Source organism: Saccostrea echinata, unplaced genomic scaffold (assembly GCF_033153115.1).
Source record: "Saccostrea echinata isolate AGI-Se365-2 ecotype Australia unplaced genomic scaffold, CSIRO_AGI_Sech_v1 ptg000062l, whole genome shotgun sequence".
Classification (NCBI taxonomy): Eukaryota; Metazoa; Mollusca; class Bivalvia; order Ostreida; family Ostreidae; genus Saccostrea; species Saccostrea echinata.
Window position 1 is genome coordinate 6,907,256 of NW_026889811.1, and position 62,745 is coordinate 6,970,000.

General features: G+C 35.2%; 3 protein-coding genes across 5 annotated transcripts; 1 reads left to right on the forward strand and 2 right to left on the reverse strand.

Moving 5' to 3' along the window:
• Positions 1–16,924: 16,924 nt before the first annotated feature.
• On the reverse strand, positions 16,925–18,333 carry LOC133175369 (mpv17-like protein 2). Its single transcript, XM_061310463.1, has 2 exons — positions 18,248–18,333; positions 16,925–17,707 (listed from the first exon to the last, which is right to left on the reverse strand). The coding sequence occupies exon 2, from the start codon at positions 17,669–17,671 to the stop codon at positions 17,018–17,020; it is 654 nt and encodes a 217-aa protein (XP_061166447.1). The 5' UTR covers positions 17,672–17,707; positions 18,248–18,333; the 3' UTR covers positions 16,925–17,017.
• A 4,699-nt stretch (positions 18,334–23,032) lies between these two features.
• Positions 23,033–43,437, reverse strand: LOC133175488 (polyadenylate-binding protein 2-like). Of its 3 annotated transcripts, none has more exons than XM_061310590.1 (7): positions 43,168–43,437; positions 36,315–36,429; positions 32,089–32,150; positions 31,528–31,634; positions 31,177–31,264; positions 30,723–30,847; positions 23,033–23,144 (listed from the first exon to the last, which is right to left on the reverse strand). In XM_061310590.1, exons 1-7 carry the CDS (start codon positions 43,309–43,311, stop codon positions 23,063–23,065), a joined length of 723 nt encoding a protein of 240 aa, XP_061166574.1. In that variant the 5' UTR covers positions 43,312–43,437; the 3' UTR covers positions 23,033–23,062. The 3 variants fall into 3 exon arrangements, with proteins under 3 accessions (XP_061166574.1, XP_061166576.1, XP_061166575.1); XM_061310592.1 differs by having other exon boundaries at positions 23,033–23,483; positions 43,168–43,434; XM_061310591.1 differs by having other exon boundaries at positions 23,033–23,937; positions 43,168–43,434.
• An 8,799-nt stretch (positions 43,438–52,236) lies between these two features.
• On the forward strand, positions 52,237–58,375 carry LOC133175393 (protein suppressor of hairy wing-like). The gene is made up of 2 exons (XM_061310498.1): positions 52,237–55,905; positions 56,227–58,375. Exons 1-2 carry the CDS (start codon positions 52,332–52,334, stop codon positions 56,565–56,567), a joined length of 3,915 nt encoding a protein of 1,304 aa, XP_061166482.1. The 5' UTR covers positions 52,237–52,331; the 3' UTR covers positions 56,568–58,375.
• The last annotated feature ends 4,370 nt before the right edge of the window (positions 58,376–62,745 follow it).

Sequence of the window (62,745 nt, forward strand, 5' to 3'; positions counted from 1 at the left end):
GAGGTGTTTTTCCAACTGAACCGCTTTGATACGTATCTATTTTCATTTTAGCGTCACCGGATAAACTCCACCCATTGGCCAAATTTATTAATACATGTATTATTAGTCAGCCTTACTATAATGTAGCATATTGCTCTGGATATCTGATGTCGCAATGGCAATTAAAGCAGCAAGTGCATAAATATAGTTCATGATTGAGAATTAGGAAGGAGGAAAATAGTTTTGAAAAATTCTTGTGTTATATATTGAACGATAATTGATCCCTTAGGAGAAAGATTGCAGTTATTCTGCCTAGCAGAGACTACAAATTAGCGCTTCTCAGTACTTTCAGTACTTTTGAGTTTTACACCAGGTTTAAATTTTGAGAATATTTTACCAATAAGAAAAAGACAAAGAAATAAGGGTTTCTGAATTTCACATTATTTTGCTCGACAAAATCTAAAGTCAGTGCTCCGCACTCAACAATATAATGTCTAGTCCATATAATCTTATGCTGGAACCACCTATTTTTCCTTTGTGGTGTCGAGCGAAGTCATCTAGGGATCGTCCGCCCGAGTGTTCAAAACAAGATATCAGTAGAAGTATCCGAAAAAGAAAAGAATACATATTGATTTCTTTTGAAAATAAAATTGCATCAAGATATCTAAAATTCATAAAATGGGGAACTGTAGATAGTCGCTGGGGATCAATTTCAATCGACTCCAGGCAACAGATATGTAGCTAAGGTGTTTTCACTGAAAATGTTCTGTAAACTGAAAATACTAAAAAAAAAAACCAAATAGAATACTATTATAAATCCTTCTAAGTTCTCAACTAATTAAAAAGAGATGTGTTATTTTTCCACAACATACAGACGTTCATTTCCTTTCGAGGTGTCCGTTTGATTCGGACCCTTATAATTAAGACCACAGCAAAACTGTAATTTGTGATATCTTGCTAACATTGTTTTAAATTTTAAAGGAATTTTTCAATTTTTTTTTCAGTTTCGACACCATTCATGCCTTTCAGACTTTTTTTTTATTCACTTTGAACTTGCATTACAAATAACTTGGAAAGAGAAATGTTTAATATAGAAATTCAAAAAGGCTACACCGTGTACATATGCATTGATCTGTGTAATGGCACAAGTGCACGATATATAAAATTATACAAAATAAACAAGTACTTGCAAATTTAACTACATTGTATTTTCACGTATTTGGGAGTAGAACATGTGAACAATTATAACAGAGCATACCGGTATATGAGAAATATCGAAAGGCAAACAATTTAGAATGGAAAGAAAACACCCATGCAAGAAAAACCCGAAACGCGTGGCAACGCTCTTAGATATGAACACGGAGCAAAGTCATGTAAATTCAAGAAATTGATAAAAATGTAAAGTTCTTTTCTTTTTTCTCTTTGTTCAAAATGAACCAGTCCCAAAATAGCAGACAATGAGGAGTCGTTATTTGTATAACATTTTTTTACTTGAAGTTTTTGGCAAAAATTAAAAAATGTACACATCTTTTCCAACTGACAAAGCATGTCGCAGACCTATTTTCCGGCAATCAGTAACTTCTTGCAATCCCGAACTTAATTAATGAACCTTTTCTCCTAAAATATAACTTTGGCAAGAGTAAGGGACAAAAATTTGCAACGTAAATTTGAACATCTGCATACAGACAGTCACTGATCAAAAATTCACTGCAAGATACAAAAGCAAGATGTTTAAATTTGAATTTGCAACATGATGAAATAAGAAAGAAAAGAAAAAAAAGCTTTATCCGCCTTCTATAATTCATTTTCTCTACCCTTAAAATTGAGCAGTATATTAGAAATTTGTGAGACTTATGGTATGGTATTGTAAAGGACATGAGCAATAATAATTTAAAAATAAAAATATATATTAATTTTTGTCCTAGTTTTGAAATGTTATGAACTGAGCAAAATCAAAATCATTTTTGCTATAGATTTGATAGATATTGACCAAATATAAGAGTACATGTTTTAAAAATATACTTCAGATAAGATTTAATCTTCTATCTACGAAAATAACCTTATTTAAAATAGCTCCACAACACAGGTTTTAAACAAAAAATTGTGCGAAATATCATTAATATAAAGTTATCCTGTAACCTTCGTCATACATGTAGTTTCAGAGTGGTCTGCAACAACACCGAGTATATACAAACCTCGTTATCACGAACTGGATGTGATCGAGAAAAACTTCAAGATATCCGAGGATTCGAGATATCAAGGGTAAAATACTTAAAGAATAAGGGGTTAGGACTTCCAAATCACTTCGACATATCCATGGTATTCGAGATATCAGTGTTCCAGATATCGAAGTTCAACTGTATTAGACAAGAACTGTGTAAAATAGTGTGACTGATATATCAAATCAGATTATACCAGTTTTTATTGTTCTATTCCTATCTGGACTATGTAATATTTCTACCCACTTTGGCCAGGCAATATTTCTACCCATTTGGACCAAGCAATATTTCTACCCATTTGGACCAAGCAATATTTCTACCCATTTGAACCAGGCAATATTTCTTCTCACTTTGACCAGGCAATATTTCTACCAATTTCGACCAGGCAATATTTGGAATCACGCTACTAGAGATCTGTCATGTAAACTCATGTATTATGACCGTGCAAAATATACCAGTATTGAGCTAATTCCCTGATAACCGCCAAGGTGCAGAGATAGTGCTATAGACAGGCGATTATAGTATCACGAATCAAGAATAACCTTTGAAGCAGTATGATCCTTAGCTTCCTTACATAAGAAAGTCCATAATCCCATGGATATAATTTTTTAAAAAATCTGGCATAATAATATTAAAATAGACATGAATTAAGTTCACGTGAAAACGCACAGTCACACATACAGACAGGCTAAGATGCAAAGATATTGGAAAATGGAAATTTCAGATCTCTGTAAAAAATGTGACGATTAATACATGTAGTATGATATGAAATAATGAAATTAAACTTCTGTTATTTAGATAAAACAAGATACTGCTTATCAGCATGAGGAGTTTTACATGAAGACGTAATCAAAGAGCAAGTAGATACGGTATATCATTGCACCAAATCCAAATACTGTAGATCTTCTATCAATCTCAGCTTGTATTTTAGCCAATCGGTTTCCTTCGTTTCATCAATTTTCTAGTTGTAAAGAAATGGTATACTTTTACCAAGGTTGGTTTGTCTTAAAAAAAAACCCAGAAAGATACATTTTTTTTCTTTCGGAAATGTGAAACACGAAACCTCATTCTAGTAAAGAATGTCTTTGAACAAAAATAAAAGTTTGCTTCTTTTGACACTGATTGCATGCCGTTTGAAAATAAACAATTTTTGGTGAAGATACACAAAATCGGGATTTAAGCAACGGATCTGGTTTTAATTGTTATCTTCGTAGAAAAGCAGCACGTGTCATTATCAGAAAATTACATAACACGGAAGTGCTTATTTCAGGGAGCTCCAAAGCATCAGTCGTTCTGCGGAAGAATTATCACATCTGATTTCTATTTTGACAATGGATTAGTTAATCCGGTGTAAAATAGATCCGTCAATATGTCCCTACCCTTCCTGAAATCCTGACACGATTGATGATAACAATTTGATGTCGTGTATTTTTGGTTCAGTCATAGGGTTCACTTGATCTGTGTATTTAAAAGTATGCGAACTGAACACTCGAATTGGAAAGGTATCTCTTTAATAACATTTTGGTTTATTTAAGGAAAGATATAAGCTGCAGCAGTTGAATAATGAATCTGTTTCATTCGCTCTGGGAACAATTTTCAAACTCCTGCTATTGCAAATGCACCGTTTGTTTTTGGTATATAATGTAATGGCGTCCATGTGTTAAATTATTGACAAATCATGTGTTTATAAAAGATTTTTCTACACGTTTAGATGATCGCCCTAACTTTAACAATGATTACGTAATTTTAAAAATTAAATCAATTCAATCCTATTTCCGCATAAGGTAACAATTCAGTGATTAAATTTTGCGTCCGTGAAGAAAACTAAAAAGGGGAAAAACAATAATAATATAAAGAACTATTAATTGAGATCTTTTCCTTTCGAATATTTTCAAAAATTTCAAAAGAGCCATCTGATACGGTTAGTGGAATAAACCCCACAGGAATTTAATCCCCATCTCCGCCCTTACCAAACTGCATCAGCATTGCATACCACTAGAGAAAGTGTATCACTAATTCATTTAATATGTAACTGGCTGCGCATGCACGGCATTATTAGTGTTATAATATGCAGCACATTCTGATATCTATACGCAAGAACTGTTCTTATTGAAGCATAGTAAAAATTGTATCAAAATGCATCTTGTGACGTTCTGCAACACTTGTGTTGTATTTGTGAAATGAACCGTAGTGGTATATGGTTGTCATTCGTATATGCAGTGTTTCCCTTATTCAACACTTTTTTTTTTTTTTTCAAAATAGGTCATATCTGGTCTTCATCAAATATAAATTTGATCATTAAAGCTCAACTTGAAAATATTGTATCAATTTAACATAAAGTTGGAGAGAATTAACAGACGTTAGTCCAAGGTTGAAAGAGACTTAGACTGAAATTTAATTGAAGGGGGTTATTGTCCTTTCTGACATAATTCATTTTATCAAATAAAATCTGCAACATGAAAAATAGTCATGTTGCAGATTTTATTTGATAAAATAAATTATGTCAGAAAGGACATTATAGTGTGAGGAAGGTGGATTTCTTTCTTGTTGTTTTGCTTTTTATTGTATAATAAATTAATAACATATTACTAGGACAGCCAAGTCACAAGTGACCTACATATGTATTACTATCTTTTCAAGTCCGTTCTCTTGTGTTGTTCGTAAACTTTCGAACATTTTCATTTTTTTTCTGACGTGTTTAAACCAAATATAGTGTATGGCTGATAAAAGTGAACAAAACTGTGATTATTTCAGCTGAAATACTAGAAGATAGGGTCGCTGCATCAAAGTCCTTGTAATCTTAAAATTTTCAGTAATCCAGGAAATTTAGCAGAGAAACAGCATTATAATTCTGTACAGTCAGCTCTTTATTAATAAACTATATGAAAATCACGGTCCCTTGGCCCAATCATACATGAAAATACATTATATTCACCTTTGAAAATCTTCTTATAAGCAGTCTGTCCTCTAACAAAACAATAAAATTCATGTCCCGTGGTTAGGATTCAGATTCTAGGATGGGATGGAGTTAGATATATACATGTATAAGAAAAATGTCATGTTATCGTTGCAGATTTTCTCTTTAGTCATAGACATTCAGCAGGAAAAATGTTTTCATTTTAATAATCTAAATAAAAATGTAAAACCCCTCATGGACTTAAGGGTGTTGCTTATTTACAAGTGAAAAAGTAAAGTATCTTTCTCTTTATTATATAGTTTCTGCATGACAGTGAGAATTAGCATCTTCCGAAAGCCTTCACGATTCATATTCCAAGGAAAATATAGTCATTCATATAAAAAGAGTAATGTAATAATAAGCAGTCAGTATTCTGTATAAAATTGTTAATGCATGTTCCCTGTTTTTAGAATTCAGGTCCCATGCAGTGTGGAGTCAAGTTGATCAAATCTTGAAAATTCTCTATCTTTGAAAATATTCATCTTAACGTTATACTATTTAACCACACACATCTAGCGGGTAAACTACCGGTTTTACAAAAAGAACATGGACATTCACGTCTTTTGGCTTATGATTCAGACTTCAGAGACGGGCCAAGTTGATTGTTTAATGAAAATACATATTACATCTTTGAAAAATGTTCCCTTTACTCATGGACATCTAACGCAACATTTTTGCACGATACCGATATATGAGCAGTTAGCCCTCTAAGATTATTTATCGTATATTATAAATTCCTTTTATGAGTAAAATATTTTTTATCATAAACATCTAGCATACAAGCAATCTGCATGAATGATTATAATAGGCACTGAAATTCATGCCCAAAGTGCCCCAGAGTCGGTCCAAATTGAAAATATCCTGAAAATTTATTTCATTTTTGAAATTTTCCTCTTTAAGCAGGCAAGCGGGCAATCTATTTTCATGATTATTGAATTTCATTTCCCTTAGGTTTAAGATTCAGCCCTCAAACTGGGAAGTTGATCAGATATTTAAAATACGTTGCATCTTTGAAAAAAAAAAAACCTCTTTACTCAAGGTAATCTTTAGCAGGCAAATTTGCACTTTTAGATGGGCATTTATAGCCCTCATACTAAATTGTAAAATTCGCGTCCCCTAGGTTCAGGCCCAAGGGGAACATTTATTTTAATTTTTTTTATTGCTAAATATTTAGCAAGTAAACTCTATGCATAATGACAATGAGCTATGAGGCCTATACCCTATTGGGAAAATCAGGTCCCTAGGGATCAGGCTCACGGGTAGGACTTAATTTACCATATGTTGAAGATATATTACATCTTTGGAAACCATTCCTCACGAGCATCTATGTGACAGATTTAATATAATGTGATAATGAACAAAAAAGTCATTTATCAAAATGTAAAATCCATGTCAAATGGACCCAGTGTTCCATTAGTGGAGATTGGTCGAAGCCTGAAAAACTCTAGATATGCAGGTGATCGTCAAGATCAAGACCCATATGCCGTTTTGTTTGTTTGTTGTTATTTTATTGGGAGGATATGGGGGTCTTTTCATTTTCAGCATTTGATATATCCTCAAGCTTTAAAAGCATTTGATCTGACAAAAATTCTTTAATATCTAATCAAGCAGTCAAAAGACGAGACAGTAATCGAAATTTTAAAAGAAACAAACTATGGTATCTTAAGAAACTGTTGAATATCTTTTTTTTTTTCAAAGTTATACACACGGAAAAAATTACAGCAGTTATCTAATTTTCTTCTTTCCAGGGTGTTGATGCTTTCCTAACTTTTTTTACAAGTTGGAACATTAACAATCGCATGAAAGAAAGTTTTAAATCAAAACCAATTCACTTTTTTCACCAAAACATAGATTCCTGGGTCGCGCATGTGTGCTTGAGCGTCTCTGGGAGTGAGTAGAAAATAAAATAATAAGTTCTCCACTACCGCGTCCCTGGTGGAGCGCACGCGCAGGATCGCCATTTTGAAAACTCCTTTCTGTTCTGCACGAGATTTCAAGCTGTGGAGGATATAGTGTTATGTTTAGAATAATTAAGATCGATGTGCCGTTTTTCATTTATTTGTAATTATATTTAATGTGTTTTACACCACTAGAGTAAGGAGTGTTGGCTAAAAGATCAGTTAATAGCTGGATACAAAACCTGTTGAAAATTAAAATCCTAAGTACGAAACTCTGGTTTTCATCAATAAATTAAAGTAACCTAGAAACCCCAGCACTACGTACATGTATCGTTTTATTGCAACTCTTTGGGGGAAACATGAACAACATATTCAACATATTGGTAGATCTTCAAAACAAAAGCAAAATTTATTTCATCCTCCTTTTGGGGCGTGTGGCAGATACCCATTGCCCCTTTTCACTGTCTCTCAAAGGAATATTCTCAAAAGAATATTTTGTCCGGACATTAAAGTGGATAGTCCCATCCTTCTCTCTAAAGAAAAACAAGAGGTCCCTGGGCCACAATGCTCAATTTCCTAGCTTCAAGGAGTTACGATTTAACTTGAGTCAACACAACATGAGGATGTTTCTATATCAGTATGAATAATATGGCCTTGCGATCTGTAGAACATTTTTTTAGAGTTTTTTTTCTGAACACATGCATTATACGAAATATGAACTCAAAGTTAGCCCAAACTTATAAAACAAAACTTAATTTACATAACTTATAGAAATGTTTACATATCAATAAAATCCATTGTGATATAGTGTGTAGTATGGTCTTATACTCTTGAAAAAGATTTGTCCGTATGTATCCATGTAACACCTGTCCCCTTTTGTAGCCCCAGCTTACCCTAGGGGTCCTAATCTAAACAAACTTGAATTTACACTCTTCAAGTATGCTAGCATGTTAATTAAGGCATAACTAACCATGACCCCCGCTGTACTTCTGAACCAAAAGATTTTTTACGTATTTTTCACGTATATTACCATGAAAGACTTAAATTAAATGAATGCTTCCATACTAATATGACTAATCATGGTTATGCTGTTCTTTATCAAAAGATTTTTAAAGATCGTTTTATCATATACGTAAAACCATGTAAAACTTTGATTTCCTAGAAGATCTAGACTATACTAACGACCAAGCATTGATATCCAGCAAACACAGCGACGCACAACAAAAGATCAGCAGACTACAATGTATATGATGTAGAGTAATATTAATGCAAGACGATAAGCATGAAAAAGAATAATAAGGACAAATGAAAAAGAAAAATGCCATCAGCCTGAATAGCAAAGGAGTAGAAGACGTTGAAACCTTCCTTTACCTTGGCCCACAATAGAGAAGACACGAGGAACAGAAGCAGACGCAGAAAGCTAGTTTTAGGTAGAGGTGCATTTTCATCCCTAAACCAAGTGTGGAAGTCAGAACAGTGTACAGTACAGAGACCAAACTAAGATTCTTCAACACAAATGTCATATCTGTTTTGCTGGATTGTTCTGAGCCCTGGGGAACCACCCAAGAAAGATGATGAACGACTGGATACATTCCATAACATATGCTTCAGAGAATCCTGTAGATATCCTGACCAGATAAGATCTCAAATCCACGGGTTTATGAAAGAACAAGAACCATCGGGACACTTTCTCGAACAATCAAAGCACGGCGATGGAAATGGATACCGGTAGGTCATATTCTCCGCAGAGACACCAGTTCCAACATAAGTTACATTAGGCTCCTGAAGGTAAAAGAAAGCGAAGAAAACCAAAGAATACATGGAGGCGCACAGTAGAGAAAGAGAAACAGAAAAGAACTGGGGTGGAATAGTTGGAGACAAGTGCAATTTCTTGCCAGTGACCTTAGTGTATGGCGTCATATGTTAAACGGCCTTACTAGTCTGAATCTTCTAGGGCACAGAAAGGATAAGAAAGAAAGTACCAAATTTTCACGAAATCTTAATTTTCTCCTTTTGAAAGAGGGCGCTATTCTTCATTTGAACAAACTCGGGCCCCTTTCACTCATGGATGCTTTGTGGAAAGTTTGGTTGAAATTGACCAAGTGGTTCTGGATAAAAAGTCGAAAATGTTAAAAGTTTACATAAGGAACGACAGATAGACTCCAGTCAAAATGTGATCAGAAAAGCTCACTTGAGTTTTCAGCTCAGGTGAGCTAAAAAATTAACTAGAACTGCATCCTATACCGTAGGCAAATTTAAACAATTTTTGTATTCGGGAAAAAAAATCCACATGCAATGCTCAGGATCATAACATTATAATTACCCAACAACAAATTCTGATAACTTCGCTGTATGGTCCCGTGTTTAACATAAAATAAGGAATTTATGTTCTTTTCATAATTCAATAACTCGTAAAAAATTATAGTTACAATTAAGACAAAACATGTTTGCAACTTCAAGAATGCATTCTTTTGATATCGTTCCGAATTTTCCACAATCTGGAGAGAATAACATAGCTTAAAGAGCTCTGTTCATTATTAACAAACAATAAATTAGTAGCGGATTTGACGTAAAATTGCAAGAATTAAATTCCACGATAATTTACCAGGCAAATTCATGTTTTAAATTAAAGATTTGTTCAGAGAACTACATAAAAGACGTTGTGTTAAAACCTATACACAGGATTGTGCAAATGAATCTTGGCTGATTCTGGCGTCGCGATACCATTATGCTTAGAATATAATCTATTGAAGACTGACTAATACTATCTTTATATCCAAAAGATTACTTGAAAGTAAGAGTTAAGATTCTTTCGTATGGGTTAAAAAATTAAAGTTCTCTCAAGTCCATTTTAGAGAAACATTGTGCATAACATCACATACGTCACTTTCAGGACTGACCTTGGGGAGGTGGTTGGGGGTATATAAAGGACTGAATGACATATAAAATTCAAATCGGAACTACGTAAGTATTGATTTGTGTTTTGATATGTTTTCCTAAATAAAAATGTTTTTAATCTGATCTCGGTTTCTTGCCACTTGGTACAAACGAATGACACCGACCATACAGAGGCAGGGAATTAACATGGTGGCATGTACAGCGTAATGATAGGGCCAAATGGTTATCAATGAAAAGCTCGAAATAGGCCGTCTGTTAATTTGGGGTAAACATACACACCCATCAAAAAGGTTCAGGTATTGGCATGATATGAACTGAAACTAGTGCATTTTTGTAATTTGTTTTTTTAAATTAATTAAGCAACATCGATCTGGGTCAGGATGGTTCACAATATGAAAATACCATGTGTCAAAGACTTTTTTTCATAGTTACAAGGATTGTGTTAAATACAATTTCAGGGTTTCTCCTGGGATTTCTATAGAAATTAGAAAATAGAAATAGAATAGACAAATCAAAAATAGGGATTGCAAGTTAGCATCAAAATAATTCAGTGTCTTCTTGTATTTTTCCTAGTATTGTCAAATCAGACGATTTCCAGTAACCGGCTATTTGTTTAGTAACCGGTTACTCGCTTACTTTTCCGATCGAGTACCCGGTTACTCGGGCAGTTTTTACATTTCACTTGAACATTTGAAAACATTCTTGCTCGGGATGAACAACTGTAATAAATGCAACGTTTTTACAGTTTAACTTATCTTTTATATACATTTATGTATTTGAAATAAAACTTCATTTTCAATTATAAACACGCATCTAAATATTTTATTTAGGTTCAAAATTTAGTCATATAGTAGACATATACGGTATTAGGGCTGGGACGATATATCGAGATATCAATTCAATGTGAGGATGATACGCATATCGATACCTATGAAGAAATATCGCAAAAAATTTCTGTTTTGTTTTTTTTTCTTTGTTTACTTAACATTTTGGGTTAAATATATAAAATAAATATGCAAAATATAAATATGAAATACATAATAATAAACACCACTTGGATAAAAGAATTTTGTTTTACAACAGATACATGTAAACAACTTCTTTGAATAAATTATTCTTATTTTTGTGAAGAAATATTGTGTTCATTTCAATACAAAAAAGATTTCAAAACTAATTCAACATATCGTGATACATATCGTATCGTGCTTCAAATATCGTGATATGTATCGATATAGAAAATGTTGTATCGTCCCAGCCCTATACAGTATAATGAAAAACCATATATGATCAAATTTTAAACCTTAATAAAAGTACAATCCGATTGCACAGAACGACATATAGATGGAATTGACGGCGAAATCACATATTTTCGAGAAAATAAAGACTCGCGTTACAGTTGCAGGGGGGGGGGGGGGGATGATTAAGAACTGTACGTTATCCACGCTTCAACTGCCTATGCCATCATTAGCTTTTTTTTCGAGCCCTCGGCTTGGTTATCAGCTTAGTCACTTTAAATCAGTAAGTGTCAAGGTTCTTCCTCTCATTTTTAATTGATACTACACTTAAAAGTTAAAACAGTAACGCATCAATCTCTACAAACGTGTCTGAGAGAGGAACGAACGACAATTCTGCAAGGGAGGCTGGTAACTCATTTGCACAGTGTGGTCCTGAACTTTTTTCTCTCCAGTCTATGCACACAGTTTCACACATTGTCAACTACATATATGTACATACATTAGAAATAAATTTCTCCAAGCACTATTACTAAGCCCCCGTTCACACATAGACGCCGCTTCTACTACGATCAAAACGTGGCCGAAAACGTGGCCGATCGTGACAAATCGCAGGAGAAACGAAGTGGAGTCTTTATAAGCGCAGTATGATCGCGGTGGGGTCTTCATGATCGGAGAGCTCTACGCTCTCGCCACGCTTATTTTGAACATGCTCAAAACAAGCGTAGCGGGATCGTGGCAAACAAGAATCGGGGTAAAGTCGTAAAAAGAGCGTAGTAGAAGCGCCGTAATCGTACAAGCAGCGCGGAAGCATCGTGGAGAGATCTTCGTGATCGTGGTAAAAGCGCAGTAAAAGCGTAATACAGTCGGGAACTTATCAAGTATACGCTCCTACAACGCTCCCACTACGTTCTTACTACATTCCCACTACGATCTCTCTACGTTCCTGACGATCCTACGAAGACCTACAATGATCTTACGCCGATCATACCACGACCTATCAGGCAGCAGTTTGTTTTTATAGCGCTGATATTTGACCAAGCATCATCTGTCAACTACATGTAAAGGGTTACACTATACTTGACGATCATTTGCAGTTGAGACTTCGAACTTTTCACATCTTGTTACAGTTACAATTGAAAATGCCCCGTAAACCCCGTGGTAAGGTTTGGACAGAAGTGAAAAATATGTTTCAAACCCAAGATATATATACATCATCGCCAAAATCGTACTAGAAGCGTAATACAATCGTAACGATATCGTCGAACAGTCATCTAGGTCTGCGTAGCGTCGTAGTATGATCATGAATGTCGTAGCGGCAGCGTAGCGTAAACGCCGTAAACGCGGCCGCTGGTCGGCAACGGTCTGCGTAACATCGTAGTAGAAGCGTGTTATCAGCGCGTTTGACGTAGGGGCATCGTAGTACGGTCGTAATGAAGACCGTAATTTGCCAAATTGCTCGATTTAGACGCCGATCGGCTCCGATCCAAAACTTTTTCAGATCGTGGCTTGATCGGGATGATCGTCGTAAAGTCGCAGCTCTGTGTGAACGGGGGGTAAGCAATTTTTGATTAAGACACTTATACTAGACAATAAGTCATCGCCGAACTTTTAATGTTTCATGTTCCAAGAAAGATAACTCGCAAGTAACCGTCTTGCACAGTGTCCCTGTGTACAGTAACAAGATGATTAAAGACATAATCATGCACTGGTGCTCAGATCTTATAAATCAGACATATAATGTAGGAAGAAAAAGAGAAGTGCATTATTTACATCTCCTCTGTCAACCCAACAGAAATGGTCAGTTGAATGAAACAGGTTCATGAGTCACAAAGCTCATTCATCCTAATTTTGTGCTTGTTAGAACAAGATGCATACAACATACTGTCAAATAAATTGCCAAACTAACCTAGAAAAAAAGTAAGTATTAAATCATAGGCCATTTATACAATTTGAAGGATAATATATGTAGCAAGTACTAGATGTATACATACAAATGTATACCACACTATCTGGAGATACAATATGCATACCAACTGAAATCTCTGAGACAGGATTAATTACAATAGCTAAGAATAAAGGATGGTCAAAATTCATGTACAGATATATGACTACTGGTATGTGTCCATATGCCTTTAGTGTATACATGTATACAAGATCATATCATACTCTGGGTCCAAAGTTACATTCAGGTTCAAGATATGTGAGGTTCACCTGATAGAGGTCTATGAGTAGAATTCAATGACACATCATATGCATAAAATCTTTATTTTGATTTACTGGGGAACATTTAAACAAATTCTTGATCCCCAGTCTTTATTATTTAATGTAAACAGTTATATGCAGTACATGTACATAATGGGAAAAAAACCACATATTACATCAACAATGCAAGAAATTATATCGAACAATAATAGAGGTAATGGTTACTGGAAAATGAATACGTCGATTTTACAAGACGTGGAATTTTGTAACATTATTAAAAACTTTTTTGAAGATCTACCTGAAAATATTAGCAACCAAACAGCACAAATAAGATGGGAAATGATCAAATATCAAATAAAAGAGCTATGCATTGAATATTCTAAATCGAAAAACAAAAGCGTAAAAAATAGAATTAAACGAATAGAAAAGGAAATTGAAGAAATTGAAATGTCTAAGTCTGATAATATAAACATGATTTATAAAAGAAATTTGGAAAAAGAACTAGATCAGTTATATGCATATAAATCAAAAGGGGCCAGGGTGAGAGCCAAAGCTCGTTGGATTGACGATGGAGAAAAAAAACACATCTTATTTCTTAAGATTAGAAAATAAACACCAATCACATAATGTCATAAATAAATTATCAGTGGGAGATAACTGTGTTTATGAAACTCAAGACATTTTAAACGCACTAAGTTCCTACTATGAAAAACTGTATTCGTCTAGCAATATATCAGTAAACGATATTAATCAATATCTGCAAGAAACGGAACTTACTAATTACCTATCTGATGAAGATAGAGAAAATTGCGATAAAATTCCTGAAATTGAAGAATGTGCAGAAGTTGTATATAATATGAAATTGAATAAATCACCGGGATTAGACGGAATTCCCGTGGAATTTTATAAGATGTTTTGGAAATATGTAAAAGTTTATTTATATGAAAGCCTATTGAGATCTTTCGAGGTAGGCGAATTATCATCTACGCAGAGATCTTCTGTTCTATCACTCATACACAAAAAAGGGAGCTTAATAAATCTTGATAACTATCGTCCTTTTAGTTTAACAAATTGCGACTACAAAATAATAGCCTTCGTATTTGCAAAGAGACTACAAATAATTATGGACAAACTCATTAATAAAAATCAAACTGGATATATCAAAGGAAGATTTATTGGTGAAAATGCAAGGTTAATACTAGATATATACGATTATTGTGAAGAAAATAATGAAGAAGGAATACTTTTGTTTGCCGATTTCCAAAAAGCTTTTGATTCAGTTGAATGGAACTTTTTGTTTCAAACTCTTAAAAAATTCAATTTTGGGGAAAATTTCCTAAGATGGATAAAACTTTTATACACAAAACCTTATTTTCATGTTAAAAATAATAACTGGTTAACTAGAAAATGTACAATGTCAAGAGGCATTAGGCAAGGATGTCCCGTCTCAGCATTGCTCTTTCTTTTTGTTATTGAAATCATGGTATTAAAAATAAATGCCTCTGAAAGTATACAAGGTTTCAAAATTGGACAGTCAGACGAAATAAAATGTTTACAGCATGCAGATGATTGCACTTTGCCAATGAAAAATACTGAATCCTTAAAAGCGTCTATTAAAATTATACAATCTTTTGGGAAAATGTCTGGTACTAAGTTAAATTTAGAAAAAAACAGAGGGTATTCTCTTGGGACCCCTAAAAAACACACGAGAGGATATAGAAGGAATTAAAATGACAAATAAACCAATTAAATCACTCGGAATTTTCTTAGGACACGACAAAATATCTAATAATGAAAAAAATTGGTTGCATAAGCTTAAAGAATTTGAAAAAATATTAGATTCATGGAGAACAAGAAGCTTAACTTTTTTCTGAAAATGTACCGTTATTAATTCATTCATAGTGTCTAAACTATTATATGTGTTTACAGTTCTCGAAAATCCAGATGTCGAATATATTAAAAGTATAAATAAAATTATTTACAATTTTTTATGGAATAAGAGAGAGAGAATTAAACGCAATGCACTTATAAGGCCAATAAATGAGGGTGGTCTTGGTTTAATAGATATCGAATGCAAACTTAAAAGCGTAAAAGCAGGATGGATCAAAAGGCTATACAATGAGAATTCTACGCTTACAATTTTTTTAGATAACGCATTAAAAAGTTATGGAATAAACTTTGAATATCAGTTACGTAGCAATATTAAAAATCCGAATGATTTCAACGTTTTAAACAAATTTTCTGTAGTTTTAACGAATGTAAATCGTTATTACCGCGTAATAAAATTACAGAAAACTTATGGTTAAACAGTTTCATTAAACACGACAATAAACCACTATATCTAAAAAAAAAACTGGCAAGAAGTGGCTTTCTATACGTAAAAGATCTGTTCACAACAGAAGGTATGAAAGATATTACGGATGTAAAAGAGATCATTGCATCAAAGAGTAATTACTTATGTGAATATCTAATAATGAAAAAAGCAATTAAAAAGCTAAATATAGATTACTGTAATGTAAAAAAACACTAATATACAAAAACCCTATTTTTATTTTCAAGGAAAAAGTAGAAACCCAGAATTTAAAAAATCAGGATTTTATTATAAAATTCTACTTTCTAAAAAGAAGCAAAGACCAATAATGGAAACGAAGTGGTCAAAAGAATTCAATATAACAAATGGTCAATGGAAAAATATTTATACAGCTAAGATATTAAATGTATTCGATAAACAGATAGCAGAATTCAATTTTAAACTTTTACATAACCAGCTGAATTGTAATTATAATGTAAGTAAATGGAATAAAGAGGTGGAGAAAAACTGTACAAGTTGTGGACAAATAGAATATATTGAACATTTAATTTTAGAATGTTCGGATACAAAAAGATTATGGGAAAAAATATCCAAAATATTGAAATTAAATATATCCTGGAAAAATATTGTTGTAGTATTTTTTAATGAGTTTAATGAAACAACAAAAATTTCATAATATCATATCAATTGTAGGTTACAAAATATACAAGTATAAAATGAAATGTAGATTACAAAATGAAAATGTAAATGCACATGCAATGTTATCTTTTTTAAAATCATCATTATATCAGTATTATTTAATAGCAAAGGATGCAAAAAGTGTTAAATTAAATTACCATCTTTTAAAAAAGTTAGCTGACCAAATATGATTTTCTTTGTGATTATATGTATTTTGAGAAGTATATAAATTAAGTATAGATATTTCATCTAGAAAACTTATTTTATTTACAAAAAATATTATACAATGATTAAGCATATGTATAGAAATGAAATGTCAACAATGATATGTATACGTACATGTGTTTTTTTTTCTTTTCTCATTTAATGTATATAATTTTGTAAATTAAATATTATAATAAAAATACCGATCCAGGGAGCTCCTGGCACCCCAGGTGAGGTATATACAGAGGGCTTCTGCGGAAGTTTTGCCTCGATATTTTGTTGTATGTTAATGAAAATAAATATATTATTCATTAAAAAAAAAAAAAAAAAAAAACAATGCAAGAAATAACATAAAAATCCCTAAGTTATTGGCACCTATTTTAAAAATTAAAAATAACTGATCAGCTTAATACGTCATCTTAATTTACTGTGTAAAATCATAATGATTTTAATGAATCAATTTTATCTTCAACACATACATCACTATATGAATCATGTTTTTCCTTCTCTGTTTTAATCCAACCCAAGTCTGCATCAAATTTCACATAGGAAAATAGAGTATCATATCCAAAGGAAATAATATTGTCATATACTCCTCTGTACTTTGTAGGCAAGAAAAAGAAACTAAAATATTGCGCTGGGGGCCAGATAGGAAGTTCTGCGATGAAGAGGGCTATGCTCTTTGGTAGAATCTCTCTGTTAATGTCACTCAAACTTTTCTTTTCAAATAATGATGTGGTATATAAGTACAATGCGATCACTATTGGAGAGCAGATGACCTGATCAATCACAACTTTTTTGGTCACGATTCTGAAACACCGTCCTGGGAATATTCGATCAAGGTACATGTACCAGTAATGTATGAATGGCCCAATTATGAAACCCGCTGCTGCCACCTTTCCAGAGCGAACAGTGTCTAAGCCTTTCATTTTCTTCTTTTTTACTTGCAAATGCTGTGCAAGAAGATCCCCAGCCCCATAAAGTCCAACCGAAACTGTAGTGGTGGTCCAAATTAAGTATCTGTCATTAAATAAGACCTGACTTTTATTGGCTATTCCTCGGTATACACTGAGAAGCTTCCCTAGGGTCATTGCACTTTTTATTCACTTCACTTTGAAGACAGAAACCTGTTGAAATAACAACCAAATATGATGAACACAGTAATCAAATTGGATTTCATTAATCAACTACAACCTGTACTCTAAGTTGAAGGTGACAGGGCAAGCACTTTCTGATTTTTTCAAAACCATTAAAATATATTTGTAAAAAAAAAAATAAATAAAAAAGTAGTGATATGCAATGTTCAGTTTCTTCCCATAGGACAGGGACACCAGACTCATCTCAGGCAATTAGGTAGATACATGTATAATTAATCAGGCCTCTGCTTGCACGTGTACAGATGGCTGTACTTCAAGAATTAATTTTCTAACAGGCCAGCACCATAAATATCTTATCAGAAACTACACATATAATATTTATCACTGTTTATCAACGTTTCAGAAATGTATATTAAATGCATAGTGCTACTAAAGATATTGTTGACATAAATAAGTTATAAAACAATTGAAAGTTCGAATTATCTCAACTACACCTGTAAACATTTGGCTTTTTACAATGGAAAGAAAAATAATAAAAATTGTAACGTGTTCCTTTAAACAACTACATACCTTAGTTAGATTATACTGTGTTTTTTATGATACGAAATACTGGAAAAAGGTATAGCCCCCACTGGAATAATCATCTTGCCGATCCACCTTTCGTAACGAAACCTTACTCTTTTCACGCCTTCTTTCTAAAGAGCGCACATAAAGGGAGAGAACGCCTGCAGAACAAAAACTTAAAATCTTTTGGATATATTTGTATTCGAGGCCCGTAGAACGCGGGAAGGGGGCGGGGGCCGCCCCCACTTTTTCTGAGTATATAGTATTTTGCTAAAGTAAATTTTCCTTTAGATGCTGGTTGCCCCTCCCCCCTTTTTGATGTTGTAAGGTCAAGTAGTGGCAAATTCAAGGATTTGGACGGTAAATTAGCTTTTTTTTTGGCTTCTCAGACAAATTTTGGGAAGTTGCCCCCCCCCCCCTTTTTGAAACCGTTGCTACGGGCCTGTATTCATATACCCCAGATGGTGTCTTTGTTTTAAATAAAAAATTGAAACTTGGATATTTTTGGTACTTTTAGTTAATTCATAGACCTAAAGCTTTAGGTCTATGGTTAATTTAAACAATATCACAAAAATGATAATTATAATAATGTGTACCAGTTCACCATTGTTCACTGAAACAAATGCCTCAAGTTGTTTCTTTTCAATTAAAACAGACAGGGACATAGATATGTAAGTCTTTGAAAAAAAGAAAAAGAACATGAAATGACTGACACAAGCTTTTTTTGCCGTTATATAAAAGAAAAAGGGTTGTAAAATCATGTCGTCAATTGAAAGTGAAAATGGATAAAGTCAAGAACAATAGCTCCACTTTAAGGTAAATAATTTAGAAAAACCCCTTTCCATTAATAAAAAAGGTCGAACTTGCAGCCATGTCATATTTCATTTGAACCATACTCAGATGGTAAAATCAGATTTGCAAATCTGTTGTGTAATAGTCATAAATAAATAATAATAATAATAATAAAGATTATGAGCGGTTTTTTTTTTACTTCTACAAACGATAATATATGATGAAAAAGATGAAGATAACGAACAGTGATCGATCTCAAATTCTTGAGAGAGAGAGAAAAAAGAAGAAGATAAATTTGTGAACAGGTTCGCCTGATAGAGGTCCAGAGGTGGGATCAGGTGTCTAGAAGGAGTAAGCATCCCCTGTCGACCGATCGCACCCGCTGTGACCCCTATGTATTGACCAGGTAGACAGAGTAATTAACCCATAGTCAAAATTAGTACAAAAACAATGGCCTTACAATAGATACGTCCCAATGATAGGTTAAATTTTCAAATAAGGCCATTATAGATTTTTGAAATGCGGACCTTAAATTAAGTTGTTGAAATCCCCGTTACATGGCAGTAGGAACCGGGGGGCTGTGCCTCCCCCCCCCCCCCCCCATAATTTTGCCGATATATAGAAGACTATAGAAAACATAGCTACTATATGCTTGTGCCCCCTCAATAATAACGTCTGATGACCTTTTTTTTTTAGCTTGTCAAGGAATTTTGGTACTTGATAGCCCCCCCCCCCCCAATTGAAAATGTATAGTTGTGCCCCCTCAAAGTGAAATTGCTTCCTATGGGCCTGCGTTACATAAATTTATTTGTCAGTAGCCTGCCTCGATTTAAAAATTGCTTGTGCTTAGAGAATGCTCTTGCGTATTGAATAAGTTGGGAGACATACAGACATCACATGCAGGCGAAAGTGTAAGATTACATAAATAAAGCAAACGATGATCGAAAGGTTGAAGTCATGTCATTTGTCATAGTTATCGTCTATGACGATAATGGCCTTCGACTTATGTCGAATGCATGAGATAAATTAAGTCTTTCACACGAGATTATTATCTCGTTCGCAAAAAATAAGTATCTCATTCGCACGACTTATCATCTTGTTTGCACAACATAATATCTCGTTGCACAACATAATATCGAGCGAAAAAAAAAAAAGAAAAAAAAACTTCTCTTGTGCGAACCACATACGTCGTGCAAACAAGATTAAGTTGTGTGAACGACATAATATCTCGTGTAAACGACACATTTTCCAACAAGAGAAATTGTTATTCAATTGACTTATAACTGCTTAAAATATGCAAAAGGTTTTCATCAGATTCCCTTGTCTAAATAGAGGTTGTGCTACCAGGTTAACACACGTGGCCTGATGTACAATGTACACCTTGCTGCAAAACTCCCCGTTGATGTCTCATATAATCGCAAACTTTTGACCTTGCTGCATCATGTTTACTTTTGGAAGTGGTAGAAGACCCCAGATCAAAACATTTGATAATATTATACTGTCGTGTAAATAAGTTGAATCTGATTCGAGGAACATAGTTAAGAAGAGGCCCATGGGCCACATCGCTCACCTGAGCACATTGGCTAGGCAAAAGCACAAAAGCACAAATCAGTTCAGTATTGAAAAGGTTACCGGGGGGGGGGGGGGGGGGACCTGATGATGCTTCCATGTCAATATAACAAATGGCTTTGTTGTACTTGAGTAAATTTTGAAAAATTTTTCCCATATAATCCTTTGTAAAAATTTGATCCCCCATTGTGGCTCCTCCCTATCCCAGAGGTCAATATTTGAAAATTTGAATCTACACTACCTGAGGATGCTTCCATTTCAATATGACTAAACATAGCTTTTCTGTTCTTGAGAAGAAATATTTTTTCTGCATGTTCTTATGTAAAACTTTCAATCCCCCATTGGGCCCCACCCTACCCCAGGGGTCATCATTTGAACGAATTTGAATTTACACTATCTGAGGATGCTTCCATATCAAAATGACTAAACATGATTTTCAGTTCTTGAGAAGAGGATATTTTCCTATATGTTCCTATGTAAAATTTTCGACCCCCCATTGTGGCCCATCCCTATCCCCGGGGGGTCATCATTTTAACAAACTTGAATTTACACTACCTGAGGATGCTTCCATATCAAAATGACTAATCATGGCTTTACAGTTCTTCATCAGAAGATATTTACCTATATATTTCTATTTAAGACTTTGATCCTCCATTGTGGCCCCGCCCTACCCCAGGGGGTCATGATTTGAACAATCTTGAATTTACACAACCTGAGGATACTTCCAAATAAATATGATCAATCAGGGCTTTGCTGTTCCTGAGAAGAAGATTTTTAAAATTTTTCCTATATATTTCTATGTAAAACTTTGATCCTCCATTGTGGCCCCGCCCTACACCAAGGGGTCATGATTTGAACAAATTTGAATTTTTACAACCTGAGGATGCTTCCACATAAATATGACCAATCAAGGCTTTGCTGTTCCTGAGAAGAAGATTTTTTAAAGATTTTTCCTATATATTTCTATGTAAAACTTTGATCCTCCATTGTGGCCCCGCCCTACCCTCGGGGGTCATGATTTGAACAAATTTGAATTTTTACTACCTGAGGATGCTTCCATATAAATATGACTAATCAGGGCTTTGCTGTTCTTGAGAAGAAGATTTTTTAAAGATTTTTCCTATACATTTCTATGTAAAACTTTGATCCTCCATTGTGGCCCTGCCCTACCCTCGGGGGTCATGATTTGAACAAACTTGAATCTTCACTACTTGAGGATGCTTCCATATAAATATGACTCATCATGGCTTTGCTGTTCTTGAGAAGAAGATTTTTAAAGGTTTTTCCTATATATTTCTATGTAAAACTTTGATCCTCCATTGTGGCCCCACCCTACCCCCGGGGGTCATGATTTGAACAAACTTGAATCTACACTACCTGAGAATGCTTCCACATGAGTTTCATCTTCCCTGGCTCTGTTGTTCTTGACAAGAAGATTTTTAAAAGATGCTATTAATTTTTCACTAATTCTTTATTATCTCCCCTTGAAAGAGGGCATGGCCCTTCATTTGAACAAACCTGAATCCCCTTCACCCAAGGATACTTTGTGGCAAGTTTGGTTGAAATCGGCTCAGTGGTTCTTGAGAAGAAGATGAAAATGTGAAAAGTTTACGACAACAACGACGCCGACGCCGACAGACAACGGACAAATTTTGATCAGAAAAGCTCACTTGAGCCTTTGGCTCAGGTGAGCTAAAAAACACAGTGACTATTATCCTCTGAATAATGAAACCGCGCCCTCGATCGTGATAGAACATAGTAATAGTCAACATATTGCTTAACAACAAGTTTTCTAAAAAAAAAACATCAATTGACTGCACACAGATTTTATGTGCGCACAATTCACTGTTATATGTATTTGTATACAGCCTTCAATATTGAATATAATATAAAAAAAATCAAGTGCAACTGCACCTAGGTTGACAATGGTTCTCTTAGGTGAAAATTTTCAATGTTTCTCTCAACTACATTCTCTTTCGTGGTGGTAGGGGTCCACGTTTTCTAGAGGGCGGGGGGTGGTTCCAAAGTAATTTTTATTTGTTGCAGTATGTACATGTAATAACTGCAAAATCCAAGGGGGGGGGGGGGTTTAGACCCTCCCTCCAGATCCCGGCATGTTTCATGTAAAATGGTCTGTTCCTTTACTCCGTAAATGAGTCCCGTTCTCTGTCCTTATCAGTACTTTTCTATTTCATTGCTTTCTGTTTTTGATTTCCAGTTAATTCTATAATGCTATAATCTATGATGCTAATGCTTGGTGGCAGTAATGATTGACATTGGGCCACACCTTTATCTGCATGGTAAAACTCAGTCAAAGTTTCAACCTTACTCTTCCACAGAGTTCATCAATGAAGGACTAAATCTGGTAAAACTTGCACCATCAAAAGCTAAGAACTTGTACTTCTTTCGAGTTTAAATTTACAAAAAAAGTTTTCATTCATACTTTATTGAATCTAAAAATCAGTCAATACAGAGACACATCTTCTTGACGTCCATAACATTGGCCCATCTAGAGGTATCTTCATCCTCCTCCTCTTCTTTCCTAATCAATTTTTTTTTTTGTGTATTTTTTTTTTCAAAAATCAAAATGCTATTTTTTTCTATGGGGGTTATCTGATTTTTTTTTTCTATTCTTATCTTTTTTTTCTAACTTTTTTTTTTTTAAATTTCCCCTCTTTTTATATATATACTAGTGAAATTAAACCACTCCAATGGTCATTAAAGGTTTACAAAAAACCCAAACACAAATCACTTTACACAAAGAAAAAACCAACTAAAGCAAACAGAATTTACTTTTCAAACAGATCTACATATGTATATTGGAGTGATTTTTACACAGTATTGATGCATGGCACCGCTCAAAAAGCCAAGCTACACCAATCTGCAAAAGAAACTAAGAAATAAATCACAAAGAAAATGTTAAAAAAAAAAAGAAAGCCTTCAAATGGACCCTCCCACGAGCATCTAAATCTTTTCTCTCAGGAATTGTCCTAACATAAACTGGAGACGACAAATATTGGTCAACATATTGCACACATGAACATGATAAAAACAAGATGGGCACATTAAAATCCTATGGTTTAGTGAATAATCAATAAAAATGAATCTTCTTATTCAATATATAAACATTTTTTTCTGGAAGATTTTTGAATATTTTGATGGTTTAGTTCCTTTTATTTCTTTTAATATAAATGCCAAATATTATTTTTGTTGCTGTATTTGTTTTCTTTTGAGATTTTTTTTTTTGTTTTTGTATTTTTTTTTTTTGTTGACGTTAAGATTTTGATGATATCTATCTTCAGTATGGAGAATAGAACGCAGCTCTTCTGAATCGACTGAAATGAAAAATACAATAAAATCAAGTGATATTTTAGAACAATTATCTGTCTGGTGTAAGCAATGCCCTATAATGTCTAACATATAAAGTATAACATAAAAGGTGCAATTTTTTCCAAAACTTGTGTAGATGATATAACTCACCATGATGACAAAAGACTGATGTCGGGTGTATGAAATTCTTAAACAAGAGGCCCATGGGCCACATCGCTCACCTGAGCACATTAGCAATGGGGGGGGGGGGGGGGGCTTGAATTTTAAACTACCTGATGATGCTTCCATGTCAATTAAACAAATGGCTTTGTTGTACTTGAGAAGATTTTTAAAAAATTCCCCATATATTCCTTTGTAAAAATTTGATCCCCCATTGTGGCTCCTCCCTATCCCAGGGGTCATCATTTGAACAAACTTGAATCTACACTACCTGAGGATGCTTCCATATCAATATGACTAAACATGATTTTCAGTTCTTGAGAAGAAGATATTTTCCTATATGTTCCTATGTAAAATTTTCAATCCCCCATTATGGCCCATCTCTATCCCCTGGGGTCATCATTTGAACAAACTTGAATCTACACTACCTGAGGATGCTTCCATATCAAAATGACTAATCATGGCTTTGCAGTTCTTCATCAGAAGATATCTTCCTATATATTTCTATTTCAGACTTTTATCCTCCATTGTGGCCCCCCCCCTACCCCAGGGGATCAGGATTTGAACAAACTTGAATCTACACTACCTGAGGATACTTCCACATAAATATGATCAATCAGGGCTTTGCTTTTCCTGAGAAGAAGATTTTTAAAGATTATTCTTATATATCTCTATGTAAAACTTTGATCCTCCATTGTGGCCCCGCCCTACCCCCGGGGGGTCAGGATTTGAACAAACTTGAATCTACACTACCTGAGGATGCTTTCATATAAATATGACCAATAAGGGCTCTGCTGTTATTGAGAAGAATATTTTTAAAGATTTTTCCTATATATTTCTATGTAAAACTTTGATCCTCCATTGTGGCCCCGCCCTACCCCCAGGGGTCATGATTTGGACAAACTTGAATCTACACTACCTGAGGATGCTTCCATATAAATATGACCAATTAGGGCTTTGCTGTTATTGAGAAGAAGATTTTTAAAGATTTTTTTTAATATATTTCTATGTAAAACTTTGATCCTCCATTGTGGCCCCGCCCTACCCCCGGGGGTCATGATTTGTACAAACTTGAATCTACACTACCTGAGGATGCTTCCATATAAATATGACTCATCATGGCTTTGCTGTTCTTGAGAAAAAGATTTTTAAAGGTTTTTCCTATATATTTCTATGTAAAACTTTGATCCTCCACTGTGGCCCCGCCCTACCCCTGGGGGTCATGATTTGAACAAACTTGAACCTACACTACCTGAGGATGCTTCCACATGAGTTTCATCTTCCCTGGCTTTGTGGTTCTTGAGAAGAAGATTTTTAAAAGATGCTAGTAATTTTTCACTAATTCTTTATTATCTCCCCTTGAAAGAGGACGTGGACCTTCATTTGAACAAACTTGAATCCCCTTCACCCAAGGATACTTTGTAGCAAGTTTGGTTGAAATTGGCCCAGTGGTTCTTGAGAAGAAGTCAAAATGTGAAAAGTTTACAGACGGACGGATGGACAGACAGACAGACGGACTACAGACAAAATGTGATCAGAAAAGCTCACTTGAGCTAAAAAGGTGGGGGGGGGGGGGGGATTTGCAATTCCTGAATATTTTTTTTCAAAAATAACAAAGAAGACATTTAAAATTCCTTCAAGTTCATTGATACCATTTAAAAGATACAGGTCTTGTGTTTCACTTAGTCAACATACAAGTACTTTGCACACTGTTAAGTATTACATGAATAAGTATCATTTAAGTACAAAGATCAGAAATGCAATATCAACTGCAAGTCAAGATCATTCCAAGAAAGATCAAGATCATGATTATATTCTGATTTTTTCTATATTTACTAAAAGATACAAGCTGATGACTACCTGGAAACTATAAAAAAAAAAAAAACAAAACAAAACAAAAAAAAAAAAAAAAACAATCTCTTAGGCCGCAGCATTACTGCAGTAAGTCAAAACCTCATCCAAGTTCAAAAATGCTTACCTATGTTGCTAAAAGCATGTGAAACAGACAGGTGATATTGATATTTCACACCCAAGTTTCGCATTCCCATGTATATATCAGTTCTTACACATGCCATATTGTTCAATTCTAAAAATTATATTACCAACAAATTTGAAGATGGTCTTTTTTTTTGGTCTTTATCATGTAACTGTTGTTAAGTTTTGTTAATTAAAGTTATTGGAAGTTTTTAAGAAACAACTCCCACTATGATCATTGCATTATTAAATTTGATGGAAAACATTTAACATAGTTGGATATTAAAACAATTCTACCCTCAATGAACAGAAGCTTTATAAAGAAAAGATGTTGGATTTTACAAAATTGGTGAAAACTTTGAACAAGAGGCCCAAGGGCCTTAACGGTCACCTGAGTATAATACAACAATTTAGAGGATCCATAGAGTATAAAATGAACTGAAAGGTGAAGCTTTGTTGCCCAAAAGCAAGAAAAATAGGGTGATCAGGATTAACAAAATAATTAGTCTAGTATTCATTAAAAGTTCATAAATTGGGTTCTAATCTGTTCCCCATTTATCACTCTCACCAGACAGTATATTAAGAAACTATCAGTGCTTCTGTACTCTTTTAATTCCTTGTGGAAATCTCTTACATTGGCCTGAGTAAGACTTTTGGTCTTTGATGAACATTTAAGGTACTGGTATTCCATCCCTAATAGCCTCAGATTCAATGAATTTGAATACATAACAGATGTGTACGGGTGGAATACTCAGAATATTTAGACATAATCTACATTTATTACTATTAGCAGTAAAGAATGGAAGTGTCCTAATTTATGACTTGACCTTTGTTGAAGAGTTATCTCCCTCTTTTTTTAAGTAATAAAAATCAATTTTAAAAAAATATACGGTAAAAAAATTGTTTTCACAATTTTGGTAGAGTCACTCTTGCTCATCATAACTATGTATTCAATTTGTTTCAATAATACCCAGGAGTAGAGAAGAAGATTTTCAAAGAAATAATGCACTTTCACTATATGATCTATATAGCCCCGCCCTAACACCAGAACCCCTGACCCTGGGGCCATGAATTTCACAATTTTGGTAGAGTCACTCTTGCTTATCATAACTATGTACTCAATTTGTTTCAATAATACCCAGGAGTAGAGAAGAAGATTTTCAAAGAAATAATGCACTTTCACTATATGTTCTATATAGCCCCACCCTAACACCAGAACACCTGACCCAGGGGCCATGAATTTCACAATTTTGGTAGAGTCACTCTTGCTCATCATAACTATGTATTCAATCTGTTTCAATAATACCCAGGAGTAGAGAAGAAGATTTTCAAAGAAATAATGCACTTTCACTATATGATCTATATAGCCCCGCCCTAGCACCAGAACCCCTGACCCTGGGGCCATGAATTTCATAATTTTGGTAGAGGGCTCAATGCTTATTACAATCATGCCAACAGTTTGACTGCTTGATGTCCAGGAGTAAAGAAGAAGATTTTTAAAGATTGCATTAATTTTGATGGTTTTGGCCCCACCCCTCAGGCCCCAGGGGGCCAGGGGCCACGAATTTCACAATTTTTGTTCTTCTTCACCCATAGATGCTATATGCCAAAATTGGTTGAAATTGGTTCACTGGTTCCAGAGAAGAAGCTGAAAATGTTCAAAAGTTTACGACTGACGAACGACGACGGACGAAAAAAAATAGCAATAGGTCACCTGAGTGACTCAGGTGACCTAAAAATTTTGTAAAAGCATCCTTGTTCATCATAACTATACACTTGTTTCTTTGCTTTATAACCAGGAGTAGAAAAAATATTTTGAAAGAAATTATGAATTTTCACTATATAATCAGTAGAGCCACCCCCCCCCCCCCTTTCACAAGAACCCCTGACCCTGGGGCCATGAATTTCACAATTTTGGAAGAGGCATTTTTGCTTATCATAACCATGCAATTCCTTTGTTTAAATAATACCCAGGAGCAGAGAAGATTTTCAAAGAATTGATGCATTTTCACTATATAATCAATAGAGCCCCACCCTAACAGCAGAACCCCTGATTCAGGGGCCATGAAATTCACAATTTCTGAAGAGGCACTCTTGCTCATCATAACTATGTTTTTAGTTAATTTCTTTAATACCCATAAGCAGAGAAGAAGATATTCAAAGAAATAATGCATTTTCACTATATAATCAATAACCCCCCCCCCCCTTCACCAAAACCAATGACCCAGGGGCAATGAAATTCAAAATTTCTGAAGAGGCACTCTTGCTCATCATAACTATGTACTTAGTTAGTTTATTTAATACCCATAAGCAGAGAAGAAGATTTTCAAAGAAATAATGCATTTTCACTATATAATCAATAGAGCCCCCCCCCCCTTTCACCAGAACCCCTGACCCAGGGGCCATGAAATTCACAATTTTGGAAGGGGCATTCTTGCTTATCATAACTGTGTACTTAGTTAGTTTATTTTATACCCAGGAGCAGAGAAGAAGATTTTTGAAGAAATAATGCACTTTTACTATATGATCTATATAGCCCCACCCTAGCCCCAGAACCCCTTACCCTGGGGCCATGAATTTCACAATTTTGGTAGAGGGCTCAATACTTATTACAATCATTCTAACAGTTTGACTGCTTGATGTCCAGGAGTAAAGAAGAAGATTTTTAAAGATTGCATTAATTTTAGTGGTTTTTGCCCCACCCCTCAGGCCCCAGGGGGGCAGGGACCATGAAATTCACAAATTTTGTCCCCCTTCACCCATAGATGTTATATGCCAAATTTGGTTGAAATTGGTTGAGCGGTTTCAGAGAAGAAGCTGAAAATGTTCAAATGTTAACGCACAACGCACGACGCACGCCGACGGACGAAAACGGATAGCAATAGGTCACCTGAGTGACTCAGGTGACCTAAAAATGAGAAGAAAAAAAAATGCTAAATCAAGAATTTCTAAAAATCAAAGAATCTATAACCAACTTGTCATTACTTGGCTGACTGAGATCACTTCCTTATTTTTTGATTGTTTATCATTGGTTAAAATTGTGAAGTACATGTATTCATTTTAAATTTACTGAAAGAACATGTTATGAAAAAAAAAGACTCCCATTTATCCTACTCTGTTCAATATAATTTTATTATATGCAATTATATAAAAAACAAGAGGCCCATGAGCCACATCGCTCACCTGAGTAACTTTGGCCATGCTGTTCATTACCAGACTTCCCCCCTTGTAATACCTATTGTGGCCCCGCCCTACCCCCGTGGTCATGATTTGAACAATTTAGAATCTACACTACCCCAGGATGCTTCCACATAAGTTTCAGCTTTTTTGGCTCAGTGGTTCTTGAGAAGAAGATTTTTAAAGATTCTTTCTATATATTTCAATGTAAAACTTGTATTCCCTATTGTGGCCCCGCCCTACCCCCGGGGGTCATGATTTGAACAATTTAGAATCTACGCTACCCCAGGATGCTTCCACATAAGTTTCAGCTTTTCTGGCTCAGTGGTTCTTGAGAAGAAGATTTTTAAAGATTCTTTTTATATATTTCAATGTAAAACTTGTATTCCCTATTGTGGCCCCACCCTACCCCCGGGGGTCATGATTTGAACAATTTAGAATTTACACTATCCCAGGATGCTTTCACATAAGTTTCAGCTTTTCTGGCTCAGTGGTTCTTGAGAAGAAGATTTTTAAAGATTTTTCCTATATATTTCAATGTAAAATTTGTATTCCCTATTGTGGCCCCGCCCTACCCCCGGGGGTCATGATTTGAACAATTTAGAATCTACACTACCCCAGGATGCTTCCACATAAGTTTCAGCTTTTCTGGCTCAGTGGTTCTTGAGAAGAAGATTTTTAAAGATTTTTCCTATATATTTCAATGTAAAACTTGGATTCCCTATTGTGGCCCCACCCTACCCCGGGGGTCATGATTTTAACAATTTAGAATCTAGACTATCCCAGGATGCTTCCACATAAGTTTCAGCTTTTCTGGCTCAGTGGTTCTTGAGAAGAAGATTTTTAAAGATTTTTCCTATATATTTCAATGTAAAACTTGTATTCCCTATTGTGGCCCCGCCCTACCCCCGGGGGTCATGATTTGAACAATTTAGAATCTACACTACCCCAGGATGATTCCACTTAAGTTTCAGCTTTTTTGGCTCAGTGGTTCTTGAGAAGAAGATTTTTAAAGATTTTTCCCTATATATTTCAATGTAAAACTTGGATTCCCTATTGTGGCCCCGCCCTACCCCCGGGGGTCATGATTTTAACAATTTAGAATTTACACTATCCCAGGATGCTTCCACATAAGTTTCAGCTTTTCTGGTCCAGTGGTTCTTGAGAAGAAGATTTTTTAATGACCCCACCCTATTTTTGTCTTTTCTTGATTATCTCCCCTTGTAAGGGGACTTGGCCCTTTATCTTAACAATTTAAACTCCCCTTCACCCAAGGGTACTTTGTACCAAGTTTGGTTAAAATTGGCCCAGTGGTTCTTGAGAAGAAGTTGAAAATGTGAAAAGTTTACAGACGGACGGACGGACGACGGACAACGGGTGATCAGAAAAGCTCACTTGAGCTTTCAGCTCAGGTGAGCTAAAAATGTACCACTGCTATTTCATTAACAGGTGAACATGAAACCCTCCCCAAAAGCATTACCTTGGTCTTCTGGGTGTGTATCCTCCCCCTCCATATGGGCTCCTAAACCTCCCTCTCGGTCTGAATCCCCTTGGTTTTCTATTGGTTGTACTGATTCCTGGTCTGTTGGTTCGCTTTGCACTGACCTGTAATTTTAGACAAGTAAGTTCATAAAAGATTAAAGAAATGGCTTTAGCCAATCATCGATAAAGCCAAACATAGAAAACTCAGCAATTACTCTTAAATGAATCAACTGATTCAATGCTAAGAATATAAATTAGGAAAGTGCTCTTGAATTTAAATAATGCAAAGAAAATAAATTAGGAAAGTACTCTAGAACTTTAACTTAATTTAGATCTAGCTTTCAAAGTCAATTTGATCCTACATTTAGTCACCACTACAATGCTAAATGGTTGGAAGTTTAGTCAGATAAGTCTACATCATGCCTTTCCAGACAGGACAACCCAAATCTTACCTTTATCTGCCTGCCTCTGAACAGTGATTCATCCAGGGCTTGGGCAGTGGTCACCGAATCCTTGTCTGCAAACTCCACATAGGCAAATCTACAAAATATATACCGGTACATACAAATGCTAATAGCATTTATTCTAGAATAAGCTATTATAATTTTGAAAGAGGACACTCAATTTATCCACTTTCACATAGACAAGAACATAGGTATCTCTATTTACAAAGAGATATCCATTCACTAGTACATTCAAATTGTTACTCTTAATTCATTCTATTAAACGCTTACAAGCTGATTGATACTTGACTTTTTTCCCTCCTAAGTGTCAGATTTGAATGCTGTTTTAAAATAATTTACCCTTTTGGATGGCCAGTGTATTTATCACAGAGTATGGTGACCCTATTGACAGAGCCACATCCATGGAAATGTTGTTCCAGTTCTTCTGCTGTGGCTCCATAGTCAACCTGTACAAAAATTCCAATAAACAGAGTAACATACCAAAGATCTGAGAAAAGGACCCACAAAAAGCAGCTTGCTCATGTAAACATTTAAATACTTGCAAAAGTTACAAACAAGCAAGGTGACTGCATGAATGAGACATGTAAAAAATTCCTCATAAAAGATGTAATTTTTTAAATTTTAAACATCTACCTACGGGACACAAAAACAGTTTGCAATATCCATAAACTTTCTATATCAGAGTTTGTTATAACCATTTAATTTTACAAGGAACTGTTAATAATTTCGCCAGGGATCCCAAAAACTCACTATATCCATAAATTCGCTACATCTGTGTTCGTACTAAACAAGTTCTGCTGTACTGGATTATCCATATCATCTGAGAAAGTTTATTCAGTGAATAATGTTTCTTTTAACTGGTAAATTCAATAGTGCAATGCAGGTACATGCATTACTTACATTCCCAACATAAACTGATCTTGTGTCTGCATCCATCTTTTCTTCTGGTGTTGGAAAAGGACCTACAAACATTTAAATAATAGTAATTTATTTTTGTGAAACCAATAATATATGCCTTTATGCTGCAAACATATTTTGTATCAAATATATGTGGCGTACCAATACCTCAGGAATTTTCCACTACATTTTTGGAATGGGCCTCGGCCCTTGGAATTGGGAACTTAACAAAATTTTATCACTAACTGGGAAATCATCTAGCATATGACAATTTTCAAGAAATAAACACAAATGTTGAATAAATTTGACTTTTATTTAATTAAACGATATAAAACAGATCACCAACACTTCGTGAGAATGCAGCAGTAAATTTATTTGGAACCAAATAAATTTACTGCTGCATTCTCACGAAGTGTTGGTGATCTGTTTTATATCGTTTAGTTTATAACTTTAGGTACAGACCCTATTGAATACCTTTCGGTATCCACACGTGAGAATCTTCCGCAATTTGAACCTCAGGGTGTTGGTCTCCAGTTTTTATTGTTTTGTATTTTATTTAATTATTCAGAGCATTCATTCAAAGAAGAGACTAATTACAAATTGTCAGTCATCAACAGAACAAGGCTTCCCTTAACTCGGATTTTTTCTAAAGGGTCCAAGGGGCCTGTATTCTGCCCCAATCCCAATGATAACAAGTTCAGACACTGGGAGAATATGTAACACAACAAATATATCCCCATAGCATATAGTAATAAAATAATTTTTAAAAAATTGAATTAATTGTAGTAAGAATTTAACGGCGTAAAAAATTTATCAAATGTATCGTTTCGGGGTCTTATACCACTTAAAAAAGTAAATAAACATTGATGCAGCAAGGTCAAACATTTATGTACAGATGAGTCCTCAGCGGGGAGTGTACATCAGGTCACGTGCTCCCGACATTAGTGTTTGCCTAGTAACACAACCTTTATTCATAGAATGTGATGCAGGCAGGGAGAGCTGATGAAAACTTTTTGCATATTTTAAACAATTAATCGTCGAAGAGGGGAGAAGGTATATTATTAATGTTTTTTTTGTTTAGAGAATTTCATTTAACTTTGTTTAATTTTATGTTTGTATTGACTCAAAGGCAGGATGGCCATACATACTACATTCTTACTCGTAAATTTGATATGGCGGTGAGGAGGCAGCATTTCCGGTTGAACACTGTAACAAAAGCCGACTACTGCTCTACGAGCAATGAGCCCGGCTAAAAAGTATGTGTTTTCCAAGATTCATAAAAGAAAATTCCCAAAAGACAATTGAAACAAATATGGTTAAAAAATGTCGGAACTCAGTAACATGGGTGATTTTTTTTTGCAAATGGAAATGGGGTTAAAATTCGTACCTATATGGGGCAGTGGAAAATTTATGTACATATCTTCAACAAGAGGCCCATGGGCCACATCGCTCACCTGAATAACTTTGACCATGCTGTTCTTTACCAGATTTCCCCCCTTTTAATATACCTATTGTGGCCCCGCCCTACCCCCCGGGGGTCATGATTTGAACAATTTATAATCTATACACTATCCCAGGATGCTTCCATATAAGTTTCAGCTTTTCTGGCCCAGTTGTTCTTCATCAGAAGATTTTTAATGATTTTTCTTATGTATTTCAATGTAAAACTTGGATTCCCTATTGTGGCCCCGCCCTACCCCCGGGGGTCATGATTTGAACAATTTATAATCTACACTACCCCAGGATGCTTCCATATAAGTTTCAGTATTTCTGGTCCAGTGGTTCTTCAGAAGAAGATTTTTAAAGATTTTTCTTATGTATGTCAATGTAAAACTTGTATTCCCTATTGTGGCCCCGCTCTACCCCCGGGGGTCATGATTTGAACAATTTAGAATCTACACTACCCCAGGATGCTTCCACATAAGTTTCAGCTTTTCTGGCCCAGTGGTTCTTGAGAAGAAGATTTTTAAAGATTTTTCTTATGTATTTCAATGTAAAACTTGGATTCCCTATTGTGGCCCCGCCCTACCCCCAGGGGACATGATTTGAACAATTTATAATCTACACTACCCTAGGATGCTTCCATATAAGTTTCAGTATTTCCGGCCCAGTGCATCTTGAGAAGAAGATTTTTAAAGATTTTTCCAATATATATCAATGTAAAACTTGGATTCCCTATTTTGGCCTCGCCTTACCCCCGGGGGTCATGATTTGAACAATTTAGAATCTACACTACCCCAGGATGCTTCCATATAAGTTTCAGCTTTTCTGGTCCAGTGGTTCTTGAGAAGAAGATTTTTAAAGATTTTTCTTATGTATTTCAATGTAAAACTTGGATTCCCTATTGTGGCCCCGCCCTACCCCCGGGGGTCATGATTTGAACAATTTTTAATCTACACTACCCCAGGATGCTTCCATATAAGTTTCAGCTTTTCTGGCCCAGTGGCTCTTGAGAAGAAGATTTTTTAATGACCCCACCCTTTTTTTGTCTTTTCTTGATTATCTCCCCTTGTAAGGGGACTTGGCCCTTTATTTTAATAATTTACACTCCCCTTCACCCAAGGATACTTTGTACCAAGTTTGCTTAAAATTGGCCCAGTGGTTCTTGAGGAGAAGTTGAAAATGTGAAAAGTTTACAGACGGACGGACGGACGGATGGACAGACAGACGGACGGACGACGGACAACGGGTGATCAGAAAAGCTCACTTGAGCTTTCAGCTCAGGTGAGCTAAAAACACTTTGACAATCATTTTTATGCAAGCATCAAATAAAAAAATAATGTTCTAGCTTGAAATATTGTGTGTTAAAGGACTTATTGCATGTTTCTAAATTATTTGAAATTAAAAGCGTAAAACGTTACTTATGACCACAGTTTATAAATTTTGTGTTTTTATTGCGGATAAACCGCGGTAATTAATCAATTATTGACTCAAATGAAAACCCCTGATTTAAAAATCTAAGTTAATTAGATAGCGATCACGTGACCCTGTGACGTCAAAGGCGACAATGGCTGATCAGCTCCACGTTAATCTTACGAAAATGTACGCGATACAACCTGAATTTTCTGCGTTGTGGACGACCAAATCGCTTATTTTATCCATATGAAATTGAATATCCAACCTTATATGTTAGAACTGTCAGCAAGAAAAAATCTGAAAAATCTGTTAACATTGTAAAAATAGCAGCGACGAGAGCGAAGGAGACGCGGCGAAGATGAAGAAACTCGCCATCAGAATACGATTTGATTTGTCATCTTATCACATGTATTTACTTATTTGATTCACAAATTTCACATTATATAACTTTGTTGTTCTTCGTTTTTAACATAATATTAATTTATGCAAGTCTTCATACGTTTTTTAAAGGATGGCGATCTTGAAAAATAATTTCCCGATCACGAAACATTGCCGTAATCAGAGCTATAGATTCTAAATGTTTGGAATAAAAAACGAAAATATCTCAAAAGCCTTATACCTTAGAACTAGTTAATGTTTCTATAGTAAATGAAAAGCACGCTAGGAATTAATTTTTTCAGCATTTTTCGTAATTAAGCTGCATTTGTCGTTGATAACTCCGTAAATAGTGTGCATATTCTCATCTCTCTATCACTGAATTGTCGCCTATGACGTCAGAGCAGTATTTCGCTGAAATCGGGCTGAAATATGCATATTGCCGTATTTGAATTTCAACTCCCAATATCTGTTAAAATATGTTTTCAACAACGTTTATTGTATTCAGTATTTTAATAAACAAGGTTGTAGATAATATTTTTCATAAAATTACGATTTTTGAAAGATCATGCGATAAGTCCTTTAAGTGTACTTTTTAAAAATATATATACAGTTGTGAATATGGTTATCTCGAAAACACTGATATCACAAATACCAAAGATATGTTGAAGTGAATTGAAAGTCCCTACCAATTATTCTTTAAGTATAAAACCCTTGATATCTTGAATACTGGGATATCCTGAAGTTTTTTCTCGGTCCCATCAAGTTCAAGATAACGAGGTTTGACTGTATATATATTTGATGAATACAAATCAATGAATTAATATTTTTATAAAATAATTAATTGAAGTCCTAAATAATTCAACCAAAGTCACAATCAATCTTATCGCAAGTCCCGAACAGTTTTACTAGTTAGGTCCCAAAATGTGGGGCATCGGTCATGTAGTTGGCTTAGTAAATTTCAAATGAAATCCATAAGAAACACCATTTCAACTTACTAGCGGTGGTTGGGGACGTCATGTTCATCTGTGTATCTACTTCTTTTTGCATTTCTTTAAGTTTTTCTGCTTCTTCTTCCATTTCTCTTACTCTTGCCTTGATTGCTTCTAGTTCCTTTGAATTTCAATTAAACTTAATAATTAAACATTTTAAAATGAAACTTCTGCATTTATAGTATATTAATCAATTGGATTCAACTATGGAATCTGAATTCATAGCCTTCTTTTAAACATACAAGTACTAAAGTGAAACTGCTATACATTAAAACTTTGCATTCAATTCACAATACTGTGTTGTGTTGTAGGCCTACTGTATGCTTAAATATTCAGGCCTACTGTATGCTTTAAAATTAATCTAAAATTTTACAGTATCTTATTTTTACAATGCTACGCCATTTATGGTGCTTTTTTTAGGGCTGGGCAATAATACCAATGTTCCGGTATATTGCGGTATGTTGACAAAAAATATCGTATAGACATACGTTTTTGTAATACCGATATACTGGCAAAATGCTTGGATTCAGGAATTCAATCATAAAATATAAAGAAAAGTTGTCAGAAAGGTTTGCAATCATGCCAATCAGTTAGACAAAAACTGTTGTATGCGTGTATTTAGTTGCATAACTGTACTTCAATCAACAAGATATGTTTTATTGTTTATCACATGTAATCATAGTTTTACATTCTACATGTAAAAGGAGGTTAATATAACAATACCATTTAAATTTTTATTGAAAATATTGCAATACATGTCGCAATACAGCTGAAAATATCGCATTATATTGCAGGATTTCCCCAAATCTCTTTGTGTGACACTAGTCTGAGATTTGTAGAGATGTCAGACCAAAATTTTTAGTCTCTACAAATCTCACTGAGATTTTAACACGTACAGTGCTGGTGTAGAATTATCTAAAAAATGGTAAAATATTTTTTCCTTAAAAGTATTCAAAAGCTGCAATGGTCAGGTTGGGCACACACCACCAAATGGTCACTTATCCCCCATTTGGTGGACAATCTCCCATATCGGAGACGAATTTTACTGACCAAATGGTGGACTTTTTTTATTCTATTCCAAAGAGCTAAATCCACGAAGGGGCTAAATCGGCCCAGTCATCAAAATAAGTGAAACTTTCTCACATAAAACTCTAAGATTCGTATGTTGTAAAACAATTTATTTTTTAATAATATCTTTTCTGGTTTTCTTTTTACATTCGTTTAAATTTGGTATTGTTTTCCTTATTAATACTATTATGTTGACGTTACATACTTTAACGTCGTGACGTTGACATTCTGTATAAGACAGTAACATATGTACGTTAATGGAATAAAAATAACCAATATAAGCTCTTCTTTAAAATTTTGTAAAATTTTACTATGAATTTTTCAAAAACTTCTGAAAAGTTTTGGTTTATTTTTTAATTAAAGCTATTTGTACTCTAAAGAAATGCCAAATATTTGTTTTATACAACTGTTGTCTGGTATAATCGTTGATACATGTAACACGTTTTAGATGAAATCAGAGAAACGTTAAGTTGAAAACAAACACAAAGTGTTAATCCGTCATATTTGAGTAAAACTGAATTAATGTAGTAAAATATATACTATAGTAGCCATGGATAAGGATTTTATCATTCTTAAATGTGTTATTGTATGGTCATACGGTGTACAAACAAAAAATATACGTTTTTTTTTTTTTTTTTCCCCCAGAAAACACACGAGTACTCTTTAATAACGAAAACATAAAATTAAAATGAAAAGTTGCATTAAAAATGAATACGTTTGAAGTTACCATCTATTTTATTGTCATTTTGAGAATTTCGTTGCACTTCCGAAAATTATGGCATTTCCCGGACATTTGAAATGAAATTGTAGTTCATACATGTAATACACGTAAAATAGTGACGTTTGACGACAATCCTGCGCACCACAGATTGTCAGGAAAGAAGCCACTACAGACTTTTAAACATGAGTGATGCAAAGTATCCAATCGGCCGCAAAAAAATTTTCCAACGAAAACACAAGATTTCCAAAGTATCTGAATTTGAAAACGGAACCTGAAGTTAAAAAAAAAAAACAAAAAGATAAACGGAAATGGCACATATACCACTTTACGCAATGTAAATCACTTAATCGAAATAAAGTTCACTAATTATGATAACTATGTTATATCATCAAAGAGAAACTTTTTTTATATACCCACAATAGATGTGAAAAGAGATTTCAGATGATAAAAACGATCGAATGAATAATTGCTAACTAATCGTTTTGTTATCATATTATCATATCTTACACACTCCCATGTTGGGGAGTACGTATTATAAACCCTTTTAATAAAATCATAAAGTAATGATTATCTGGTGAGAAGTGAAAATTAAATTGAAACATAACAACATCTAAGACTTTCATATAGTTCAAAACCAGTTTTAACATTTTACTCATAATTTTCATATATTTAAAATAACGTTCCGTTTTTCCATGTACAATTTCTAACACAACTACAAATAGATAGGCGATAATGAGTACAGAAGACGATAAAATAATCATAATATATATACATATTGCATATGAGATTTTTAACTTGGACGTTTTCGGATCGTTACTATTTGTAATTAAACAAAAATATACGAAAAACAGCTACTGGCAGTAGTAAATGGCTATCATTACAGACCATCGAAAAAAAAAATTATAGACCACATGTCGAACGACATATTACCCCCCCCCCCCCCCAATACCATGTTCAAATGCCCGATCTATGAAGGTATATTCTATATAGACGTCCTTTCAAAAAAAACAAATATGATAGACAGGCAAAATTACCGGTAGCAGTTATATCCGTTAATAATAATACATTAAGGATACATGGCCGTAGGAACCGGAGGGGTGGGTGGCCATGCCCCCCCCCCCCAATAATTTTGCCGATATATAGAATACTATATAAAACAAAGCTACTATATGCTTGTGTCCCGTCAATAAAAACGTCTGATCCCCCCCCCCCCTTTTTTTTGGTTTGTCAAGGAATTTTGGTATTTGATAGTGTCCCCAACTGAAAATGTATGGATGTGCCTCCCCCTCCCCCCTAACTGAAATTGCTACCTACGGGCCTGGGATCTATAATAAATTTATGCAATGACTGAGTCACGAAAAATCAATCGTTTTTTAAATAAATTTTTATCAAGGAGATTGAAAAAAAAAAATGAAAACTGCTATTGAATTTATTTTTTATACTATATATATATATACTATATATATATATATATATACAAGGACTAATATAATTGGCATTGTTATTTATTCACTTTACTACTTTCTTGTTAAAATGGCAGCAGTAATTGGTCGATCTGTTCCACGTATTTAATGAGTGAGGGTGAGAATTCCGAAACCCCCACCCCCAATAACCCCTGTCTTTTCTTTTCTTTATTTTTTGTAAATGTAACAGTTTTCTTTTCTCTTTTTTTTTTTTTTGCTTCTTATTTTATATCAATGTTCGAATCCCCCCCTTTATGAATTTACACTACTACATGTATAAATATGCTTACTAATCTTGGTTGCACTCTCTCCCTTGGGCCTGTTACAATTAAGCGGAGTAACTCAAAATAGAAAGAGATAGCAAGTAGTCTCCCTTTGACATTTTTATCATGTGTTGGCTAGGTCACAGCATGCATGCGATACTGAAATTACTTAAAACCTTAAAGAGTTGTCACTGCCTTGGTAGTAAGTTATTCGTTTATACAATGTAGGACATTTTTCTTATAGAGGCCTATCACAAAAATTACACGCGATCTGTAAAATCAATCTATTGTTTATTTGATTTGTCAACTCGAATTTTCTAGGTTCAGTACTTCGTAACATAATTTATGTTAAGAGGTCTCGGATCAGTAAAGGTTTTCACTAATAAATATTAATTAATCTTTTGTCTTAAAATGCCACTGGCAATTTCTGAAACGCATGTTGGGTATCATGAGTATGGGTTATAATTATAATACATGTACATGTAGTTATGATAGACTCTATTGCGTAACATTAACCATTTGTACATGCTGTCGATACAGACTTCACTACATTTATGTTTTGTAAGGTGGTAGAACAATCATTATAAATACGTCTTGGTAGTTGCATCCGATGTAATTTGTTTAATATTCTAGGCTATTCCGACACGGCCACTCAGGAGAAAATAAAGATGTAGCCTACATGTTTCTCGGGTGATCTCCCTTTGATTACATAGTGACCATGGTGACGAGGAGCCGGGAGTTGGAAAACAAATTCAAAGCATAAATAAATAGGCAGAGGAAAAGAATACACATTATTATTTTTTTTTAACATTTCAGTATAATAATATGGATCAGCTACTCGAAGGAAAAGTCTTGGGTCAGGACTGAGGCACGTAGGCCTAGTACACAAAATGTCGACATTATTGCATCTATGCAGTCATGCCTAGCGAGAGTTTTTCGTACTTTTTTGCACCACAACACAAAATAACTTATAATAAATATAACAATCGCATTTCAAAACTCTTTGATATTTACAAAAACAATATAGAATATTTTTCTTTTCTATTAATGTAGGGTAATCCCCGCTATTTTCACTGTGTGAGTCGATGCTAAGATATTTGAATCGAACGAAAAGCATTAATTTCGATGTGGCCACATCCCTCGAACAAAATAAAAATATACTTTATTTATTCATATTTTAATCCTCTTTTCAATGGTATAAATTTTATTTTGTTCGAAGGTTGTGGCCAAAGCAAAAATTTGAACCAAAGACGAAAAAAATGCTTTATTTTGATAAAAACAAGCAAAGTGCACGTTTTTAGACGTTTTCTGTACAAATATGAAGTCATCAAATAAAAAAATTGGCATATACTATTTAAGTTTGATACCCAAGGATAATATTTCTATTGTTAATTTTTTTCTTCCTCTAAGTTTAATTTCTAGAAAAAATAGGCTGATTTAGCCCCTTCATGGATTTAGCTCTTTGATTAAAATGAAGCAAAAGCGCATCTTCTTAGGCATTGGGGAATTTTAGTGAACATATTCCTCGCACAATCAACATAGTTCGGTTGATTTTCCATGTGCAATTTCTCCATAACTTCCTAAAAACGATACCCATAGTTGTCCATAACAGCCGAACTTCTTGATCAATCGATCAAAAAAATTTTGATTGTGTCTAGTAGGATAAAAATTCTATTTTATCCAGTGGTTTAACTCTTGATAAGTTAAGTTTCAATCACTTTTTGGGTCTTCGTTAATATTTATTTCCATCAAATCCCGTTAAACACGAGCTCCTCATTACTTTACTGGTATGGTGGGCACTTATTGCTATAAAGTTAAATTTTTCTAGACTTGAACGTAATGTCTGTTGTTATTTTTCTTTTAGGATAAAGTTGCATATTCCATGCGACCTTTTGTGGTTTAATATGTATATTACTGATGAATTTAATATATTTGATAAATAATTTTCAATAAAAGATATACAAAGTGACTTTTGCAATTATTCTTTTTTTCGTTCGAAGTATATCGTTTTAAAACAATAATTATATCATAATCTAACTTCATTTACTATTTTTGTAGAGAACAAAGCTATTGCGTACAAAATTAAAATGAAATAAAGGCAAAAACTTATTTTTCTCTTGATTTCATAATTGAAAACTGACACAAATGTGCCTCCATAGTAAAATCCGACTTTTGACCAGGTTAAAAAAAGATTGTTTTTATTGTTTGCATTATTTGATTGGTTGCCTGGATAATCAAAACAGAAAGTAAAGAACATGGTTGACAGGTGCAGCATCGTTGGAGAAGGAGGGAATTTTCTTTTTAAGTAAAAACGGAGAAATGTTGCACTTGTTTACGTACATTTTTTGTAAAATTTTTGAACGACTGTGCGCAAAAAATTACACATTGAGTATCCAATTTTTTTCACTTAGAACACCGATAAATACCTATATTTTATTCCACATGGATTAGAATTATGTGCCATTCCATGCAATTCTATGGAATTGAACACAACCCTTTTTCTCTCCTAAACGGTCAGTAAAATTCATTTCCGATATGGGAGATTGTCCACCAAACGGGGGATAAATAACCATTTGGTGGGGTGTGCCCAACCTGATGGTAGAACTATCTTTTATATGGGTTGCTTTTTTGATAATCCATAGTACATATATGAATAGTCAAATACTAGCATTGTCCATTTCTTACAAAAAACTTTTTCGTGAAAAAACTGCATATAAATATCTTTATTAAGCTATTCTGAATAGCTTAATGAAGCTATATAGCTAATTCAAGCTATATAGATAAATCAAGAGATTGTGCTTAATCTCCTTAAAAGACTTTGTACTCAAAGTTCTAAAAGTTTTGGGGCTATATAAAGCAATTGATACAGTTACTTCTTCGATGAAATTATAAAGGAGGCCAATTATGGCCAACAATATAATTGACTGGTAATAATTCAGTACAATGAGAAGCAATCATACTTATCCACGCCTCAACGCACACAAGGTAGTGTACAGTTAATCAAACAATGGAAATTCATCTTTTGCTTAAAAGTATTCAAATGCTGCAATGTTAGAAGTATCTTTGATTTCAGTTGTTGTTTTGATAGCCCATAGTACATATATGAATAGTCAAATATTTGCGACTATTTGTCTATTTCTTACAAAAAACATTTTTCTGAAAAACTGCGCATAAATAACTTTATCAAGCTATTTTGAATAGCTTAATAAAGCTATATAGCTTTTTCAAGCTACATAGCTAAATCAAGAGATTGTGCTGGACCTCGTAAACAGAGTGGAACTTGGAATACACATCTGTTATCGATATGTATACACGCTTATTTTAAATTAAAGTGTATTACTTACAGGATCATCTGCCGTAGAATCGTCTGCGGCATTTGTATCTCCCTCAATTTCCCCACTCTCCAATAACTGAGCTTCGGCGTCGAATTCATTATCATTTTCATTATCTTCATGAAACTGTTCGGTTTCGTTGTCAATTTCAGACATATTGAAGAGACACAGTTTCCGATAAAAACGAAATTAAAAACAAGAATATATGTTATTTCATCCCAAAACCTCCGTTTGTTGAAACTGGTTTTGTAACAAGAGGATTACGGCTGATTGTTATGTGTCCCCTTCCCCTAAGTCCTCTCTTCCAAACCGGTGTTATTTACAAAACCTATTTTAACTTCGCTGTCAGAAGAGTTCCATTACTGACAATATAATATCAGTAAAATGCCAGTACTTAACCATAAGTATTGTGCACGTGCGTAATTAATGAAATATTTAAATATGAAAATAATTCACAACTAAAACTTAATTTTAATGTGTTACAAAGTGAAATAAATACAGGTTTAGTACAATCATATCAGCATTTAATAAAATTGTAATACCATACTTATTATTATAATAAATATATTGCGATTGGGACCAGTCAATATGAAAATACTATCGGAAATATATTCTTTATATCAAAACAAATTTAAAAATGAAATAATTATATAAATAGGTAGGCTGATGAGCACATCAGATGCTGCAGATTCTTGAATATCTAGTCCTAACGTCTATGGAGCAATTAGTCACACCCTGCATTATTTATTTTGGAAAAAAGTGATGTTCACCAAGAACACAACAAGGAACCATTAAGCTGCATCTTGGTTGGTAAAGCAATAGTGTACTGCTTGTGTTCCATTGGAAAATAAATGTTTTGTTCAATTATAAAATATCTATGAACATTGAATATCACGAAGATAATTTATGCAGACAGACATTTTGGATAAGAAAGGTAGGCGACAAGGTTAGCCAATTTGGCAGCCACTGTTAACTTATCAAGTTAGGTTCTGTATGATATTTTTTTTAAAAAATTGCTTCCATTAGAACAACTTGATTGGTATGATGATTGGAGATGGGTAATTTTAAATCTGTAGTATCTGTGCGACTGTCCCGTGGTACGACTTATTGTCTGTATTACATGTACTTAAGAAGGCGGGACAGTCGCACGGACCTCTTCTACACGTGGATGCCAAGCTGACAGGACGTGTCAGGGACAGCAGCGGAGCGGGGAGTCGGCCCGGGCCAGAACCTACGGATCTGTATATATGTTTGTATATGTGTTAATAAATACTTGTAAAGAACCACAAAGACTTTACTGGCGCCCAACTCGCGGGGCCCGGGAGATTCCCGTACTGCTGTCAAAGTTAGTTTTTTTTTCAGGCATCGTTTTAGCCGCCATTTTTGGTGCTGCTAGGTATGTGAGAGCACGTGTTGGTTTTTTATGTATTTCTTGAATCAACTTTCAGAATTAATTTGTATTGTCTGTGATTTTATCTGATTTATTGTGATATTTTATTATGGATATGTCGGTAGAGGAAGCCGTGTCGGCTTTAGGCCTGGGCACTCGCCCGGCTGACAGGCGGTCAGACAATTTCAATCTTCGTTCTCCGTGTAGGATGGGGGTATACCCCGGGGAGGGGGGTTATTCACCATACGCTTTTAGCGGGAGTGAGCATTTTGCCTCCCGTCACACACCTTTTGCTCAGTCAATGTCAGGCCACATGGGAGGGGGGTTGCCCCTCGGGGGTCCCTCTACACCTATGCCCGGCCTGCACTCGGGCATCCCCTGTGGGGAGGGTAGTGTATTACATGGAAAGTCAGGAAAAGAGGTACGGTTTGCCCAGTCTCAATTTGGCTCACCAGGGATGATGACCAGTGATTCCCTGGAGACCTCTCTAGGTAGCCCGTGTAGGTGTGGCTCACCTGGTAGCACTGTGGGTTGTAGCCCACCTAAATATGAATATAGGGAGGTTCCCTTGAATTTGGGATTAAACCATCCGTATTCCTTAGGCCATGTGCGACCAGCTAGTAGTAGCCACCATGTCCTTGTGGGAGACACAGCTAACCTGGGGGGCCCTGCTACTATGGGTTATAGACCAAGCCGCTTGGGTGAGGTTGTACCACACCCACTTGACCCCGTCCTTCTGTCCCATACACCGTGTGTTAGTCAGCAACCTGAGAGGCCTGTTAGGCCCGCACTGCTCACCTCCGAGTATGATCGTCTACATGTGAGGCCCGTAGATCCTGTAGGGCTCACCTGGGACCCTGCACCCATACAGAGCCAACCTAGACTAGCAGATTTTGGTGTGCCCTCTTTCCCTGGGGATGATTTGCAACCCCGGAGCTCAATGCCATGCACTATATCTGCCCCAGCCCCTGTAAATGTTGGAGTGTCCCCAGCAATGGTTCATTCACAAGTAAATCCTTTAGACACTGGTGTGACTGCTGCCAGACCCCAACCTACATTATTGTATGCTAGTTCCACAAGCACACCTTATCATGCGCCCCCATCAGTGTACATCAATCCTGGGGGTAGGCATGCCCAACCCCCAGTACCCGACCACTCCCAGTTTGTGTTGTATCGAGGCGAGAGTACTCCAGCCACACTCCATGCTATGGCTATGCCCAGTGCACTGCAGCACCATAGTGTTCCTGTGTCAGTGACTTGTAGTCCTGCCCATCCCGATACCCCAGCCTGCCATTTTGGAAGGGAGGGGGAGAGGATAGCACATGTTCAACCTAACATGTATGGGGCAGCCCATCCGGGATACTATGCTAGTCAGTCAGTCCCGGCTAACCAGGCTTGCAACTTTAGTACACCAATACATTATGGCTCATCTGGTTACCAGGGCACCACACCATACCCAGGTAGGGCAGCCACTGGGGGTAAGCCCCGGTATAAGGACCTTAGGTATGATGGTAAGACCAGCTGGAAGGCATTTTTGCACAAGTTCGTTAGGTTATCTCGCAGCCAGCTATGGACAGAGGAGGAGCAGCACGACCAGTTTTGTTTCTGCCTTGAGGGGGCAGCAAGCGAATACTATACCTTGCTGTTGGAAACCAGTAGCCAGCTCCGCCTAGATGAGATCTTGCAGAGATTTGAGAAGCGTTTTGGCTCCTCTGCCCCAGATCTCACTCATCAACTCAAATTCCAGGCTGCCAATCAGAATCCAGGAGAGTCACTTCGTCAGTGGGCAGACAGGGTGCTGACCTTGGCAACGCGAGCCTTCCCTTGTGTGCCGGACGTGCACACACATGCCATACTTAGGCTGTGTTATGGAGCCGAGGACCAAGACGCTGGCCTTTACGCCCTTGATGGACATCCCCGGACTGTGGAGGAAGCCGTGGAGCGAATGCAATACTACCAGCACTCCCGGCTACATGGGCCTAAAGCCAAGAGAGAGGTGCGGAAGTTGATCCTCGGTGAGGACACTGGACGGGATGATCCTGGGATGGGAAATGTGGATGCTAGGGAGGAGCTTGAAGCTCTCCGGAGCAGGATAGAGAAACTTGAGGAGGCCTTGAGGCAGAAAGGATATGCCCCCTTTCCGAAACCTCGGAGGGCTGGTTCCCCGCCATCCAGATGGATGGCTCATAAGCGGAAGCCTTCTGTGTGTTTTAAGTGTGGAGAGGTGGGGCATTTCCGTAGAAATTGCCCCACTCGAGCTATAGGGAAGACAGTAGCCACTGATGGGCCGCGAGGCGGACCCCGGATGAAGGGACCCCTTGGTGAGAGGTATCGTAGGCCAGAGTCCCAGGAGAGGGGACCAAGGAGTGGAAGGCCTGGATCCCAGGGAGGGCCCTCCCAGGCAGTTCGATTTATGAACCCAGAGCAGTCCCCAGAGAGGACGGACTCAGAGAGTAAGGAGCAGGGGGCTAGTCAACCCCCCTCCTGTATGCGGCGTAGGCGCAAGCGGCGCAGGCTAAGGGTCCGCTTTGAGACGCCCCAATCGCCGGAGCTATTCTCAGCTGAGGAGGAAGAGGCATCCTTGGACGAGGAAGTGGGGCAGCTTGTGGCTCCCCACTCCACTCCGGAGCCACTTAGACCAGCCCGGGATAGGACTAGGGAGTTTCAGGTCTTTGGGAGGACCAGCCCTGGTAGTTCTGATCAGGTATCACCCAAGAATGAGGGGAAGGAGACCTGTATACAAACTGGGCAGTCACGCCAATCTCAAGGCTTTGCTGTTAGCCTGTGCGTGTCATGCCTGGAAGTAGAGATGGTGGAGGAGTCTCTATTGGATTCTGCAGTTGAGGATATCGGTGTTACACCTCTCTCCCCAAGACCAGCCCAACCTTCGAATGAGGCGGCCTATGGTCAAGTTTCTGTGGGATCACTGAGCTCTGTGGACAAAGGCCCCACCCTGGAGGTAGATATAGATAGGGTCACGAAGGACCATGTTGCGGAAGTGGGGACAACCCCATATGATTCTGGCAGTCCCTTGTCTGACAGTGCGACACCAGAGGAGAACAGTGCATGTCGTTTATACAGATCAAGGCGGAGGCGTGGGCGACGCCGGAGGGTGAGTTTACCCTCCAGGGCCTGATGGTGTGACTGGTGTCACAGTTTCTCAGTAGTGAGTGGGCCTGATGACCTTGGCCCACTCGGTTATCGTTAAACAGATGTAGGATGATTGTCTGGGGATCATCCCGGACATACCACCTGGTTGGGAGTAATCCCGGACTTGTTACCTAGGATTAATCCTGGGTGTGGTTTTGCCTGGAGCTTGCTCCGGCACTTGTATTTCTTGGGCAGTTAGCCCGGGAGGGTGTTTACAGCGCCCCGACGTTGGAGATGGTTCCGGACCCTCTTTCCTGTGGTAGACTCCAGCCTTTCAAAGAAAACAGGGGGGAGTGTAGTATCTGTGCGACTGTCCCGTGGTACGACTTATTGTCTGTATTACATGTACTTAAGAAGGCGGGACAGTCGCACGGACCTCTTCTACACGTGGATGCCAAGCTGACAGGACGTGTCAGGGACAGCAGCGGAGCGGGGAGTCGGCCCGGGCCAGAACCTACGGATCTGTATATATGTTTGTATATGTGTTAATAAATACTTGTAAAGAACCACAAAGACTTTAAATCTTTGTTCATGGTGGATTTATAAATTGTGAAGATCGAACTCATTTCACTCAGTGCATATCATTATTTTTTTTTTGCACAAGACTAATGGTTCCTATAAATACTTTGTTAAATATATTTGTACATTTTTTTGTTATGAAGTTTACATTAAAGACTTTTTGAATGATTGTGATGAGAAATTTTCAGGTTTTTACTTTAATTCATAGAATTAATTCTCATATCATATATTTAATTACAGATGTTAAGGTCTCCTGGAAATGTTTCGCCAGATGTTCCAAACACATTTAAAGAATATTTAGGTATACATATAACTGGAAAGGTAAGAATTAAACTGTAATCTTTTGTTTTTCTTAATTTATTAACTAGTGAGGGGGTAGACTTTACTTTACCGGTCCCCAGATCCACAAGAAACAGGTACTCATTGTTCCATGACGTAAGATTTTCATCACCCGACTGATAAGGGTTAGTCTTGCACACTTATCAACTGGTTAGGGTTAGTCTTGCACCTACCTGAGAGATTAGGGTTAGTTCTTGCACAAATATTCGACTGATTAGGATTAGCCTCGAATCCATCCAAGAGATTAGGGTTAGTTCTCGCACATAATTTGACTGATTAGGGTTAGTCTAGCATCTGCTCGTGTGATTTGGGTTAGACTTCACATACCATCCGATAGATTAGGGTTAGTGTCTTCACTGTCTTGTTTTTTTAGATTAATTTTCTTAAACATGTTAAAGAAATTCAGTTGCATCTGTATTTTTTGCAAGATCTTAATTCAGCTTCAATGGCATCTTACTGGTTTGTTTACATGAAAAAAAAATGGCTAAGTAGGAAAGAAACATCACTAAGCATGCGCCATACGCACTTTGTTGACAATTAAGCATTGAATTATTATTATTTGAAAGATATAGTCTCATAACTGCAATGGTGTACGTGTGCTAACAAATTGAGTAACGTGCGTTAGCGCATTATGAAAATTTGTTTGCACACACTGTTGCAGTTATAAGACTATATCTATCAAAAAATAATGAACCACTGCTTATATTTACATTTTTTAACTCCTAGCTTTGACTGCAAATATAGTTTATATTTCAAAATCCCTGTATTATCCTTCGGGTAAGTTGTAGAACTTTAATGGAAGAGCCATTGCAACAGCTTCTGTTCAATGTGAGCATGAATTTTGATTTTTCGCTTATGACTTCGCACTTCCATGGCGTTTGTGTTTGTGACATCAAAGTAAAATGCATACTTTAACCTTTTGACACCTTGTCCATGTTATGGTGTTTTGAATGCCATTGCTCTCCACAAACTTTTAAAGCAAATTACATGTGTAATGTAAATATTTATTTTTTGTCAATTTTTCACTGAACAAACAATATTCATTAATTTTTTCAGAGAACAAGGTAAAAAAACTTTGTTTAAAAATGAAGTTTTAAATTAAACTTTTAACCATAGAATTTGTTTTGGGGGTCAAAAAGGCCAAAAACCTTATCCTTTTTATTGTTTTTGATTGCTCACTCGATCTCGTATATATTGAAGTCACCTATGGCGACACTATATTTTAGCATGTTTTTCTGGGGAACGGTAAAGTAAAGTCATTCCTAGTGAGGCATAACTATATATCAATAAATAATTTTTTTTATTAGTTGAGAAATAAGTATTGTAATGATGTACATGTTCCTTTGAATAAAAAATGGGATGCTTATATTTATTGCACTGTCATTTTCACTAGGCCAAAAAAAAAATTAGCTTTGTTTGGTGTTGCCGACTCACATAAATTGGTGCTGTCAAAAGAATTTTTTCAACAGATACCTATCATAATTTTTACTTTGTTATATTCATCCAGATTTAGGTGTTTGTACGTTTGTGTAATATATCCAGAATGGGAAAGAATCATGTAAACGCTTGTCTAATGATTGATCAAACAGTTTCCATTTATAACCTTCGATCTATATGATGTTGAATAAATCCGTATCACGAATCCAAGCATGACTGTCGAAAGCGGTAAAATGTGAACTGGGTATAACAGAAGTTGATGGAATGACTCTCTGTGGTAATGTGGTTTTTTTAAATGGCAAAAGTAAACTGATGAATCAGATATACCGGGTACCATTTCTGAAATTTAAACTAAAACAAAAAATTTTCCCTACCTACTGACCCAAATGTATAAAGACTAAGTCGGCAACGCCAAACCAACAATATTTTAATTGTGGCCCTACTTAGTGTAAAATGGGTGGTGGGAGAATTGAGCAATAATTAGGGCCCCGCAAGGATTTGCGGGTGCCCTATAGTAATCACTCTGTCTGTCTGTCTGTCTAGCTGTCTAGCTGTCTGTCTGTTCGTCTGTCATTCTTCCGTCCAAAAATTTTCTGTTTTTTTCTAATAACTTTTTTTGTAGTTGACCAATTAAGTTCAAATTTGGTATGTTGGTTGAAGAGGCAGTAAGACATATTTTGATGCTAAGTTTGGTTCTCTATGTCATCCAGTTTGGAGCTGGGGTGGTGGGGTAGATTCCTTAACTTTACATTAGAATGAATGCAAGGGCAATGAGAGATAACTGCTGAGAATGTTCCTATTGTAAACTATAAAAAAAAAAGCTGCAACTAGTCCCATGGGATTAATTAACTTTCCTCTTGAAGAAAATCCAAAGCATTATCTGTTTCTGTCAAATTGAGATTAATTAACACTTCTGTCTGCAAATGAAGTTTGTTTTGAAGTTAAGGTCAATTTTGAATGATGTTTACATTCTCTGAAATGTGGATTTAAATAATGTCCATACTTTATTTTGGTAAAATACATAATGAGTTATGATTTTATTGAATTCTAAAAACAAGATATACATAAAGATATGGGTTTTTTTTTTTATTATTTTTTTTTATTTATTTATTTATTTTATTTACATGTATTTATTCATTTTAATTTTTTTGTTGTTGCTGCCATATGTAAATTCAAGAATACTATCAATTTTAACAGGTAGTCCTATAATAAACTCATTCTATCATTACTGAAAAAGTTCTTATTGTAAACTTGGAAGAAAAGGATGAGAAAGCAGTACAATTAATCCTCATGGATTAATTATCTTGTCTGGGGCAGAAATTTTCAAAGCTTATCTTTATTTGTCACTTTAAGATAAATTAACCTTTATTGTCTGCAACTGATGTTTGTTTTGAAGTTAACGTCAAGCCTGGGTGACATTTGCATTCACTGAAGGCTGGCATTTTATAAAACACATGCTTTATTCTTGTTTAAATATATATTTAATTGAGTTATAGATATGATGTTTTTTACTGCCTTGTGTAAATACAGGGATATTCTTTACAGGTTGTTGGATATTGGAATTATCTTGAAATTTTATGAATACAGTTGTTATTACATATTCTTCTTCATATATTTTTAAGTTTTTGTAATCAATTAAAATTCTCATTCTGTAAGCTGTACCCTTATATTTCTACCCCTCGGCGGGGCCCTTGCTGACTGGTCAGTTTTCTAGTTATATACTATTTATTTCATATAATATCAGATACATGTACGTTGAACTCTTGTTTTACAACGAAGTTAGAGATCGATCTCAGATCTAATCTCTTTAAAAGAACAAAATAAATTGAATCATATCTATTATTTCAATTCAAAACAAAATTAATGACTTTCCTTCATTAATAATCAGTGGATAAAATATAAAACTGCTTGAGCACATTTCATGTATAATGATTGATAAAATACTTTTATTGTTGTAGAATTATGACCAGTAGTGTGGACAGGACAAAAAATGGAGGAAGAAGCTGTTTGTCAAAAGAAAATCTTAACAAACTTGGATGGAAATGGGGAAAGAAAAAGAGACATGGATACAGAGGATACCAAGGGAGACTTACTTATAGATGCCCAAAGTCCAACAGAAATATGTAATTCAGAGAAAAATGTAGAAACTAGGAGTAATTTAGAACACATTGAGCAGAAAAATATTGGAAAGGGGGTAGAGAAATGTTTAACAGACAGGGACGTAACAAATATACAGTTTGAAATCCATGAAGTAATAACCAAAAATACCGAAAATCAAATAATCAGCCACGACCTTAATAGCTCAGAGAATCAAGTAGAAAATGACACAACCAATCAGAGTATGACGGATGCATTTATAACAACCAAAGATGTAAACCAGAAACAGGTGTTAGAAACAGGCCAAGAACCTGATAGGGTGCTCATCAATGATAATTTTGAAAAGCATAATATTTCACAAAATTCCTGCTGCAATAATCTTCAAATACTCAAAGCAGATGATTCAGAAAGTGTGCGCAATCAAATAGAAGAGAGTTTTTCAAACTCAACTATTAGTTTCTACAAAGATGGTTTCCAGATACAAGTTAAGGAAGAGTGTATTGAAAATTTGGAAAGTCCATGCAATCACAATAAAGATTTTGTTTCAATGACTGAAAATATAGATGAGGAACGAAGACCTATAACAGCTAAGGAGGGAATGAATCTCAATGAACTTGTTATAGAATCTGAAGATATACCAAAAAATTTAAAATCAGCACCAAAGAGAAGGGGAAGACCTAAAGGTAAAAGTTCCAATAAAAGCAGCCCCACAAAATCCAAGAAAACCTTTCAAAACAAAGAGGAACAAGTTTGTGACAATAAGAGAAAATCAACAGGGAATAAAGCATTGTGTACAGATCCGAGCAAGAAAAATAGCAAAACCAATAAATTCAAAGGTGCCAAAGAAATGAGGGTTGAGATCTCAAGACTGAAGGACAGTGTTGGGGATGTAAATGAATATGGTGGTCTCCAAAAATCTTCAAAGAATATTGCAAACTGCAAAAGCAATTCTAAGAGAAAGAAAGGCAGTCAAATTTGCAAAGAATCCAATTTACAAAAGAAAAGGAAGGCAAGAGCTGAATTTTCTTTTGAAACTGACATTAACATAAAGCAAGAACTTGAGTCATCAGAGGACGACAATTTTGACAATGACCCAGACTATTTTCCAGTTAAAGAAGAAGCAGAATCTCCAGTGCTTGGAAGAAGAAAGAAGCATCGTATAGGGCGTCCACCCAAAATTGGAGACAATCCTTGCAAAAAATGTGAGGCTTCATTCCCAACAAAGAGACTGTTAATAGCACATCAGAAAGTCCATGCCATCCCAAAACAGTCCTGCCGCTTCTGTGATTTTGAAGCCAAGTCTGTTGTGGTTATGATGGAACATGAAGCTAAGCATACCCATGAGAAACCATTCAAGTGTGACCACCCAGATTGTGATTATGCTTCTAGGTCAAATGTAGATTTGCAAAGACACAAATCTAAACACTCCACTGAAAAGAAATACAAATGTCCATATGAAAACTGTGACTTTGTAACAAAATGGCAGAGAAATATCCGCCATCATGTCTTGCGTCACACAGATGAGCGGCCTTATCCTTGCCATCTCTGTATTCAGTCATTTAAACGTGTTCAAGATCTCAAGTATCATTTATATCGCCATAATGACAACAAACCAATCGCCTGTGATGAATGTGATTTTAGATGCAAAACAAATTTTGAGCTCAAATGCCATAAGCTCAAACACAGTGATGTGAGGAACTATGCTTGTACCCACCCTGGATGTACACAAAGGACCAAATCAAAGAGTGACTTAACCAAACACATGAAAATCCACACAAACCAAAAAGATTACATCTGTGATGAATGTGGAAAGGGGTTTAGAACAAGAGCTTGTTTATCTAAGCATCTCCAAAGACACTCTGACATAAGACCATTTTCTTGTGATATTTGCAATAGAGCTTTCAAAGTCAAAGTTGCCCTAAGGAAACATGTTGCATTACATTCAGAATATCGACCATACTCCTGTGAAATGTGTGGACAGAAGTTTTCCAGCAAGTCCAATAAAAATGTTCACATGAAAACCCATGATTACTCAGACAGGCCATACCCTTGTCCGGTATGTCCATATGCAGCTAAAATCCAAGGTCATCTTTTATCTCATATAGGATCCATGCACGGTAATTCTTATGCGTATTTCTGTGAAGCTTGCAAGAAACCATTTAAGAGATACGGGCAACTAAAAGTGCACCATGTAAGAATGCACCCTGAAGTTGATTTTGGAAAGTTAAAAACAGAAAATCATATACGTCAAAGAAATTCAGATGATGTTACACTTACAAACTATGCCTTTGATGAAGACACAATTGCTGGGGTTGAGGAATGTATAAATTCTGTTGTTTCAAAAACAAGGGAAGCTATGGAAATCAAAGAAGAAAATGAGTTACCCTCTGAGTTAAGAGAAGCAAAGATCAAAGAGGATTTTGCATGTTTGGCAACTGCTGTTGAAGGCAAAGAACTGGAAGATGCTGCCAATGCCCACATTATTAAAGAAAAAAGAAAGAGAGGCAGACCAAAGAAAAACAAACCCAGTGTGCAAATCCAACAGCTGAAAGTAAAACAGGGAGACATGAGGGTACAGAGTGATATTGAAAAGTTACATGAAAACCTTATTTTGTCTGAAAAACTGTCAATTGCTGCAGGGAATGATGATGTTAAGGATGTCAAGGATGACAGTATTCTTGAAAATTTGAATACAGATGTCACATTGACCCCACTGACACACGATGAAAGAACAGAAGACGTTCAAGGTTCAGAGAACTCCAAGAATGAAGATTCAACCCAAGCTCCTGCAACTCTAACCATTTATGAGGGAGGATTTAGACTGCCCCTGGCCACAAAAGGCTTTAAATTCAATTTTGACAAAACTGGGAAAAAGCCCAAATCTTGGTTCATGAATCCTGACAACATGCACAAGGGAGCTAGAGAGCATCAGATGAAATACTTAGCCAGAAAGGACACAGAGTATAAATATTACTTAAGGGCACATAGAAAGAAGTTGGTGGGCAGGAATAAAGTGCTAGAAAGCTTGGAGAGACGAAGGAAAAGTGCAGCCAAAAGATTTGCGACAGGTGCATCGAGTTTTGTTAAAAGATGTCACGGTAAGGCACCATTCAGATTCACAAAAGTCGTAGAGGAAGATGGGAATGTCGGGGATACACAACAGCAATCCAGGAGTGCTGCATCTTCATTGTTGGATGACATTCCTGGACAAACTTTACCAAAACTCATTTTTAAAAAGAAACCAGACCAGCAGGAAGAGTATGAATGTATACAAAAAGAGGAAAGTAAAGTGGACATGCAAAGTGAAAGTAGGGAGAACAAAGAAAGAAATGATGTGGAGGATGATAAAAAGAAGGAACCATTGAGGAATTATTCATCTGTGGAAACTATTGAGGAATCAAAGAAGGGAAATGTCCAAAGTAATATAAGAGTATGTTTTAAAAAGAGAGGGAGACCAAAAACAAAGAACAAAGAGAAAAGTGATCTGAAGAACCCAACAAAAACACCACAGTGGAAAAAGGGCCAAACAAAGAAAAAATCTCAGCTCAAGGATAAGAAATCAGATAGTAAGAAAAGTAATTTGCAAAGCAAGAGTAAGAATAAGAAAGTAGTAAGAGAATCTCAAGGAAATTCTAAAGTAAAAAAGAAGGGGAGACCAAAGAAGAGTGAACTAGAGAACTGTGTCCAGAAAAAATGTAAGATATCCCAGGAAACTGGTGTGGCCCCTTCAAAGAGAGGTGGGAGAAAAAAGGCTCAAGATGTGAACACTGGCAAACAGTCTGCAGTTGGTAAAGGGAAGAGAGGAAGGAGATCAAAGGGTGAGGCATAAAGTTATACATGTGTACACTTACATAGATTAAAATGTTTTTAATGGTATACTGATAATTATTAAGTATTATTGTAGCATTATAAAATGGAAAAGAAATGAAAATATAAAAGCATTAAATGTACCCACACACATAAAAAACAAGGCAGTATTATTCTCCAGATGAAAATGTCTCTGCATTTCAAAGTAATTTAGATTACATACTTGTAAATTTTTGATTACCAGGGTACTATAGTAGATAAATTAAAGATTCTGCCTTTGCACAATATTGTCCCCAAATGAATAATATTTTATTAATTTTGTTGTTTTGTAGGTGACTTTGTTATTGAATGGGAGACGGGAGATCAAGAAGCATCCGTGATCATAAAAAATGAGGAGGTGAATTCAGAAATGTCCGTAACAGAACCAGAGATTTCTTCAGTACCTGAAGGTAATGTGAGTACTGATGTCCTTTTACCAGAGAGATTAACTGTGGTGGATAACACTACCATGGAAACAGTAACCAGTATAAAAATAGAACCTCAGGAACAGGCCAGTCACCATGGAGACTGTTATAATGGCAACCATGATTTAACAGATGCCCCTTTCAAACTAGAAGGGAGAGTACCTGATGATCTGCTGGTTATGAAGGATTATGTTAATGATTTAGTGTAAATGTAGATGGTTAAATTGTTATAGATTTCGACTGTGTTGTTTTAAAAGTAATCAATATTATATTAAGGTTCATAAACCCTCTGCTCACTCATATAAAATGTTGTCTTAACTTTTATGATTTTCTGAAAGATCTGTATCTAATAAGTAAAATACAAACAGTTAAATCATGGCTTGTGAGGCAAAATTAAACAAAAAAAAAAGACGTCTCAACTTGACAAATCTATAAAGGAATAATAGACATTTATGTCATTACTTTAAGAGTTATCTCTCTTATCAGAGTATCAATGAACCTTAATGTTTTAATTTTATTTATCTTTAAAGAGTGTGGCTTTAGAATAATTATGTGAAGCTTTCAGTGATGTAGAACTAGAAAATTATGAGGCATGGCTGCTCTTTAACAAGCCTGATAAGCTGTAGTTTGATGATCTGATGTGTTATTAGTGCTCAATTGTTATTACTATATATTGTGACTTGTCTCTATTTTTGTTGTCAGTTTATTGTCTGTTTAGTCAATCATGTTATGAAGTTTGGAGTGTTTTTTTTTCATGATCAACATCTAATAATTGAAATCATCAACACATATTGAGGAATTTTCAAAATTAAAGACACAAGAAAGATACTAGTGAATTCTTGTAACAGTGTTTTTTTTAAAAAAGAAAATCATTCTTTGGCCACATTTGTCATAATGAAAACATGTTGGCACCTTGGAGGTAGATACATTTTATCTTAAAATCAATTGCCGTTTATTTCTGTTCATCTTCTGCATTTTTCCTTGGGAAAAAAACCAAAACATTCTTTTGAACCCCTCCCAATTATTTCTGGATGATGAATTAAAAGTAGGGGTTAAGAATAGAAAAAAATATTTGAATTTCTATATAAAAAATACATTCTTTAGATATATTTTAGTTATTAGATTTGACCTCATGAATTAACACTCATATCAGATTTCTTTAATTATGGATATACAGAATTGTGTCACGTATTGGTAATTTAAATGTACAGGACTAGAAATTCAACTGTGGCTGGAAATAATATTTAATTAGGCCACACCAATTTAATTTCTTGTTCGTTGGACATTTGATGAAAAATGAGCAGGAAGCGGTGAAATAATATTATTACTTTTTTGTAGGCAAATTTTTAGGAGGAGTGTGAAAAAATTTGAGCAGAAAATTATATTTTTTCTGATTTGCAGAGTAAGCAGATTTAAAATACGAAAAATAGTGTGGAAATTGAATAGAAAATAGCACAGAATTTCCATGGTGTGGGAAATCGAAATAAATATTATTTGTAAAGTTTTGCTTAAATACGAGCGTGCGGGTTCGACAAACAAAAAATTTTTATTGGTGTGGCCTAAAGAAAACTATAACTTTCGTAATGATTTTATTGCACATTATAAAAACAGTCTCCATTACAATCTTGTATAGTTGAACTTCTGTATCAAAAAAAAAATTCTTGAATACCATTGATATGTTGAAGTCAGTTGGAAGTCCAAACCACTTTTTAAAAAAATATCTTTTAACCCTACATGTATCTCAAATCAAATCCATGGATATCTCAAAGTTATTTTTTTTCTCAGCCCCCTTCAAGTGTGAGTTAGCAAGGTTAGACTATATTAATAACTAGATGAAGATTTTTTTTCTTGGGGAATGCAACTGTGTGTAAGAAGTAGGTTTTTAAATTTAAATGTTAAATGTTTGTTGGTATGTGTTGTTCCTTGTTTTCTCTCTTTATAGTCATTGTTTTTGTTGTAAAAAAAACTGTTCTCCTAAAACTTACTAGTTCTGAACAAAACCGATCTATGTTTTACATATTGCTCATTTATATTATGTTATATATATATTTCAGTGATATTTTATTCTTGTACTTTATTTTTATTTCATGAGGAAATCCATTTGTATGCATATTTTATTTATTTCATATTTCCTTAACTGGAGAACATTATTATATTTTACATGTATATGCTTGGTATTTCTGTGGGTTTTTTTTCTCTGAAAGATCTAGATTTCTACAAATTTTGTCTATAAAAAATATCTATTCTATTTATTATGTATATTGATCTTTAACTTTCAAGTGAACAAATGCATAATCTTTTTAAAAGGATCCATCTTGAAACAATCTACAAAGAAAATATGCTGCATTACAGTTGTGTCATTAGAGAATGTCTATTTTAAATGTTGTTATGCTTTCAACATTAATAAAATGTTTAACAAAATATCTTTCGAATTATGGAGGGGAAAAGGCAGAATAGTAGTCAATCTTTGAAGGACAAGTATTTAAAAACCCTCTATACTGATGTACAAATTCATGTTTTATATAGCTTTTTTTTAGGGGGGATATGTTCTTGGATATATATATTTTTTTTGGGGGGGGGGGTATTTTCTTGGATACATATAAGATACAAGATTTTGGAGAAGGTACTTAGCACCATGGTTTGGCTGGGGGGGGGGGGTTGTAGGTATTTTCTTGGATTCACACAAGATACAAGATCTTGAAGAAGGTACTTGGCACCATGTTCCCATAAGCTTTTGGTTATACAGTTAAATTATACTGTCAAAACAGAATCAGTGAACTAAGAGTACTGAAAGAGACAGTGGTTTCTCGAGTATAAATAGTATTCACATTTCTGCATGCAAAGATTCATTTGATTTAAAAATGTTCTTGTAAGTCAGCCTTTTTGAGCTCACACAGTTTTTACTCAAATGTTTTGAATGATGACGTTGTGGGAGCTCCGAGATTATTCCATTCCCTTGATGACAGCATCCCAGGTTAAAGTTGTTGGAGCAGATTTATTTCTCGGTAACTTTATACTGTATATTGATCAGAGTTGCAAGGATGGTGTATCTTATATATATATATATATATATAATATATATATATATATATATACTGTTGTACCAATCGGATTTCAGATACTCATCTTCAGCCAGTATTTTCCAGAAGAATGACCAGGTTCATGTTTTTGAAGCAGTTTCCATTCCCACATTACACAGGGGCATCTTATCCGCTCTGTTCTCTATTACACATATAATAACATGAATAAATTCAAGTGAAGAATCGAAAGTAGCACACAATTTATAAACAAAGTCGAAACACAACTTTTTTTTAGATAGAAAAGTTACACAAATCCTTATATGCATTAGAGCAATTTATCCAGGCTAAAATATTCCAAATATATCCAGTGTAAATAGTTTTTTATCCAAATAAAACCCCAGCTTTCTGCAAAGATTTGAACCTGCTCAAAAAAACTTTAACCTCATTAATTCAGAAAATTAGATCAGATTCAGCATCTGAAGCAGGCCAGGAAGTGTGCATGCAATCCATGCAATTTTGGTGACCACGGGGCTTTTAGTTACTTGGGAATGAAACTCCTCTTAAAACTTTAACATGGTCACATATCCAGGAATGTAGGACAGATCCAGCATCTGATGCCAGTCTTAAAATGTACATCCCTAGATGCATCATCCATACAAACTTGGTTTAGATTGGGGCTTACACTTACTTGGGAATGAACCTGCTCCAAAAACTTCAACCTGTTCACTCATCTGGAAAATGAGGTCAGATGCAGCATCCACTTGCAGTCTGATTATGTGCATTCCCAGATGTATCATCAATGTAAGTTTAGTCACCATCATGCTTATAGTTACTTTGGAATGAAACTCTCTCTTAAAGCTTTAACTTGCACCAAAAAACTTTAACCTGCTCCAAAAACTTGAAACTTACTCCTAAAACTTCAACTTGCTCCAAAAACTTTAACCTGTTCACTCATCCTGAAAATGTAGGTCGGATCCAGCATCCATAGCCAGTCTGGTAATGTGCATCCCTAGCAGTAGCATCCATGCAAGCTTGGTCAAGGTAGGGCCTTATAGTTGCTTTGGAATAACGTCCTACAAAAACTTTTAATATTTTCACTCATCCGGAAAAGTCAAGTCAGATTCAGCATCCAAAGCCAGTCTGATAAGGTGCATAGATGCATTATATTATATCCATGCAAGTTTAGTCACCAACGTGCTTATAGTTACTTTGGAATGAAACTTGTTACTTTGGAATGAAACTTGCTACTTAAAAACTTTAAATTGGTCCAAAAACATTAACGAGCTCCAAAAACTTTTAACCTGTTCACTCATCCGGGAAATGTATGCCAGATCCTGCATCTGAAGCAAGTCATATAGTCTACATCCTATGATGCATGATCCAGGTAGGGAATTGGGAATGAGACCTACTCCTTAAACTTTAACTGGAACGCCAACGCCAACACTTCGTCTAGGTAAGCTAAATATTATATTTAGACTAAATGTGCATAGATGTTGCATAGATGTTGCAACAAGGGATCACTCTATCAGAACATTTGTTTGGTGTGAAATTTTTGTCTTTCATTGTTGAGGTGAGCTTTGTAACCTTTGATTACCTATGCTTTTGGATACCAGAGAGGCGGTTGACAGCTGACTTAAGATGATGGAGAAATGAAACAAGTTACTATGTCAAATACTGAACATTCCAGTAGATAAATGCTTTATTGGTTGTCTTCTAGTTTGTCTTACAATTTACAAATGAACGGCTTTTAAGTATTTGAAGAAGAAATTTTAATTAATTATTGCAATGTTAAGTAAACTTGCAAGTCTACATATGAACATAGCAAATACATTTGACCTTGTCTGCTGCTCTCCATCGATTTGAATGCTGATTTGAGTAAACAAAACTTTCATTTTTACACACACAAAAAATCTTGTAATTGATTCCGACGTGAAGAGGAAACTTTTGGTTTATAAATTAAAGTGTAATTTTTGTACAATAGCACTTTTCCATCTCTTGAATGAATCTTTTATTATATTATTTTGTCTATGTCAGATCTAGAGAGTGTAATTTTCATTTAACAAATTTTCCTGGGCAGACCTAAAAAATATTTATATCTATCATATAGGTCAAATGGGCCGGGTGTTTGAATATTTAATTGTATTAAATGTTTCTCATTGTACCGTATAGCACATGTCACTATAATAAATGATTTACTTACTTACTTACTAATTAATATGGTAATCATTATTTGTATTGCTATCCTTGGGAAAAATTGTTTTGTAACTAATTAACTTAATTGTCGCTGGCGATGAAACGAGCATTTGACATCTCCCGGATAAACTGATAAATAAGAATAAATTCTTTTCCTTTTAGCTTCTTTGGAAATAAATTCTTCTCGGAATTAGAGCTTAATACTTCAAATTCAATAGAGAGATTTATTTGCTTGCTTTCGACCAAACTTAAATTAATCATTCTTTATTGAAAAATTCTTTTCCGGATTTACCGTTAATTGACACTTAATGCCTTAAATTGCTCCTGTGTTTACTCAGTGTTTAATCAGTGTCAAATAGTAGCGGACTCCTCTGTTGAGAATTCTTTGGATGTGAAATCATTTTCCCATTAGGTAAGCTTGTATATTAATATAATATATTATTATATATTAAATATATTTATATTTATTTAATTATATATTATAATATATTAAAAAATATCTGTTTTAAAAATGCTTATTCTTTTTTTAAATGTTAAATATATTTTATCAATTTTCATTTTAAATGACATGATCCTACTTTATTTTTAATTTAAGATTTTTATACTATTCTAAAATTATTCAAGTTGAGAAAATTTGTTTGTTTAAACCTTATAGTTGTAGAATAATGTATTGTTCTGATTAAGTTCTATAAAGTGATGTCTTTATGCCTTGAACATTCATTTTGTACTGGTTGTTGATCGATGATAAAAAGAATCGTCAAAAAAATACGTAAAATGTGAAAGGCGGGTGGGTGGGTTCGTAGATTAAACACAAAACAGGTTGCAGGTTCTGTTCATGGATACTTTTGACTCCTTACGCGATTCAAAGTGCCCCCCCCCCCCCCCCGTGGAGGGGCTACTTCTATGATCCTATTTCCGTACAAGGGCAGAAAAATAACGAAGACATGTGGCTGCACAAAATCACACGTATCGTCGCCCATCGTTGGAAATTTATAACTGCGGGAGAAAAAAAATCTACACATTGTGTGTGCAAAATTTTACTGCAAGTTGTCACCCACTCTACAAAGGGAGACAAACACACACACTCAAACATCAATATTTTGTTCATAAGGTGGCATATGTATCTCGCATGTTGACATAATTTATCTTGCATAAAGGGTGCAGATATATGCCA

Coding starts and splice junctions, on each gene's coding strand:
- LOC133175488 (XM_061310590.1), bottom strand. CDS start 43,311: ATGTCTGAAATTGACAACGAAACCGAACAGTTTCATGAAGATAATGAA. Junction 32,151..36,314: donor GACGTCCCCAACCACCGCTA/GTAAGTTGAAAT, acceptor AAATGTTTGTAG/GTCCTTTTCCAACACCAGAA. Junction 30,848..31,176: donor TCAGAGGCAGGCAGATAAAG/GTAAGATTTGGG, acceptor CTAAAATTACAG/GTCAGTGCAAAGCGAACCAA.
- LOC133175393 (XM_061310498.1), top strand. CDS start 52,332: ATGACGGATGCATTTATAACAACCAAAGATGTAAACCAGAAACAGGTG. Junction 55,906..56,226: donor GAGAGGAAGGAGATCAAAGG/GTGAGGCATAAA, acceptor GTTGTTTTGTAG/GTGACTTTGTTATTGAATGG.
- LOC133175369 (XM_061310463.1), bottom strand. CDS start 17,671: ATGACCCTAGGGAAGCTTCTCAGTGTATACCGAGGAATAGCCAATAAA.